The 72089-nt window shown below is 35.7% G+C and overlaps 4 protein-coding genes across 5 annotated transcripts in view; 2 read left to right on the forward strand and 2 right to left on the reverse strand.

Annotated features, from left to right (window-relative positions):
• Positions 1-3648: 3648 nt before the first annotated feature.
• Positions 3649-13569, reverse strand: LOC126968425 (probable 39S ribosomal protein L24, mitochondrial). The gene is made up of 6 exons (XM_050813456.1): positions 13402-13569; positions 13131-13306; positions 11853-11970; positions 9975-10115; positions 7023-7154; positions 3649-3829 (listed from the first exon to the last, which is right to left on the reverse strand). Exons 1-6 carry the CDS (start codon positions 13495-13497, stop codon positions 3731-3733), a joined length of 762 nt encoding a protein of 253 aa, XP_050669413.1. The 5' UTR covers positions 13498-13569; the 3' UTR covers positions 3649-3730.
• Positions 13570-13897: 328 nt separating this feature from the next.
• LOC126968412 (V-type proton ATPase subunit C) lies at positions 13898-48062 on the forward strand. The gene is made up of 13 exons (XM_050813432.1): positions 13898-14040; positions 14434-14570; positions 15955-16056; positions 17406-17457; positions 28529-28626; positions 31017-31105; positions 31770-31868; positions 36530-36653; positions 38420-38551; positions 41252-41349; positions 43464-43602; positions 45054-45173; positions 47730-48062. The coding sequence occupies exons 2-12, from the start codon at positions 14442-14444 to the stop codon at positions 45147-45149; spliced, it is 1158 nt and encodes a 385-aa protein (XP_050669389.1). The 5' UTR covers positions 13898-14040; positions 14434-14441; the 3' UTR covers positions 45150-45173; positions 47730-48062.
• A 10145-nt stretch (positions 48063-58207) lies between these two features.
• On the forward strand, positions 58208-68027 carry LOC126968420 (ATP synthase subunit gamma, mitochondrial). Its single transcript, XM_050813447.1, has 7 exons — positions 58208-58364; positions 58550-58720; positions 62471-62549; positions 64453-64510; positions 65807-65964; positions 66798-66962; positions 67420-68027. The coding sequence occupies exons 2-7, from the start codon at positions 58557-58559 to the stop codon at positions 67684-67686; spliced, it is 891 nt and encodes a 296-aa protein (XP_050669404.1). The 5' UTR covers positions 58208-58364; positions 58550-58556; the 3' UTR covers positions 67687-68027.
• Positions 68028-70130: 2103 nt separating this feature from the next.
• The window catches only part of LOC126968375 (inner centromere protein B), a 39327-nt gene continuing 37368 nt past the window's right edge, over positions 70131-72089 (reverse strand). For both annotated transcript variants that reach the window (XM_050813368.1, XM_050813367.1), the window contains exon 21: positions 70131-72089. This exon is cut by the window's right edge and continues 2928 nt beyond it. The gene's annotated coding sequence lies outside the window, so the exon portion shown is untranslated.

Consider the following 72089-nt stretch of genomic DNA (forward strand, 5'->3'; position numbering starts at 1 on the left):
CAAATTCTTGCCTTACCATATCCTTTTTTTTTCAACTCGATACCTCTACGCGTTCCCGAGATAAAGAGTCTTGACAGGACGGAGGGATCCTAAAAGTTTACCGTTTTCCATTTCGGTACGGAACCCTAAAAATAATATAATAATTGTTTATAGTTTGTTATGAATTTACATCACAAACTATAAATATAATGATAAATCGAGGAATTAATTGATAAACATCACAAAATAACAGATAATTTATAACATTCGACTTAGATACGAACTTATTATAAAACGTCATTTCCTTAGGGCTTAGACTTACCCCCTTATTCACCATGGTCCGCTAACTTTAAACAGCCGCTTAGGAGTGTTTTTTCTCATTCTGACTTAGGTCAATAGAAGAAGACAGAGTGAGAATTAGAAATGCTTTAAGTTAACAGACTATTATGAATTTGCGGGTTGGGCTACGGTTGTATACAATTTGTTACATTGAATCCGACTTTGTTAACAATTTAACAGGTTTTTTTTTATGAAAATAACGGATGAGACGAGCAGGACGTTCAGCTGATGGTAATTAATACGCCCTACCCATTACCATTGTAATGGGTAGTGCCGCTCCGGGTTCTTGAAAAACCCAAAAATAAATAAAAATTGTACTTACTACCTCGTAATCATTTATATACGTAAAAATCTGTTATTTGATATTATACACAAAAATAAAATTTATTAATATGATTACTAGTACGATTGTCTTTTTTTGATTAAAAATCACTTATTGGTCGTCATAAACAACCATCCATTCGAAAAAGTATGCCTGAGAAGAACGGGCGCAAGATATTCAGTAGGCTTCTTTTTTTTAATAAAACAGTACAACGAAATTTATTATTTAATAGCCTAACGGCGGCCGCTTTTTAATTTATGTTATTAAGTAACGTTTACCACACGCGTTTTTTAACAATCATTTTTAATGTTGTAACACATTTGTTTTACACATTTTCTGGGATCATGTTGTTAAAGCACATACATCGCTCAACAAAAGAATTATCCGAACAGTAGGCATAACTCTTAATGTTCCTTATTACCTAAGTTATTAATAGCGCGAATAGCCTTCTTCTGCAGCACAAAGATGGTAATAATATCCGCTGCATTGCCCCATAACAATTTATCATAGGACATAACACTCTGAATATAACTAAAGTGAAAATGTTACATTACAGACCAATGTTCCCGGTGAAGTAGGTACCACTCTTAAATCAGAATGCCGCATACATACATCTAGATAGACTATGACAGCTGTGAAAACAAATTGAGTAAAAACTAACCGCTATTTTGCGCAATTCACGCACGCTAACAAAAAAGGGTCATACAAAACGCGAGTGTTTTTTTTTATATAAGAGGGGGCAAACGGGCAAGAGGCTCACGGGATGGGGAGAGGTGAGGCAACCGCCCATGGACATCCGCAACATTAGGTGTGTCAAGAAATGCGTTGCCGGCCTTTAAGGTATGCTTTTTTCTTGAAGGTCCCTAAGTCGTATCTGTTCGGGAAAATCGCAGTCGGTAATTGATTCCACAAAGTGGCTGTGCGAGGCAAGAAATTTCGAGCGAAACGCGCGGTTGTGGAATGCCAGACGTCTACGTGGTGCGGGTGGTACTTTGCACGTAATGTCCGGTGGTGGAATTCGGCCGCTGGAATCAACCCAAACAGCTCCTCTGAGCACTCCCCGTGATAAATGCGGTAGAAGATGCAGAGAGAACCGACATCTCTACGCAATCCCAAAGAATCAAGCCTATTGGAGATTGCTTGATCGTCGATGATTCGAACCGCTCTTCGTTGTATGCAGTCAAATGGAAGAAGCTGGTACTGGGGAGCACCCGCCCAGAGGTGAGAACAGTACTCCATGTGAGGCCGAATTTGCGCCTTATAAAGTTGCAGGCGGTGGCTTTTAGTGAAGTACTGTCTCGCCTTACTGAGTCCACCAAGCTTTTTAGAGGCCAGTTTGACCTTCTCTTCCAAGTGTCCACGGAACTGAACGTCGCTCGATATATCGATGCCAAGTATGCCACTACAGGCTGTGGCAGTTAGAGGAATGATCTCGAATCGAGGGAATACGACAAAGGGAGGCTTTTTAGTGGTGAACGCACAAACTTGTGTCTCGTTGGGGTTGAATTGGACTAAATTTTGTCGGCCCCATTCCGAGACTTTGCAAAGCATAGTCTATCCCGGGACATGTTGGCACGGCCGATGTAGGCAGCATACCCTGTGCTGTCGTCTGCATAGCAATGAATACTGCTGATTTGCAGCATATCATTGATATGCAGAAGAATGAGAAGAGTGTAAGATGTAGCTTGTCACGCACACTAATATTCCTGGCCTATTTTTATCGGTTTTCTAACAGCAAGAGACTCTATCTAGACGGATAAATTATGTAAGGTACCACCTTAATGTTTTCCCATCACGTAGGTATTATTATTTGATTTGATGACGCTGTGCTATTGTACCTGCCAGGTATCGAACTCTTCATTTCATTCTCATCGGTGCCTATCACAAGCATGGTTTGACTGCTCCTGTAAAATTGCCTGTCGCCGTAAACATGAGTGCTTTCTGGCTTGGGTCAATGGTGTGGTACGCAGGGATGAAAACATACTAGGTACTTATACAACACTGCAGTCATTTCTCCGGGATATATCACGGGTAGTGCTCAGAGCATTTGTTAAGATTGATACCAGCAGCCGAATTCAACCAGTTTTCACGAACCGATACGACTTAGGGACCTTTAAGATACATAATAGCTTTAAGCGTAAAGGTATACACTTCCATAATAAAGTCCCAGCCACTGTTCAGGCATTATCTATACATAAATTTAAATGTTATATACAAAAATAGCTCTGTCGTAAATCCTATTACTCCACTGCTGAATATTTAAATGATCGGACAGCCTGGGACTAGATTGTGATTATTTTATAGCAATAGAAATGACTGTACAATATTGTATATGTATTTTTATTGAAAAGAGCGCAAATTTGGAAATGACATCAAAAAGAATTCTAAAGGAATCAATTTTGAGAAAATAAATGCCTTTTTATGCCTTTTAAGCTTAGAGCATATCCGAAATTATAAGACCGGTAATGCATCTCTTATCACACCTGGTGTTGCAGATGTCCATAGGTGGTTGACTCACCATGTCTCATACTTCGAGCACCTTGCCCGTTTGCCTCCTCTTATAAAAAAAATCGTACATCTAGATATAATTTTTCTTATGTTGACTTGTACTTTATATATTGAGAACGTTGGTTTTTTTTTTAATGAAAATAAGGGACGTGACGAGCAGGACGTTCAGCTGATCGTAATTGATACGCCCTGCCTATTACAATGTAGTGCCGATCAGGATTCTTGAAAGACCCAAAAATTCTGAGCGGCACTACAATTGCGCTCGTAACCTTGAGACATAAGATATTAAGTCTCATTTGGCCAGTAATTTCACTTGCTACCGCGACCTTCAGACCGAAACACAGTAATGCTTACACATTACTGCTTCACGGCAGAAATAGGCGCTGTTGTGGTACCCATAATCTAGCCGACATCCTGTGCAAAGCAGCCTCCCACTGGTAAATACTTGTATTAACTGGTATCTAAAAGTTATAATATAAGATAATTAAACTCAGTAAACCGACATTTTTATAACTTTAATCTAATTTATACAACAACATTCAATTATTCACACAAATGCACAGAATTCAAGATCTGTGGTATCTAATACCAGTAAGACTTAGCGGGGGTCCGGTCTTCTTTAATATTCATCTCTTCCATGATGTCCATTTCAAATGTCCGTAGCTTTGGAGTGAACGATATCTGAAAATTGCATTAAAGTTATAATCTATCTACAGTTATTAGGAAACCTAGAAAACCTGTTATAAGATACATAATAGCGTTAAGGTTATACACTTTTATAATAAAGTCCCAGTCACTATTCAGGCATTATCTATAAATAAATTTAAATGTTTTATTAAAAAATGGCTGTGTCGTAAATCCTACTACTCGACAGCTGAATATCTAATTGATCGGACAGCCTGGGACTAGATTATGATTATTTTATAGCAATAGCAATGACAGTACAATATTGTATATTTTATTGAAAAGGGCGCAAAAAAAGAATGCTGGGAGAGTTTCTTGCGCCGCTCCATCTCTCTGCGCGTCATTTTTTTCCGAAGCGGTAGTAGTATCTAGTATATTAGAAATGACATCAAAAAAAAATCAAAAAGAATCAATTTTGAGAAAAATAATGTGTTCTATAATTAATAAGGACTATGTTCCTTCATAAAACTATCATCTGCTTCAGGTTTTTACTTAGCTAGGCTAGGCAGGGAGAGCAGCACACGACTATTGGACATTGTAGGGGCACCCGAGTCACTGGTCTCGGGCATTTAAACCTCTTTTCAAAATTGATAATAATTAGATGGAATAGTCGCATGATAATTTATAAAGAGAGTTAGAGATTTTTTGTCTAGAGAGCCTCTATAGAGACTGAAACTATTTTATTAATAAACGCGAAGTAAAGTTATTCCAAATTTAAAATTTTTGTTTTTATTTCACTTTTGTCACTACAGAATTACATGACAGGGAAAATTAATTTTAAACTTAAACTAGGGAGTAACTTAAATAAAATTTGTAAGCAACATTTATGAATGATGCGGGACCCGAATCCGTAGCCTCTCGGGTTCCGTTCTAGCGCTGTTCCAACTGAGCCACCGTTTAGGTGACGTACGCGTTCGTAAATCTTGGAATGACTTGTTCAACTCTGAGGTTGCGGCTCTATCTACAGGTTCTCTTTTACATTTGATAGTAATCTGCTCAACCCCAATTGGATATTAGGGAATTGACTGGAGATGTCGCTGTTCAAGTGAGGGATATCAATTTAAAAAAAAAATAACAAATTATTTGGAGTAACTTTACATTGCGTTTATTTATAAGACAGGAAGAGTCCAGATCATCGTTATTAGAGGCAGTGCAGGACAATGCCTGTGTTTGAGTTGGCAAATGATTAAAAGGCATTTATTTTCTCAAAATTGATTCCTTTAGAATTCTTTTTGATGTCATTTCTAATAACTACTAGATACTACTACCGCTTCGGAAACAAATGGCGCTCTGAGAGAGAAGAAGCGGCGCAAGAAACTCTCCCAGCATTCTTCTTTTGCGCTCTTTTCAATAAAAATATACAACATTGTACAGTCATTTCTATCGCTATAAAATAATCACAATCTAGTCCCAGGCTGTCCGATCATTTAGATATTCATTTATCGTGTATGATCACTTAGATTTAGAGGCGTCATTAGATACACAGACCTCGCCCAACACTACAACTTCACTACTATTTACGGCGTTTTTCATAATTCTAATCATATGATTGACAGCAAATTTTTTGTGCCTATTTGAAGCGCCACTCCCAAGCGTTCAGAGAACTAATTTTGACGTATAATATTTGTATTACGCTACGAAGAAACATACAATACTCTGAAGTATTTTTGCATTTTTAATTAATTTCGTTCGTTTTCCGTGTTATTTATACTTCAAGAATCATCGTTACAAAGTATACTTATTTTTGTTGTAAATAGTTTCCCACCATCTATCAATGTTTGCTGAGGTTGTCATCACTAGTTTTAGTACCGAAGACTCTCGCTATACGGTCAACAGCGCCAAAATGGCGAATATCAAACAGGCAGCACTTTGACAGCCGCCAGTCCAGTGGTAGGTATATAGTAGAGGTCAGTGATATTGTCAGATCGTCCAGAGAGGAAGGAATGGTCGAGGTTTTATTAGTTTATAATAATAATGTCCCGCGCGGTTTCACTCGCGTAAATACCGATTTCGTGGTAGAGGAGTCTACTAAGTCGGACTAAAGATTTATTTTTGGTAACATTTATTTCATTATTAACCGACTTCAAAAAAGGAGGAGGTTCTCAATTTGTTACCTCAAAACTTTCGACTAGGTGAACCGATTTTGATAATCCGTAGTTTATTTTAAAGCTGGTGCTTCTCGAGTGGTCCCATTGTAATTTGGTCCAGATTTGACAATGTAATCCATGAGAAAACCAATCAAATCAAAAAAAATCGCGCCAACCGATTTGGATGATTCTTTTTTTATTGGAAAGGATATACTTCAAAGATAGTTTGGCGAGAGTTTGGTTAGGTTCTGATTAATGCATGACAAAGTAACGGAACACTGTCTGTAATCAAATTGCAAAGTACTTACGTTCATTGCTGCATTGAAAAATTTAGTATATTTACACATATTTAGACAAATTGTTAGTTAGTGTACTTCAAATTCACTAAAAATCATAAAATAAAATTTCTTTTTCATTAACGTATTATATCACTTTGCTATTATTTCATTATTTTATTTTTTCCTTTTTAAATTCGTTATATCTTTTGAATGGAATGTCCGATATAAATAATTTAAAATGGACGCGATGATAGAGTTTTGATGTCTATTTTTTTCACACCTTGGGTTATATTATTGCATTTTCATTAGGGATCCCTAGTTTTTTGAAAATATAACACAGTCTATGTCACTCAGTGAAGGTGCAGCTTTCTAATGGTGAGAGAATTTTTGAAATCGGTCCAGTAGTTTTTGTTGTGAAAACATTACAAACAAACATACAATAACATAAATGTTACCACTTTATAATATTAGTTTAGCTTGTATGAACCTGAAGATGATTGTATTTGCGGTCGAAAGTAAACAAATGATTTAAGTTTCCTTTAGTGTTAATTCCGCCAATATTTATTAATACGAGACTAAACTTGAGTCTCGTGCCAGATTTTGGCGAGACAACACGTCCTGAGGATTCCTCGTGTAGAGGCGAAACACGTGTCGAATTGTTTTAAAAACAAATATTGGTGAAATTAACACTAAAGGAAACTTAAATCATTTGTATAATTATGGATTTCCGCAAAGTAACGCCTAATTCAATAAATTTTCTTGTCGAAAGTAAAGAAGAAGGAATGGTACAGATTTGGCTTATTAATATGAATCTTACTTATATACCTTAGCGGCATCAACTGCTAATGTATCCTTATCAACATTCTCTATGTACAACTCCTTGCTCTTGTAGTCTATGGTCTCGCCCGCCGCCTTCGGTATCGGTATTATTCTGCTACTACTCTTTGATACTCGAACCTGAAAACGAAAACAAACAGCAATGCACAAAAAAACATTACCAAGACCAGATTAAATACAACCACTTATCCGACATCAAGGAAATTAACACAATTGAAGACTTAAGCGGGTTTTCACATACATAACAAGATTTACGAACCATACGTCACTCGAACATTCATAAATTTTGGTTACAAATTTAATTTACTTAATCCCAGAAGTTCCGGAATTATATAATTAAATATATCCGTCAGAATATCACTTTTTTATTCAGAGTAGGGTTTTTTTTTATCGAATAGGAGGACAAACGAGCGTACGTGAGCGTTAAGTGATCACCGCCGCCCACAATCTCTTGCAACACCAGAGGAATCACAGGAGCGTTGCCGGTCTTTAAGGAAGGAGTATGCGCTTTTTTTTGAAGGCACCCATGTCGTATCGTCGCGGAAACACCGCATAAGAAAGCTCATTCCACAGCTTTGTAGTACGTGGAAGAAAGCTCCTTGAAAACCGCACTGTGGAGGACCGCCACACATCCAGATGGTGGGGATGATATCCTAACTTGTGGCGGCGTAGAGTAGGGTATGAACTTCTGCAACTAATATTTATTGAACGTAAAAATTATATTAATTAAATGATTAAAGTTGTTAAAATAGGTATGAACAAATAAAATAAAAGGGATAAAAGAAGCAATAAAAATATAATATAAATACTTAGACAACTGCGAGTTGGGACTACCCCACCGCTTCCGTGAATTTGTAACTGTATATTTACATTAGGTTTTTGCGTTATATGATTTATATTATTTTCAGAGAGTATAATTTCCAATATTTTGATATTTATTATAAAGGAATTTTGAGGAGATATGTGAACCTCAATATATACCGTAATAACCACTATCTGTTCATGCTATAGTCTATTTTTCCTTACTTTTCTTAAGTAGTAACTAAACAAATATGGCGTACAGTGAACCAGCTCGGACCAAGAGATAATTCATATATATGAGAATCATCGAAGGAATGATTGACTTAATGGTTTTTATGCAGTGAATAAAGTAAATTGGGACAACGGTAGAAATAATACGACAAGTTAGTTTAGTAATTTTACTATTTGGATTTCAATGATATCTCTTTGCCTATCTTATAATATTATTTTAAAATTAAAAACAAATAAGCGATCGGGAGATTTCCGTCAGAAGCGAACTACCTTATTCCAATTTAATAAACTGTTCAGTAAGATTCGAATATCAAAATAATTTAAAAATACGTGTAAGCTTACCAAAGTGTTTAACTCGTACCAAATAATTACCAACCCAGTTATGAGTTGCTACTTAGTATTTTTAAGAAGCTCTATTGCAGAGGTTCAGGGGCAGCTTGAACTGCTGGCGATCTACGTCAAAATTGTTAGACTACGATCGATCGGCTCTGAGAGGCTTTAAGTATGTGTGATGATGGATTGTCGTCTAGGTAGTGTCACGATGACATAGATATTAGTTTTGCGCAAAATATGCATTTCTTTAGTCAAGGTAAGTGTAGGTCTGCTCTTAAATGTCAATGAAAAAACTCATAATTATTATTCATAACTACAAGTTTATTGGTTCTTACAAAACAAAGGCGTTCTAAAGTTCTAAGCTTAACTAAATAGTGACTTTGGATGTTGAAGCGTGACACTGCATGTCCTGAGCATACTTTTCATAAGATGCTACGTAATTACCGATTTTAGTTTATTATACCGGATTTTTTTCTCGAGATCGACTCAAAAAGCACTCGCGATCGACCTGACGATCCCGATCGACCGTTTGAGCACCCCTGCTCTATTGTATTGGTAAACACCCATTCTAAGTAATAACCACAATATATTCATCCGGACGAAAAAAAACAAAAAGCAATTGAAAATCTTCTACATTTTTATGTTTTTAGGCTACCAGCTGTCATTCGTAGCTATCAAACATTCTTCAGGATATATCACTATCTCATAAGAACGTGAAATGGAGTTTCGAACAGAATTTTTTCGGAGTAGATTCCCTTTTTCCGTTTAAGTTTCGCCTATTTCTGCCGTGAAGCAGTAATGTGCAAACATTACTGTGTTTCGGTCTGAAGGGCGCCGTAGCAAGTGAAATAACTGGGCAAATGAGACTTAACATCTTATGTCTCAAGGTGATGAACGCAATTGTAGTGTTGCAAAGAATTTTTGGGTTTTTCTAGAATTCTGAGCGGCACTGCATTGTAATGGGTAGGGCGTATCAATTACCATCAGCTGAACGTCCTGCTCGTCTCGTCCCTTATTTTCATTAAAAAAAAAGTGAATTCCATTCATTGTTTACTCTTTTTTTTATGGAATAGGAGGACAAACGGGCGTATGGGTCACCTGTTCTTAAGTGATCACCGCCGCCCACAATCTCTTGCAACACCAGAGGAATCACAGGAGCGTTGCCGGCCTTTAAGGAAGGTGTACGCGCTTTTTTTGAAGGTACCCAAGACGTATTGTCCCGGAAACACCGCACAAGGAAGATCATTCCACAGTTTTGTGGTACGTGGAAGAAAGCTCCTTGAAATCCGCACTGTGGAGGACCGCCACACATCCAGATGGTGGGGATGATATCCTAACTTGTGGCGTGTCGTACGAAGGTGGAATTCGGTGGCAGGAATCAGGTTAAAGTTTCGGCTATTATTTTATTTAAAGCTATTTATGGCAAATAAGAAAAATAGACTATAGAACAAAACTGATCTCCATCAACAAGTTTTACAAGCCTTGTAAGTCAACAGTTGTTTCACTCTCCCACACAATTTGAAAATCAAAAGGCGCTAAATATTTCGTTAATAAGGCTAATTGTAACATTCATACCTTATCTCCATCTTCGGTATACCTCCACTCAATATCAGTCGAATTTAAGCTCTCTGGATCCACCAACTTAACACCGGTGGTCACCAGGAGTGGTGCTTCTGACTGTACCACTATACCTGGGAAATTTTTGTCTTTACCAACCTGGACAAATCAATAAAGACTGCTTAAACAAAATTATTTTTTAATATTACATGGTTGGCATTTATATTAACAAATGTAGCACCTTGGGGGGTGGTTCGGTCAGTCAAACACTGTAATTGATATATTTTAATACTTCATTTAAAATAATAACTAATATTATTTCAGTCTTTGTAACTTTTCTGAATAAATTTTATAATTATTAATAAAACAAACTAACAAACTACACACCGTTTTATAATACAAGATACAGATATGTTTGAAGTGTTTAAGCAAAAAGCAATCATATATGGTGAACTATAATGTCAAATGTCAAAATGACACTTTAAAGTCTTTAATTGTTTTTATAACTCATTAGTTTGCTAAATGGAACTCACTCTATTGTATGTAATAAAGAAATAAAATACTTTTAATAGAACTGTATTATGTATGTAGTAACTGAATTATTACAAAAACTATTTGTTCAAGAAAGTAATTGTCAACTTATCATTATTAACTTATATAACATCTTGGTCAACCTCAGTTGTCCATGAAAACATTGTTCTTTCAACAAAACATTGACATAAATAAATAATGTTAATTTTTACCAAACAAATTAAGAGTTTATTTTATTTGTTTTGTTTATTTCCTTATTAGACACTTCAACAATAGGAATGATATGATTCTGTAGGGTTATAACAAAAGTTACACATGTTTAAATAAATCCCAATTTGACATCTCAGGCTGCAATGTTCTACTCACTTCTAAAATGGTATAGCACATAGAGGCATGAGGTGGATCCTTACCTCTCCTAAGATATGGAAGATTCAAGTGTGATAATCATGAACAAAAACAGCTTGTTGAGCCTGGACAACCCTGTCCTCAAGAGCTCTGCTTTCCGATATTTTTGTAATTTATTTACTTTTTCCTCCTTATCCCGTCACTGGCTAAGCTGCCACAAAGAGCGTGGCGCACATGCCCGTCTTAAGCCGCCGCGCGTTACCGACGCCAATTTCAACTGGCTCGTGTTACAATAAAATATATTGCTTTTGAAGTGTTTGGCTTGTTTATAAAACCGAACATCAATGCTTTTGTTATTAAACAAACTAGGGCTTTGTTAGATTATATAAACAATAGATACTGCATAATTTAAACAAATTTCGTTTAAAGTAGGGCTGTCATGCATTTTTTATGATTTTTTTAGATTTAAATCTTACTTGATTTATCGGCCAACAGATTACATTTCGATTATTACTAATGAATGTAGTAATTTTTTATAACTGAAACATACTTCAAAGTTACTAATTAGTCATAGAATAGTTACTAAAACATCATAGATAATACAAAAAAGAATTTTTAAATTGACTGCTACAGATAATTAAAATAAAAAAAGGCTGACCACATTTTGACGGCTTGTCGTATTTACACATATTAAGTTTTAAAATTAAATATTCTTACTTATATAGTCTGTTAAATTACCTTTCTTGTGGTACATCGTGTAGCTTGTCTTACTCTGTGTATATTTAACGAAAAAATATCTGCTACCGTTGTGTGCCAAGCATACGTACTACGTCTGGTTTGGCACTCAACTGTAGTTTTGATAGCAGACGTCGGACGTCTGATTGGCACCTCGCGGGTTATATCACAATAATTTAAATTACATATTATGTTACACTAAAATTTTACCACGTTTTTTTAAAAGCTATAAACAGGCATGTCTTCAGACAAGAAAATTTAACCAATACTGCTCAATAAACTTACAATTCTGAGATGTGTGTTAAGTCCTTCCACAATCACCCAGTTTCTCTCTTGAATCACCTGTATCACAAGGCCCTGCTTTCCTTTATCTTTGCCCACCATCACCTCAACTCTGTCTCCCCTGTAATAATTAGATTGTATAGTTAGAAGTACACTGGCTCTACACTTTTCAGCTTTCAGTTATTCATTTGACTTAACTAGTTAGTTATGGTAGTACCATTTTTTTTTTGTTTTTATGGAATAGGAGGACAAACGAGTGTACGGGTCACCTGGTGTTAAGTGATCACCGCCGCCCACTTTCTCTTGCAATACCAGAGTGTTGACAGCCTTTAAGGAAGGTGTACGCACTTTTTTTGAAGGTACCCATGTTATATCGTCCCGGAAACACCGCACAAGGAAGCTCATTCCACAGTTTTGTAGTATGTGGAATAAAGCTCTTTGAAAACCGCACTGTGGAGGACCTCCACACATCCAGATGGTGGGGATGATATCCTAACTAGTGGCGTGTCGTGCGAAGGTATTTGTACAATGAGTGATTTAGCTTACCACCTGTCATTCATGTCTATAATATTGACAACAGGGCCATATAATATAGGTATAATATCTTATATATAAAATTCTCATGTCACAATGTTCGTTCCCGTACTCCTCCGAAACGGCTTGACCAATTCTCATGAAATTTTGTGAGCATATTGAGTAGGTCTGAGAATCGGCCAACATCTATTTTTCATACCCCTAAATGTTAAGGGTGGTCACGAATTTTTTTTTTAAATTTTTTTGACATTTTTTTTTTAAATTTGTTTGATTATGAGTCAGCATTAAAAAATACATACAACTTCACCATTTTCACCCATCTACGATCAACAGTTACTTTTGTATCGCGATTTTAATATCGGCAATACAATGTTTGCTGGGTCAGCTAGTATATATATAAAACTCGTAATATTATGTGATCATTGTTATAAATATCCCATGTATGGCTATTTAAGTGAATTATCTGGTTCCAAGTGTAAATATGAAAGTGCAGTGTTTAAGCTGATGAGATCAGTTTTTAAAGTACAAAGTTGTCAGTGGGATGTATAATCGAACTGGCACTTAATAGGCAACATTAATTTAATATGTTATTTTAAAAAAATATTGGTATGTGCTATAGCACTGATAATAATTATATATAATTGGTCTATATACTTGGTCACTTATGTACTATATAATTGGTCATATAATAACTAATATTTACTTTGTTGATAGATAGATTATTGTAAATCACTAGGAAAAACTTACTTAAAAAAACTCCATTCTTTAATTGGTTCAATAAAAACCTTCTTCCTCATTGTTGTTCTTTCATTCTGTCTAGCAAATGGGCCTGTCCATGGTCTGTGAGTCGTGAATCGAAATTTCTTTCGCGCTATTTGTGCAGCGGGATATTGCGGATATCCTTTTGGATTCCTCCAATAAACCTTAAAAACGATGTTTGTTTTAAAATTGTTATGATTTATTTATAGGTTAAGATATCTAAAAACAAACCCAAGACGTAAAACTATAAAAAAATTACCTGTTCATAACTCCTTTTTATGTAAGATTCGGGTAGATTCGAATATTTTACCGTTAGATCACCAACTTTTTTTGATAAATACGTGAAAATCCGCATGTTTACAAATATTATATAAAAATACTAAATGCATACAGGGTAAGTATTTTAAAGATTTAAGATTCAACTTAGTTTTTATGACACCTGTCAAGTGCCAATAATTGTCACAGTTGACCTTCATAAGTTGACACACAGTTTTTTTTTCATTGTAGCTTGCTGATGCGTTATGAAGATGTGCGTACACATATTTATACATATATGTACGTTGCACTAAAATATACATATAATTATGTCAGAATAAGATAAGAAATATTTTTTTGAAAACCTCATTAGATTATGACTTGTGAAACTAAAAATATATTGTATTGTTCTTGTACGTGTACAATCAAGTAAAAATACCAATTGTCAAATCAATAATAAATACCATAGACAACTGACATAAATCAGCTGTCCAGTAAAAGTAACGATTGTAGGTGGCAGCACTGCATCACGTGAATTTTCATGGCGGTGTTGTAGGGCCAGGCCCGTATCGTCTTGTGATTTCACCAAAAAATTGCTGTTTCAAATATTTAGATAAAAACAGCGTAAAATTATAAATTCCAGGTGAGTAAATAGATAGTGACGAACCTAATTCACGAACCACATTTATGTGTGGTGTTTTTTACGTGGTATTTTGCGATTGTCAAGACTAAAGTGATGGGTTTTCTTTGGGGGTGATTTTGGGGAGGTATCCCATTTGATTCAAGGTTGGCGCCTCGTAGTCTGTAGACCTTACTGGCGCCGAGGTTCTTGGCAAGTTATCGATCTACTCTACCGAACTATGTGACTAAACACTCAAAACATTGCTGGCCTTAATTCATTCATAATAGTTTAATAAAATCGATTAATTTAACAGGATTGTGTTGTTTAATGATATTATGTAGAAGCTGAACCAGTGTAAGTTTTTGTAAAGTTCTTATTATTAAGGGTCTGATAATGTGTTTTGTATGTTTTCAGTGGTCAGGATGACTGAATATTGGGTAATAAGTGCCCCTGGGGATAAAACTTGTCAACAAACCTGGGACCAATTGAACAATGCCACAAAATCTGGCAATCTCAGTGTCAACTATAAATTCCCAATCCCCGACTTGAAGGTAAACTCTTATTCAATTACAATCCATTGAATATTGTAATTTAATTATTTCTTTTTATATGGTTAAGATAATTAATAACTCAGTTACCATGCCTTATAACTTTCATATTCTATGTATCACTTTCAAAATGTCATGTACTTTGTATTATACTTTCAAAAGATCTAGATATTAGATTGAATGCCAAGAATATGTTTATCCTTGTAGATTCTTAAATATTAAATATGTAACTTAAAAACACTCCGGAAAAAAAAACTAAATACCTATGTTATTTCTGAGATTTTCTGCTAATACATTAGTATTGAAATATTGGAGGCTTAGGACTGTAACTAGTTCTGATAATATATGAAATGTAGTAGGTTTGATTTGGTTTGACAGGGCTATATTAATATTTAGCCCTTTATTGGGCTATGTGTGTTAGAGTAAAAGATATAAAAAAATTAGATAATGCTGGACAAGTTATTCAGTGTCTGTATAGAAAGCTTTCACTGCCATTGACAATATAATTTATTTTTGAAATATTAATTTGTCATACCTGTTTTAGGTACATACTCTTTCACATATTATGTAACAGGTTCCCCTTATAGTTAAATAAGGCTAATGGTGCTTCTAACAAAATTCAATAGAAATTTATGAATTACTAGCTGACCCAGCAAACATTGTATTGTCGGTTTTAAAATGGCGATACAAAAGTAACTGTTGATCATAGATGGGGGAAAATTTGAAGTTGTGTGTATTATTTAATGCTGACTCATAATCAAACAAATTTAAAAAAAATAAAAAAAAAATTTGGCGTGACCACCCTTAACATTTAGGGGGATGAAAAATAGATGTTGTCCGATTCTCAGACCTATACAATGTGCACTCAAATTTTCATGAGAATCGGTCAAGCCGTTTCTAAGGAGTTTAACTACAAACACCGCGACATAAGTATATTATATATTAGATTTGTAGTATTTAAAGTCATGTGTCACTATTTTACAATGAAATAAATTTGTTGTTAATGCACATTTACTTTCCTACTTTATATATTCTTTAATAACAAAAATCCTGTGTACTTTAACTTAAAATATAATTTTGTGCTTCTAAGTTAGCTGGTCAGTTTTAATTAGTGTATTTTAAAAGAGACATATATTACTAATAATTCTTTTAAATTTCGTTAGTTAATATTTCATCTTCTCCATGTAATTTGTTATAGTAGTAATAATAATACCTAGATTGCAAGTTTTTACTTGAGTTTAGGTTTATTGGTGTTTAATAAAACTTGATTGACATCAAATGATTGTTTTTATTGGATTAGTTTATTTAGATGGTATACACAATGAAGTAAGCCATTTTTAATCAGTTCTTAGTTGTTTTGTACATGAAATTCAATGTTACTCCTCAGGTCGGGACCTTGGATCAGTTGGTGGGATTGTCAGATGACCTAGGTAAATTGGACACCTTTGTGGAAGCTGTCACCAGAAAAGTGGCACAGTATCTCGGTGAGGTAAGATATCAAGACAATATTTAGCAATTACAATATTTATATGTGTTGGTAATAAATACTAACAGTAGTACAACTCTTTTTTTTCTGCTCAAAGAAAGCTTAACACTGATTCAAAGTATAGTCAGTAAAAATAAATCAATTGCAATTGTTGTCACAAAAAGTTAAAAATATGTTAACACACAGCACAAGTGGTACACATATTCTTGTAGTAAGTAGAACAGTTTGAAGATTTCATATACAAAGCATACCTTTATATGAGTATGGTATCAAACTGAGCAAACTAGTGCAAAAGCATATGGTGTGGGCCGGAAGGGAATGCCACTCTTATTCAGCCACACATTCACTGCACCCCATTATTGCTCTGTTTAGCTATCTAAAAACTATTTTTCATTCTAATGAATCAATAATTACTTCATAAAATATTGTGATAAAAATATGATTTTAATTTATAATAAGTATATGAGATACGATACTTTGTAATTTTTTGTGTAATAGAAGTGTGACTATTTCTGTTTACTATATATTTAAAAGGGTTCTAGGTTTGCCGCATGTTGGCTGATTTGATTAAACTAAAAATCCACCAAGTGCAATTCAGACTCGCCCATGAAGGGTTCCTTAGCAGCAAGTAACAGAATATAATAGATCTTGTAGTTTGTTGTAACTTGGATCGATGTTCCAATAGTAGTGTCTTTTTTTAAATTATGTTATTGATAATACAATTCATGACATATTAAAATAACTACTTTCTAGATCTTGTTTAAACCAATTTTTGGTGGAAGTATGCATGGTAATGTACATCATATAATTTGTTTAGATTTATCATTCTCTTATTTTAGAAGATATGTGTGGGGGGGGGGACAGATTTTATACTTTGGAAGTGTCTCTCTCGCAAACTATTCAATTTAGAAAAAAATTATATTAGAAATTTATCATTTGAAGACCTATCCATAGAAACCCCACTTGTATGGGTAGGATGACAAAATTTTGAGTTTCAGTTTCTTTCTGTGAGAAAATCATAATGTGGTTTACAGAATAAACTACTTCAAATTCTACTTACCAAGAAGAAAAAACCATAAAAGCACATGGCCACAGTCCAAACTTGAGCCGTTTTTAAATTGCTTACTTTCACCCTCCACAATTAAACAACCTACCTTAAAAAAGTTCACTAAAGCCTACTTTTACAAAATGGCTAAGCAAAAATAATCTTATTTGCCCATTATTATTCCAAGTTAAGCTAATGAATTTCATTTAAGTTTCTGGTGTACAATTTAGTAACTATTACTAAATTGTATCCATTTTTAAAACATCCACTATGAACGAATGTTTTACAAAATACATGACATTTTCAGGTACTTGAAGATCAACGTGATAAACTTCATGAGAACCTCATGGCAAATAACAGTAAGTCATTTTTAAAACTTTTTTAAAATTTCAAAATATTTAAAAGCAAATTATAGTGATTACTTAAGTATAGTTATTTCATTAGGTTTTAAAATCATTTTAAAGAAAACTTAATAAAATTATGTATTTGCATGAGAAAATTTGAATTATAGACAGAATTAAGCATGTTTTGGGAATTAGAAGACCGCTGTGTTTCATGGGTGAATATTGCAGGCATGAATATACTAATAAAGGGAATGACTGAATATGTAGACGGAGAATAAAAGCACAGGGTAGTGCGAAAGATTTTGGCATGTCGCTGACTTTAAATGTGTATCGACAAAAGATACTTCATTCAGTTTCGTTCCATTTGGGTTATTTTTATTATTTGCATGTTATTCCACTATCAAGAGATCCAATAAGTTATCCTTTTACAATGTACAAAAAGCACTATATTTTATATTATATTTATGTAAATATATTATGTATTTTATGTCCCCACTCACATATTAACATCCCTTCATACGCCAAGATGTTATAATTATTAATATAAACTAAATGGATTTTTAAGTTGTTAAAAGTCCATTTGAGAAGCTAAGAATGTTGGGTGGCTGTATGATTTTCCAAATATTATGTTCACTTTAAAACAATAAGCACTATGCATCTATTTGTACCGAATACTTATATTTTTGTGTAAATATTATCTACATTGTTTGCACTACTTTCATATGCTAGTTAAAGTTGGAATTGTTGTACACTTGAATAAAATTTGCCTTTTTTTTACATTTTCATTATGCAAGTTGTAAAGTATTTATGTTGATATGATCTGTACGTTTAGATTGTAAAATGTGAATGCTAGTTATATAATTTCAGCATCAGAAAAATGGAAAAAAGTATGCGGCAGTGAGTAAATGAGTGTATTGTTCTGTATTTAAAATGTACTCTGTGAAGTATTATATAGCTTTTAATATATTAAGTTTCCGCTTTGTCTTATAAATTACAAGTAATAAATACTTCGTCTATATATTAATAGTAGTTCTTTTGTTGCAAAAGGCTTTTATATGACCACATCGATACTTAGTATGCTTGTAACTTGCTTAAGTAACAGTACTCTTTGTAATATTTTCAGGACTATTGAAAGCGTGTGCTGTCAATAAAATTTAATTAATTGAAAACTGTGATGTTAAAATGATATTTCTATTTGTGGAGGAGGAATTTCATGTTTATATATTTATTTATTATATAGTCATGATGTTTAACGAAAAGAATAGGGCTTTTGTGGTCAATATGCACTGGATTTTATTATATAATTGATATTGCCCTGACAATATTTAAATATAATACGAACATGATTTTATCTTTTCTTGTAGATTACCAGGTGAATATTGAGCACATACATAAGTGTAAAGAACAAAATATTGGCATTCTTTAATTAAGTGTTAATTTATTATATGTATTATTATTAGTTTTATTTGTGTAGACGTGGTTTTGTGTTCATTTAGATTTTATGATCAGAAAATCAAAAATTAAGACTGTCGGAGATTTTTTAGGTAAGACTAGAAAAAATAATTGATTGTATATTCAAATTGAAATAAGTAGTATCTAACAATAAGTTATGGAACACTTGTGTCATACAAAATGATGCACAATACTATATAAATATAATAGAATTGATTGTACCACGAATGTTCGCAATCACTGCCTCACAGACATTCATAGCTTATGTCATTTGGAGCTTCCATTTTCTTATTCATGCTTCTTATTTTAAATATTATTTAATATTTATTTAGTTTCATTTTATTTGGTATTCCCCATCCCATACTAATTCCTATCATTTTATTTATAACCCTTATCTCAAGCGATAGGACTCAAGATAACAAGACAATATTCAAGATTGTGTCTGACAGGCGTATGGGGACGTAGGCCAGGATAGTTTTATGGCTGGATTAGAGAGGTGACGTAACATTGATTGGCGTCGTAATGTTTTGCAGAGTCGGTAACAAGCAAAAACCGAGTCTCGATACAACAAAACACAGTCGGGCAGATTTTTAATTTAACTAAAACAAAACTAAAAGTGGCTGCACGCACGGCCTGTATGCATGCAAATCTGGCGTATCCAGGCGTGGAGTCTTTGGGGGATCCTGGCGGAGGGGAGCCACCCCCCACTCCGACGTCCCCCGTGTGCGACTCCGCCTATTCTGAGCATCACGGGTGCTGGCCGTGCGAGCATCGAGAGCATTCGGAGTGCGAGGCCTCGCATCCCTCGCACTCGCAACCTTCGAGCGGAAGAGGCTCACCCCGCTGGGACGATGACGAAGAAGAGGATCGAACGCACCACGTCCTGGGTCAAGGTTCAGGATAATCCCACCTCCCAACTCCTGTTTGATTGGAATTTGAGGCTTTAATCCACACAACTAATATTGGACGTCTCAAATGCCCGTCAAACATCAACAATCCTGGTAGGCAAAGGATATGAAGGCTAGTGAGAGCTATAAACTGGCGCTGCCTGTCCGAGCTAATGATCATACTACACTTTCACTCTAGGAACTGTGAAGGCAGTGATTGCGTAATCATTTAACTTTCAAAATTCAAACAGGTGGCGCTAGTAGTCGTTATGAAGCGCCAACCTGAATTTAATACTAAGACGTTCATGCTTTAAATTTAGGATGACGCTACCAGTATGGCTAAATTACCTCAATCCACACTAAAGTATTTTTTCTGTGTCCAGTTGAAATGTTGCTTTTATTGCTATCATATTCTTTAAGACAAACTGTACTTGGCGTGTATTTATAAATACAATTAATATTATGCATTTACTTATATCGTCGCAAATCAGAAAGAAAATTGGTCTCGTAAATTAGATTATACCTGATGGTCGCCTAGATTAATTTCTATCAGTGATAGGTTGTTTCGAATGAAAACATTTATATACCAAACGGTTACAAATTTCCTCAAAGACAAATATTTTTCTGCGTAATAATACAAAAGATATCGTCAACCAAGCGCTCTCCGACTATATTGAGATTGTATAGAGATGTGGGATCTCCCTGCATATCTATCAATTTATTCTATCGCAGTAGATAATGCCGACAGCCGTATTTGATATCAAACTGTCGAAATTACAGATAAAGTGTCTATTTTTTTTCATTGTTTTTTTTTTGTATTTATAAATATACAGCCCTCGAATATAAGCTATTGCAAGCACAGTGTTAGCTTGAATTTTGCTATTGTAACGATAAATGTATAAACAAAAATATTATAATAGCTTGATAATATAAAACCTGTGTTGCATTTTTAAAATTTATGACTTACGCCTTTTGATTTACCCGCTTTCATCTATGTTAGGTAATGAGAGACTTAAATTATGTACTAAGATATATTAACACGAGCCTGGTTTGAATTTACTATAGCTTTTTTTATGTCAGCCATCAACAAATGGGCTTATTTGTTGATAGATGATCACCATAAAGATTGAAAGGCCGGCAACGCTCTTGTGATTCCTCTGGTGTTGCAAGAGAATGTGGGCGGCGGTGATCACTTAACACCAGGTGACCAGTACGCTCGTTTGTCCTCCTATTTCATAAAAAAAAACATAATCAATTTATTTCACTTGGATTAGTATAAAACTGGGGTTTAAAAGTAACATTAAAAATTACTTATTACACATCAGAATTGATTTCTTTTTTTATCTGAATTATTATCTCACGCTTATTCAGCGGACTTATATCATTCACCATCATCACCTTAACTATTTGTCGAGAGTTGATGTGAACATAAAATGAGGATTTCTAAAATCATCATAAATCGTAGCCCGCTTATTACTTGTGGTACCTTGTGCTTAACAACAGCCGTGTAGCTCTTACCACAAAGCGCGCGGCCACAAGTACCTACTGCAAATTATCGTAATAATTCATTAGATGATTAGACAAAAATAATAGTTAAAATAACTAAAAAGCACGCTTTAAGTATATAAAATTCAACTGTAAAAAAATATATTTTATTGTAAAAAAAGGCGTGGGGTGTAGAAGAATTATTATTTTAATAATATCTTAAAAAGCACCCCACGCTTTTTTTTTTCACCCCAGGCGTGGGGTGTAGAAGAATTATTATTTTAATAATATCTTAAAAAGCACCCCACGCTGTTTTTACAATAAAATATATTTTTTTTACACGATTTTCAATTTAAATTTATTTTCAATTTTTAGTTGAATTTTATATACTTAAAGCGTGCTTTTTAGTTTTTTTTAACTATTATTTATTTTTCATTTTTTAGTTAAATTTTCTATAAAAGCGTATTTTTAAAACTATTAAGTACTTTAACATCAATTCCTGCCTTATCGACTATAGATGAAAATTATATAAATTAACAAAAATTATATTTTGCAAATTGAATAATTTTATCAAATTAGTGTAATGTCATCGGTCCTCGATAAATCTACAAGATTTGAACGAAATCTAGCCGTTTAAAGTGGGTCAAAATCGCGCCCAAAGAAGTCGGTTACAAACATACAGGTGAAGCTAATATAAAGCGTATAAAAACAGTAATTTTTTTTTCAACAGTAGTTTAATGTTGTGTATACTTTGTTGATGATCAGTTCAGTATAAGTTATTGATAATAATTTAGGTACACATTACTCATCAAACACAAATTAATAACTTATATATTTCTTTTAATACATTATAACTCTAACCAGTCTGTCAATTGGCCTCTCAATCCTCCAAGCATGTAATGTAATTAAGCATAAAGCTATTGCACTAATATAAATTTCAATTATATATCTCAAATCTATCCGTTGTAGTAAAATACACAAGTGAACGATCGTATAAATGTATTGTGACGTCATCACGCAATATGAAATCGCGGGTGTTTCATATAAAGTGAACATCTAGCTGTTGAGTATAATTAAGTCATGTAAAAGTAATTTTATCCTCAGGATTAGGGTTTATTATGAATAAGTTTCGAACAAACTCGAGACCTTCGAGGGAGACCTCGTAGAACATTCGAGAAGTCCGAAGCACCCGCAACCGGCGAGTATGTATGAAAAGAGTAATGAATGTAGAGGAAGCGCGTGAGGTTTGTAACGATAGAAGCAAATGGTATTCTATTGTCTCTGCCTACCCCGACGGGAACAAGGCGTGAGTGTGTATGTATAAGTTTCGAACAATTATCTCCTTGTGTCCATTCCCATAAAACAACTGCGGCTTTCCGAGTTTACGAGTTATGAATACTGCCTTGAAGTATCGAATAATACTATTAGTATCTCTTAATGATATTTTATAGATCGTCTCTACACCAGAACTGAATCTCTAAACCAGAAATGAATATTTTATGAATAAAAACGAGACTTTGACAGTTTGTGTATCATCCCAGTTCATAATCGTTTCACACATCCAGATGGTGGGGATGATATCCTAACTTGTGGCGTGTCGTGCGAATGTGAAATTCGGCGGCAGGAATCAGGTTAAACAGCTCTTCGGAACACTCCCCGTGATAAATGCGGTAGAAGACACACAATGAAGCGACGTCTCTACGCAAAGCCAAGTGATCCAGCCGTTCACAGAGCACTGAATCCCCGACAATTCGAGCTGCTCTACGTTGCACGCGCTCAAATGGATCAAGCAGATACTGGGGTGCACCAGACCAGAGATGACAGCAATACTCCATGTGTGGCCGGACCTGCGCTTTGTAGAGCGCTAGAATGTGGGCCGGCTTGAAGTATTGCCGTGCTCTATTGATGACGCCCAGCTTCTTCGAAGCCAATTTGGCTTTGCCCTCCAGATGGCCACGGAATTGGCAATCGCTCGAGATTACGGCGACGCTAAATTTAAAATATTTATGTGTGCTAGTTTCACAGATGTGTTAGTGAGTTAGTGTAGTGTGTAGTATTTTGCTTGGTAAACGGCGTCATATTTCCCGTATACAATATTTTATTTTCTAACACATATTTTTTTATTAATATAATCCATAGAAAATAAAGTGTTTACTGCGTATATAAAATGTAATATTTAGTATTTTAGTGCATTGTTCTACGAAAGCAAACATCACAAAAGTAGTCCGTATTTAGTTTTTTCATTAGGTGGATTTTTGTGCTAATAACACAATCGAATACATAACACGACACCATTATATTTTTTAATTAATATCCGTTAAAACACAGAACAGTAACGATAATCACATTAACATTAAACGCGGTCCAATTTGACAGGAGACTAATGGACGCTAAATTGTTTCAAAATAGTTTCATGGTCTTTATCTATTCCGCCTCTTTCTCACACCTCAAGTTTTATGTAAGGATAGTAATCTCACTTTCACAAAGGGTTCGTCTATTACGCTAGTAGGTACCTATACTAAGTTAAGGGTTAACTGAACGACTATCATGTACGTGTGATGATGGCTGACATAAAAAATGATGAGTTAATAACCTTTTTTTTCTATTTCGCTACAGTAGTTATGTAGAGACTCGCTCTTTTACTGTTAACTGAAGATTTGTTTTCGGATAGAATAGATTATTGTATAAAATGTCACATCAATATAGTATCTAAGTTTACCCTTAGGGACTATGCGCACTTATTCAGCTCTTTTCAGCTTTTGTCCATAGAAAACAACAATTTTGTATGGAGACGTGTACGCGTCGATTCAGCTTTCTGCGTCCATTCTGCTTTCGCGGCAAACTAGCATAAAATGAGGATAAATGTGTTTTTATTATGCGAATGCTATAGAGAGCGTTCGGCGCTGTTCCGCCGCGTACAGCGATGTTCGTCGTCGAATGCGGCGGAAGAGATCTTTACAGAGATGGTTCGCGACTCCTTGTCGACAAGTTGCGACCTGTATTGTTCCTGCATTGATTTGACGTAATCATTATGCACGCAAAGATTGAAGAGTGCAGACGTGATTTAAAGTTCCGTACGCTGCTGATAGAAGCATAGCTGTATACGTGTGACCGAAATCGTTCAGCGAAACGCGAATGGAGCTGAATAAGTGCGCGTAGTCCCTTAGACTCCACATAAGTAAATTCAACGATGTTAACTGCTGTATTATGAGTTTTGGCACGTATCTGACTTATCTATACCCAGGGTTACTATTTTCGCTGACCGCGCTTATTATCGATGTCAGAGTCTATAGCCTGTTGTATATTTTCGGCTTTTTATGCTCAAGCGAGTACTTCGTTTAACTTTTTTTTTGCGACGTATTGACCAAGGTACTTGCATGATTAGAATGCTTGTTGTTGTCTTAAAATCATCTGCCAATTTGTAATAATGTTATTATATTATGTACTTAATTATATCACATCAACAGTAGGAAGTCAATCTTCAATAAAAATAGTTTTGGCACACGCTTTGGTTGTAATTTAAAATTGACATAAATTCCTGCCATAAATCTTATTTTGCAAATTGATAAAATGGAATAATTTTATCAAATTAATGTATTATCATCGGTCCTCGATAAATCTACGAAGTTTGAACGAAATCTGGCCGTTTAAAGTGGGTCGAAATTGCGCCCAATTGAATCGGTGACAAACAAACATACATACACACATAAGAGCGTCAATAGGCGTTGACCTAACAACAGTTTGTCCATTCTAAAAATCCTTTATCTACGTTTTGTTTAATTTAGATTATCTATGACATGGAAACCTTCAAAAAAAGCGTGTACACCTTCCTTAAAGGCCGTCAACGCTTCTGTGATTCCTCTGGTGCTACAAGATAATGTGGGCGGCGGTGATCACTTAACACCAGGTGACGCGCTCGTTTGTCCTTCTTTTCCATAAAAAAAATCTACTTAGCGCTTTAATCTTCTATTCTCAAAACTTGTAACGTCGAGTTAATACTATCATGTGCATATTATTATTGGCTCTCAATATTATTAGCATTCCTTTACATACAATGCGTCTGTTGTCCAGTTTCGCGGGACTGAATTGAGATATCTTTATATCTAGCCATAAAAAAAAAACAAGACGGAACAATAGACGCAATTGATAAACATTACAAGTGAGAATGAAAGTCAATGTGTTACGTCACGGGTAAATTTTTATGTTACTTAACTCGCATAGTTGGGTATTACTATCTATATATAATGAAAATGGTCTTTGTTTGAGGCTCTTTCACGCCTAAACCACTCATCGTATCGACATGAAACTACCATCATTCGATGTGAAGTTTATCCTAGATAGTTTATGGCTATTATTTGTATTATTTATTTCCTTTTAAAATTCGCCCAGCGAAGCTGACTGGAATTGTTATTATTATTAATCTATAGTTTAATTTAATAAAAATTTAAAAGCAATTTTGACACATTTTGTCTAATTCGGAACCTCTTGTTCTTGAACCTCAGATCAAAATTAGAAGGTACTAGAAGTTTTTGTGCCAAATTACATTAGGGACGACTGTCGCATGTATAGGCATAGGTACATTACATTGCTACATTCGCTTGCAACGTTCCGGATATTGAGAGACCTATGCAGCAATGCTGTGCAAAATTACGGCAATACTACCTTCGCACGACACGCCACAAGTTAGGATATCATCCCCACCATCTGGATGTGTGGCGGTCCTCCACAGTGCGGTTTTCAAGGAGCTTTCTTCCTCGTTCTACGAAGCTGTGGAATGATCTTCCTTGTGCGGTATTTCCGGGACGATACGACATGGGTACCTTCAAAAAAAGCGCGTACGTCTTCCTTAAAATTGTGTTTCCTCTGGTGTTGCAAGAGAATGTGGGCGGCGGTGATCACTTAACACCAGGTGACCCGTACGCTTGTTTGTCCTCCTATTCCATAAAAAAAAACTAATAAATTAAGAATCTTATAGGAAAAGATGATAATATTACCCATAAAAAAAGCATTTTAGTTAAAAAGACTGATGAAATGTAATATTTTGATTGGTACCTATAGTTGCTTGTATTACACCTTAAATATAAAATTACACCTTATTTGAATTACGCGTTGTTTCACTAACACTGTACCGATTAATATTAAATCACAACTTACTAGCTGGTGCTTTAAAAGTCATCTGTGATGAGACATTTTGATCACGACTATGTCACTTCTAGTACTTATCTTCTTATTTATGTATCTATGTACTTGCCTAACTTCAAGTCATGTATCCGTCTTTTTATATTTAATTAGTCTATGTACCGAGAGAATTTGGCGGGCAAATTGTCAGATGGTTTCATTATTTTATTGTATGTGTAGTTTGAATGCGGCAAGAATCTAATTTACTTGGGCCACTATATCCCTAATTCTACATCGATTTCATTTTCGCATCGTTAGTTCTAAATACTATGTTTAAGATGTTAAAAATATACTACTTGCTACGCCGAATGCCTTAAGCCAATTAGTATTAGGATTTTAACGTAAAACGTTTAAGTTTTTTTTTCTCAAGATGGCGTCCGTAGTTCCTCTGGGCCCACGTTCAATCAGATCCTTGTCGTTATTATAAATAATAATAAGTAATTATTTATTATTAATGTATGGTTTTTATTGTATGCATGATTGAATTGTATTTTGAGAATATATTTTTATATGTTTTTATTTGGCTTTATTTCTTTTGGTTGTGTTGTCATTGTTTCAGCACTTACCCAATAAATTGATTTTTCAACTTAGTTTAGTATAAGTTATCTTTATTTTGACTATCAGCCACGCATGCTTTATTTATTTAAATCACCTCCAAGAAAAATACACTAGAAATCGGAAAACTTACAAAAAAAAGCTTTAAAACACTTAAACAATTATACCATAATAAATATTGCGTAGGCTCTTAGTCTATGGTGTTTTTACATTTGTAGTCTGCATAACCATAGACAAACATTGTTTAACGTTTACCACAGACTAAATAGATAATAGTCTTAGTGTAATAGGTTCTGTTGATTATCTGTACATTAATTAAGAGTAATTGTCACATGCCTGAAAAGTTATTTTTGCATACTTTCTATTAAAAACAAAATACTTACGATATTTTGTAGTGTCCGCGGCAACCGAGTAGATAATATAATTGGGAATATTATATTAATATATAGATATACCTTAGATTAAGGTTTAGTCTCCGCGGGCTCCAACTACATACCGCTTGTGTGCATGTCATCTTGACACTGCGTGTTATTTTACAAATACAAATTATTATTATTATATTATTGAAATTAATCAAATACAAATTACTCACTGATGATATGTGATCCCAGTGTTTTTTTTATTTCTTGTAGTATTATTTTTTTCCAATTCTTACTACGCAACCCGACATTTAAGATTCATTTATTAGCAAAGTTCAACAGTGGCGCGTCAAGGTCACACATTGTTCGAAACTATACGCCCACTTAGGCGTAGTATTAGTTGCTGCGCTTTGCGACTCCGTCTGCGGTATCTAGTTGGAGCGCAGCGGAGACTAATTCCTTAATCTAGGAAACATACACTAGGCATAGAATAGATATTATATCATGACAATCCATGGAATTGCATGCTTAATTAAATGTTATTACAAATGCTTTTACTGTTTTGGTATTGATAAAATAAGATAATTTACCATACGATACAGACATAAATTTAGTTCTATAGTTTTCTACAAGATTTCCCGGATATCTTCACTAATATTTGAATTCATTATTTTACGATCTAATTATAAATTGGCTTGAAGAGCACATCAGCCTAGCGAAACTCTGTAAGAAAAAAGCGATTGTATGAAACGTGCAGTGATTGATAGATGACTGCTATTATCTTGTAAAAAACGGAGGTAGCTGAAATCCACTACGTTTTAAGCAACTGCTCGCTTTCAAACTTAGCCGGATTACACTTCGTCGCCATATTGTAATTACTTTTTCAAACTTATGTGCTTCTAATCTTATGTCAAATGTCACTGCAGACTGCATGTATTATTTTACTATTTGACTGCACGTTTCATACTAAACTAAATTTGAATTTTAACTTAGGCAGTCCCGCTCTTTATTACATAGTATTTACATCCTCTTTGGATGACATGAGTAATTACAATAGAGTACGGAATAATGTATAACCACAGAGTATAATATTATTGAGAAATCAATGTTTGTCTATGGGTGCCACAGATTGACAATGACACTTGTTTTATTACAATTTTCGTTTCGCAGGCGATCTTCCCACTTATCTGACACGCTTCCAGTGGGACATGGCCAAATATCCAATTAAACAGAGTCTTCGCAACATTGCCGATATTATAAGTAAACAGGTAATAAATTAATAATAATAATAAAACCTATTTATTTCCAATCCACCATTAAATTACATTTTTACAGTTATATCTATGATTACATCTGTTATAATAAATATTACTTATTGTTAGCATTATTTACATAGATAAGAAAATATATATATAATTTTTATTTGTATTAATGACTGTTGTTATGTACTGTCTTCATCATTATTGATTGGAACCCCTTCTTGGGTATAGGCCTCCTCCAACTTGTTCCATGCCTCTCTGTCCATTGCTATATTTTTCCATAAGTGTCCTGCTATCGCTTGAATGTCTTCTATCCACCTTTTCCTTGGACGTCCTATTCTCCTTTTTCCTATTGGCTCTTCCCATACACACATAGTTGCCTCTGAGGTCCATCTATAGTCTCTACATCTTGCTATATGTCCAGCCCACTTCCACTTCTGTTTCAGAGCGTAATGTAAGGCATCTACAACCTTTGTTTTTCGTCGTATCCCTTCACATTTTACTTTATGTATTCTTTTTGTTTTTAGTACGCTCATTTCCATTGCTTTCTGACATGAGACAAGTTTAGTTTTAATTTTTGTATTTTACGTCCACGTTCAGGTAATTCGTATTGTAAGCTACACAATAACGGCCTTACAAATAAAAAGTCATACCTGAGAACAATCCAAGAATATGCAATATGTTTACAAAATGCTTATGATTGGTGTATTCGTAGGTATAACGTCTCCCGCGTTTTTTTTTTGCAAGGCTGCCTGGCATTCGAAAAACATCAAAATTATCATCTATATCTATCTATCTATATATATAAAAATGAATTGCTGTTCGTTAGTCTCGCTAAAACTCGAAAACAACCGGACCGATTTGGCTAATTTTGGTCTTGAATTATTCGTGGAAGTCCAGAGAAGGTTTAAAAGGTGGATAATTATTATGAATAAAATAAAAACAACGGTTTTGATTCCTTTGATGTGTCCTCAGTCGTTCAGAGATTAATTTGAAAGAATAGTTTAAAATTTATTAGAATTTTTATAGCTTTCTAACTTTCTCAGGAGGTAAAAAATATACTTACTTAATTTTAGCCAACTAATAGTTGGTAGATTAACTGTGGATGGAACAGAATAATATTCAAGGTGGCATTCGATAATAATAATTATTGAAGTACCTACGACACATTTTATGTACGATTTGATAATATTTGGTAGGTCTGATATGTTATTGAATTTTTTCTTATTACTTTAAATAGCAATACAACGTTAGCTGGGTCAGCTAGTTAATAATACAATTATAATTCTGAAACGGTGTTGTCAGCGATATAGTCAACATTTTGCATATTCTTGGTTGAGAATAAACCAACATTGTACCAAGTTGTAAGTAGAACGTGGATGAAGACGAATTATGATAAATTTATATGACAAAATAAATCACATTGGGATCTAGATAACATTTGATTGGTCATATATCATAGTTAAGGCTGCTATACCAAGTAATCGCCAAAATAGTGCATAATTTAAACCATTTCTTAACGGTGTATATGAAGCTTTTATTTTTACAAAAAATAATTATATGTCTATAGAATATGAGAAGAAAATTCATTTTTTCTTTACATTTCTATAAATTAATGTTGGTGCAAATTAGATTTGTCCCAAGTGTTTAATCCCAGAAGTGGGGGATCACTTAAAAATAATTAAATGTTAAGAGTACATTTTTTACCAAGGGAGAATGTCAGGGTTCATACTAGTTTAACGTTTAAATCTTTTCGACAGCTTTTAAAAAAAGATGACTGCTAGATCAAGCTACCTGACAACTAATGATGAAAGATATTACACTCATTAATTTTGTCTTCCCAAAATTGCTTAGCGGCCATGTAAATCGTGTGTATGTGTGCGTGCGTCAGTCCGGGCGCTCTAGTATAATGTTAAAGTACTGTATTGTGCCCGTAAGTATGTTTTCGTATTTACGCCTATTCAGGACCTGAGCGAGTTAGTTTCTATAAAGCCAGAATTCCACGTCCCGTAAACTGATGCTGCAGCCCGTGCTGAGTTTTCCCATGGCGTGTATTAGTCTGGTGTGGAGTCTATGGCACGACGCGATCTCAGCTGCCGAATAACAGGCCTTTGGACCCCGGCTTAAAGCTGCTGATAAAACCCCGTTGCATATTTTATGCGGATGTCTTCCTTTAATGCGTACACGAAGCTTCTTTAGCAACACCAATTCTTCGAGCGTTTGAGATAGGTCAGCTCACCCAAAGATATTTTGGTCCCAGTGAGGACAGATACAGGACGACATAGTACTTGTTTATACTAAGCAAATTATAAGGAAGCTTCGCGAAGATGTTGAGAAGTAGTTTTGACAATAAAATATTATTGGGAGTTCTTACAAATAACGCCATTTTGAAATTACAGGTGGGTCAAATTGACGCGGATTTGAAGGTAAAATCGAATGCGTACAACTCGCTCAAAGGAAACCTCCAGAACTTGGAGAAGAAACAGACGTAAGATTTTTGCTTTTATTGATTTTGCTATTTGCTTTCATTTGTATCTGAAATGAAATAAGTTCATATTTATTCCATTAGGTCAAAATAAACACACTTATTAAGATCAAAAATAAAACCACCAGTGGGAGACTCCTTTGCACAGGATCCCGGCTAGATTATAGGTACCACAACGGCGCCTATTTCTGCCGTGAACCAGTAATATGTAAGCATTACTGTGTTTCGGTCTGAAGGGCGCCGTAGCTAGTGAAATTACTGGGCAAATGAGACTTAACATCTTATGTCTCAAGGTGACTAGCGCAGTTGTAGTGCAATTCAAAATTTTTGGGGTTTTTCAAGAATCCTTATCGGCACTGCATTGTAATGGCAGGACGTATCAATTACCATCAGCTGAACGTCCTCCTCGTCTTGTCCCTTATTTTCGTAATAAAAAAAATACACACACTATTACTTTTTACCGCTACTAGGAAAAACGTTGAGCAGTAATGAAAATTGGAAAGAAACTCATTGCCACTCTTTTTTAAATCAATATTTACAACGTCATCACTTCACTAATTATTTTATTCAAAAATTTATTTGTAATGTATGTTCATTAGTATCATTTCTGTAATAAATTGTATGTAAATAAAAAACAGAGTAATGTAACCATTTAAATTTTTTACAGTGGCAGTCTGTTGACCCGCAACTTGGCGGATTTGGTGAAGAAAGAACATTTTATTCTTGACAGCGAATATCTGACCACCCTTCTTGTAATTGTGCCCAAGTGAGTTCATAGTTCTTTTATTTTTTATATTATAAATTTTTGCACGAAGTTATCATACCGCGTATATTATAAATGATATATTTGTTTATTCAGAATCTTAGAATTTTCTTTTTCTTCTTCTAGAAAAGCAGAGTTAAATCCTCTAAACAGTTGTTATTTTTAAAAAATACCCGCGCCTCTCGGATTTCGTCCGAGAGCTGGGGGCCTACTCCTATTCGATGTATCGTGGCATAAGTCTCGTCGAATCATACTCTTAGTTACGTCGTATTCAATGTCGAAACGATGATTCAACGAACGAAACATTTTTCCATATTATCGGTCCTAACCCTACTCTTAGTTGAAAATGTCAGAGACGAATATTCGAATTTGACAAATAATCAAACGTCACTTTTACGATAATCTCAACGACACCTTTTAGGCTGTCGTTGCTATTATCGTTTCAAGTTATATAGATATATTTGCCATACAATATACATACTTAATAAATATTATTAAACTAATTATATGTGATTTACTATTCAACAGAATTTTTTACTACCAAGTAATTTAAGTCATTTTGTTGACCGTTTATTCTTAGAAATTAATGCAAATGGCCGCCTGAGAAATAGGAAGTCGAAGAGCAGGGTTGAGTTACTTTTTTTTACATTATATTATCCGCAAGTTTTGTATTGTTTATTCAATTTTAAATGGTCATATTATATTCATTATATAATTTTTGAATATTTATATTTTGTGTAGATAATGAAAATTGGTGGTGCAGAGTCTGGCGTGGTCCTTAGCGCCTAAACAATGTTTTCACTTTTGACATTTAACAGCGACATAGCACAGATAATATTTAGTTCTACAAGGCTTGTGCATAATAAATTCACTCTAATATATATGAGTCTATGGTTACGATGTTGTTACGATAAACGATATGAAATACGAACATTTGTTAGAGTAGGGTAGGTGCGATATATTCGGGGACATATCGTATCGTTCCGAATATATCGTTGTCGATTTTGCGAGTAGACCTCCTGAACGAAAGAAAGAATCGTGCGATATGTTTATGTATCCATACTGCATATATTTATAGGAAAGTGTTAAAGAATTAAATATCTGAGTTTAATACATAATTAGAACGAGAATCGAGTACCGACTACCCACTTTAAGGATACTTAAGGTATAATAAAGCAGTAAGAAACTAACTATATTCTCGCCACTGGCTTAAAAGTGTGTACAGTAGAACTCCAATTATCCGAATTAATGGGGACCGGGACCCATTCGGATAATCAAATATTCGGATAATCGGATTTTTTTTTTTTAAATTGCCATTGGAGAGAAAAAAAGCTACGTTTTGATATTGCACTATTTTTTATTGAATTAAATGAAAGAAACATGATATTTTCACATGTTTTAAATATAAATAAAATGTACTTATGTACAAGTTTAGAAATAAAAATCATTGTTTTTCAAACATCTCCGTCAATGTAATCTGTTTTGCGGTCTTCATCCGTTTTCGGGCAGCCAGGTCACGCATTCGCTTGACGGTGAGCAGTTGCAAGTGGTCACACTCGGGCTGACGCTCCATCCACTTCAAAGCAGTCTCGAGGCCGGCAAATGCTTCACTAGCTGATGGTCCAGCGTCTACTTCAACATCAGCAGAAAGTTCTTCTTCCACTTCCACTTCAACATCTTCTCTCACACTTTCAACAATTTCATCGTCATTGAGAATTTGAAAACCAGGGTCAGACGTGTCACAAGCCATCCACTCTCCTACATCTTCAGCACTTACAGAAGTAATCCGAATTCCTGGTTGTAGAGAACTACAACCAGGAATTTTTACAATCATTTTTCTTATTTCCTCTAGTGGCAACGCATCTTCATCATCTTCATCCTCTCCATTTTCTTGTTTCTCATTTTCTTCAGATTCTTTTTTTTTGTTCTTCTCAGACGGTAGGCCTTTCAGTTTATTCCACGCACAGATTCCCTTTTAGAAAGTGGTTTTTGGTAACGCTTTCCAAACAAGGCCAGTTTCATCGGCATTATAAACAAACTCCGAATCATAGGATTCTGCTGCAGTTTTAAATTTTTCAATAAAATTTTCAGCAACTACAGAGTCTGCTGAAAGCTTCTCACCAGCCAAATCTAACTCGCGTACACCATGCCTGAATTTAAAGTTCCTTAGCCAGCCGTTAGTAGCCTTAAAAGATGAATAACCAAGCTTTTCTGCTAAGATTTTGGCTTTTTCACAAAGGATTGGACCTGAAATCGGATTTCCCATAGAACGTTGCTGCAAAAACCATTTAAACACGGCATCTTCCAAACTTTTGTTGGTTGCTGTCTTCATTGTTTTCCTGGAGGAACTTCCATCTTCATTTTCAAGCACCGAAACAAAGTTTAAAAGTGTTGACTTACTGTTTTTAATGTCACAAATTGTTGCTTGTCCAACACCATAAATCTCAGACAACTTCTTACCCGTTACACCTTTATCGAGTTGCTCTATAATTTTCAGTTTGTCCGCTAACGATAGCACAACACGTTTTCTTTTCGAAGCCATGGTAAAAAACAATACAGTATTGTACACGCACAAACAAAAGTAAGCCGTAGCGAAAGAGTAGCGTCCTCGAGCAATCAAAACAAACAATGACAGGTGCGCCGTGACTGCAATGCGCCGGAACTGGAGTGGGGACTCATACCACGTGTTAGAGATGGGCGAAACGATTCTTTCAACTGAGTGATTCAGATTCGATTCACTCACCAAATAGAATCGATTATTTTGATTGATTCTTCAATTCTTTTTTCAATAAACCTTTTCCAATTCTTCCAGATGTTATTTAAAACCAGTGAGAAATACATTGAGTTTAGCAAAATTCTCTTGCCCACCTCTACCACGTGTTGTGCCTACACTGACTTCGCGGAGGGAAGGACAATAGTGAGCGAACGCGCAAACACTGGCTTCGCGGGGGGAAGAATAATAGCGCACTTAGACTTTTTTTGGACAAATTTTTTTCTGAAAGTGATTCGGATAATCGGCGATTCGGATAGTCGGAGTTCGGATAATTGGAGTTCTACTGTATTTAAACAAAAGTCAAACTTAAGGCGACACTAAATGCCAGCGACCTTGAGCGATATGAGTTCACGGCTGCCGGCCCGCCGTCTATGTAACAAAGCCAATATTTTCAAAATTCTTGCGTGGAAAATAGTTTATATGCTTACAATCCTCGTTATTCACTACTAATCTGAATAAATGAACGTAAACAAAAAAGTACAAGCTGTAAGAATAAGTTTTCTGAGAGAAGTACCACAAAAAAAGGTCACGCCATGCCAAAAAACTTGTTTAACTTTAAAGAAAAGTGGTAGTTCATAAAAGCTCGGCAGTGTTAACTATAACCAACAGCAAGCATTAGCAACCTACAAATAAGACTTAAGGATATGTGTAACAGGATTAAGTAGTGTTCATAACTCGAAATGCTATACTTTCACCACCAAACTTGTCTAAAAACACCGTGTTTGCGTGTTTTCTGCTTACTCTTCGCCTTAAGCGCAACGGAATCAACCTTAGCTTCAAAGAACTACTCTGGCTTCTCGGTAGACAGTCTGCCTTATCTCTATCTAACATAATAAGGGTATATTCTCCATAATAAAACCGATCTGGAAATATGGAATCCAACTGTGGTCGACAGCCAGCAAATCCAACATGATGTGCCTCCGGAGAGCCCAAAACAGTAACTAAGGGTACTTTCATCGGCTTCTTCGTACGCTCGAAACTCGGAAATCCATGAGTATCTGGAAATCCCAACCATATTTGACGAACTCGTTTGACAAGCCACTCAAACCCGCTATCCAGTATGCTGTTGCAGCAAAATCTGATTAGAAGACTCGAGAGAGCCAATGTGCTACTTAAGGGAGATGGGGCAGTGGCTCCACCTATCCAAACCTCAACCTCTTGCAACTCACCTGATAGTCTTGAGGACTGATCGCAGGTTTAAATGAAAAAAAAAAAATTAAAAACAGTCAACCATGTTGCAGCTTGATTTTCGACTAGTACGTAATACGAGCTGCTTCAGTACTAGAGCATGAATCTCGGGCCACGAGTTCCAATATTGCGATCCCGATACTGATGATATTAATGTCGGTATCAGGCTAATGTTCTATTATAATTTGAAAATTAAAATAAAAAAAAAAATATATTTAAGTAAACTTACAAAAATCATCTGTAAATAGTCATAAAATGTTCACAAGTGCGCAAAAGCGTCAAAAAGTAAATTAAGTAAGTAATTAAAAAAAAATACGTCAGTGGATGCTACAGGGTCGCAGAGACTCGCGATTTGAATGGTAACGTACTCCAAACTTCATTATCCTCAATATATTCCTTAATATTATAGTAACCTTTTCCCATTAAAACAGTTTTTATATATGTCTTCAATGTTTTGTCAGGCAATTCTGTTATGGTCGTGAGGAGCTTATTATAGAATTTCCCAAAAATGACTTATTTGCCTTAGTGGTTCTAAAACTAAATTTAAAATAAGGCTTTAAGTTTTTGTTGTCTCATCAACCATATTTTTTTTACAATATTAATTATTAATGTGAAATTGCAATATTATCTAATACTTAAAGAAAACTGTCGTGAGACAGTCCGTAAAAAATGATATGTATAAAAAGTACGTCAATTGATACAGGTCGATGTTCAACGATTGGAACGCGAACTACGAGAAGATTACGAGCATGATAGTGCCACGCTCCAGTCAACTGCTGCACCAGGATAATGACTACGGACTCTTCAACGTCACTCTGTTCAAGAAGGTAAGCCTCGCTTGATGATTTTTTTTTTATGAAAATAAGGGACGAGACGGGCAGGACGTTCAGCTGATGGTAATTGATACGCCCTGCCCATTACAATGCAGTGCCGCTAGGATTCTTGAAAAACCCCAAAAATTCTGAGCGGCACTACAACTGCGCTCGTCACCTTGAGACATAAGATGTTAAGTCCCATTGCCCAGTAATTCCACTAGCTACGGCGCCCTTCAGAACGAAACACAGTAATGCTTACACATAACTGCTTCACGGTAGAAATAGGTGCCGTTGTGGTACCCATAATCTAGCCGGCATCCTGTGCAAAGGAGCCTCCCACTGGTTGCTTGATGATTCACAACCGACATCAGTCAGAGAGGGTTATCAAGTCGTGTGTGTTATAAACATAATGTACGATAAATTGCCGTATACTATACAGGATGTAATCGTTAAGTGTGACCAGGCGATTATTTCGTAACTATTACAGATACCAAACAACTTTAAATTGATATCGAAAATCAAACGAGAAGTATCCCAAATTTTGATATAAAACACTCCCATACATTTAGTATGAGATTACATATTTGAATGTCATTGTATCGCACAACAAGGACCTCGAACATCTGCTTTGAATACAAATTTTTCACTTAGATGTTAGATTTTAGATTCCACTTCATTTTCAACATTGTCAATGCCAATTTACGATTACACCCTGTATGTTCCAAACCTTTTGCGCCTCAGCACGAAAATTCAAGTGCTCTAGGTATATTAAACGTTTGAATAGTGACATTTCTTTTATCTATGGAAGAGCCTGTTGATGATGCAAAATTTGCGATGTGATGTTCAAACCATAATAGTTTTAAAAGTTATTCATTCATTTCAAAATTCTTTATTGATAATGATTAATAAAACAGAAATGTACAGCAATATTTGTTAAACATTTACCCCCTTATTCATAATGGTCCGCTAACTTAAAACAGCCACTAAGGAGTGTTTTTTCTCATTCTGACTTAGGTCAATAGAAGAAGACAGAGTGAGAATTAGCAATGCTTTAAGTTAGCAGACTATTATGAATAACGGGGTTAACATGCAGAGACACAATTTGGAGATTAGGAAAAACGGAACGCCTAATGAAGTTTTAAGTTTTAGGACGACCGAGCCATCCTCGAATTTTTAGGAATGTACAAACCTATAACAAAAAAAAACTAATAGGACATCTGGATTCGAACCAGGGACTTCTGACGGACTTTCCGGATCACCCAATGTCCCATCTGAGCTATCATAGTCTTGTATATAGTGACGAAATTTACCTTTGTATTCTAATGTTATTGTAGCTGTTTCTCATTAAAACACGGATAAAACTACGTTTTTTTTTAATTTATCCTAACGATTTAGATTTAGATCGATTTATCGCCCCGAAATTTTATAAAAATCGTTAGAGCCGTTTCCGAAATTATATCTGAGAATCGGACAACATCTATTTTTCATCCCCCTAAACGTTAAGGGTGGTAAACACGACTTTTTTTGTTTTTTTTTTTTATTTGTTTGATTATGAGTCAGCATTAAAAATACATACAACTTCAAATTTTCACCCATCTACGATCAACAGTTACTTTTGTATCGCGATTTTAATATCGGCAATACAACGTTTGCTGGGTCAGCTAGTATATGTATATAAATATACAATAATTGCTCGTTTTTAATTGAAAATAATTACGCTTGTAAAAATAAAATAAGTATTAAAAGTAACCAACACTGCTAAAGAGTCGTCACTGCAGGTCGTGGAGGAGTTCAAACTGCACGCCCGCGAGCGTAAGTTCGTGGTGCGCGAGTTCTCGTACAACGAGGCCGACCTGGCTGCCGGAAAGAACGAGATCACACGCCTGGTGACCGACAAGAAGAAACAGTTCGTGAGTATCGCCCTCCTTTATACTTATTATATGTATTTCGTTAGGGGATTCAAATGTTTTTATTCAAAATAGGATATGATATCACTTGCTGAAAGTCAAAAACTACTATTTTTATGAAAATAAGGGACGAGACGAGCAGGACGTTCAGTTGATGGTAACTGATACGCCTTGCCCATTACAATGCAGTGCCACTCAGGATTCTTGAAAAATCCAAGTCTGAGCTACAATTGCGCTCTTCTCCTTGAGACGATAGATGTTAAGTCTCATTTGCCCAGTAATTTCACTAGCTACGGCGCCCTTCAGACTGAAACACAATAATGTTTATACTGCTTCACGGCAGAAATAGGCGCCGTCGTGGAATCCATAACACCCATTCGAAAGAGTATGACTCAGACCGGAGAAGAACAGGCGCAAGAAACCTCAGCGAGCTTTTTTTTCTCGTAAATATATGGTTACAATGTAATATCGTACAATAAAAATTATTTTTAATAAGTCTGAGGGCGGTCGCTATCAATATCATAATAGGACGAAGACTAAACGTGCGAACGGGTCACCTGATAATAAGTAATAACCGCCGTCGACATTCTCTTGCAGCACTAGGAATAACAGGAGCGTTGCTTTTTAGGAAGCTTTTTTCTCAAGTTAAAGGCATAAAAGGCATTTATTTTCTCAAAATTGATTCCTTTAGAATTCTTTTTAATGTCATTTCTATTAACTACTAGATACTACTACGGCTTCGGAAACAAATGGCGCTCTGAGAGAGAAGAAGCGGCGCAAGAAACTCTCCCAGCATTCTTTTTTTGCGCTCTTTTCAATAAAAATATGCAATATTATACAATCATTTCTATCGCTATAAAATAATCACAATCTAGTCCCAGGCTGTCCTATCATTTAGATATTCAGCAGTGGAGTAATAGGATTTACGACAGAGCCATTTTTTTATAAAACATTTAAATTTATTTATAGATAATGCCTGAACAGTGGCTGGGACTTTATTATAGAAGTGTATACATTTACCCTTAAAGCTATTATGTATCTTATGAAGCCTACTAGAATTAGTTACAAGCAGTCCCTTATTTTTAGTGTTATAATAATGAAAATCACTATTAATAGCAAAAAGGTGACGATTTTTGTGAACGTATATTAAATTTTCATAAATGTACTGACAATGAACAGTCATAATATTTATTTCTTTAAATTTTTCTTTGAGAGACTGTCTATAACCAAGCTGATATATAGCACGAACAGCTCTCTTTTTGGTTGATTGTGGAAAAAAAATACAAATAAAAAATATAAAAAAAAGCCTTTTTTTTTAATATTTTTTATTTATTTTTATGCCACATAATATCTAGATGGTGATGATAATATCCAAGTTTGTGGCGTGTCTTGCAAAAGTGGAATTCGGCGACAGGAATTCGATCAAACAGCTCTTTGGAATACTCCGCGTGATAAATGCGAAGATATGAATTGAAGCGACGTATCTACGCAAATCTACATAGGTGATCTAAACGATTAATGGAGACCCGACGGGTCGAGGAGCTCTACGTTGGAAGTGGTCAACTTAGTATACTAGCGTAATAGACAAACAATCTCCTTATTACGGCGAGACTAAATTTAAAATGTTCACGTGTGCCAGTTTTACAGATGTGTTAGTAAGTTAGTGAAGTGTGTAGTGCTTTTGGTCAATCCCTATGACAAATGTTGATAAACGGCGTCATATTCACGTATACAATATTTTATTATCTAAAACATATTTTCTTATTAAGATTATAATTTTAAGAAAATAGTTTACCTATATACGAAAATAAACATCACATTAGAATTGAAGAATTCACCCCCTTATTCATAATAGTCTGCTAACTTAAAGCATTGCTAATTCTCACTCTGTCTTCTTCTATTGACCTAAGTCAGAATGAGAAAGAACACTCCTTAGCGGCTGTTTAAAGTTAGCGGACCATTATGAATAAGAGGGTCAGTATTTACCTGTGAAATGTTTCTTTATTTGGATAACATCACAATCTAATACAGAAGAAGATACCATTATATTTTTAACTAATATCCGTTTAAACACAGAACAATAACGATAAAAACACTAAAATTAAAACGCGGTCCAATTTGACAGGAGACTAATGGACACTAGAGGGGGCAAATGATCAATAATCTCATGTAATGGGTATTGGTGAGGCAATTTCTTTTAGCATTCAAATCAGACTGTTGGATCCAGTGATGAGCGCGTTCAAACTAACAGACAAAAGCTGTATAGCGTTATATAGCCGAAGAGCTGTTTAACCTGATTCCTGCCGCCGAATTCCACCTTCGCACGACACGCCACTAGTTAGGATATCATCCTAACCATCTGGATGTGTGGCGGTCCTCCACAGTGCGGTTTACAAGGAGCTTTCTTCCACGTACTACAACGCTGTGGAATGGGCTTCCTTGTGTGGTGTTTCCGGGGCGATACGACATGGGTACCTTCAAAAAAAGCGCGTACACCTTCCTTAAAGGCCGGCAACGCTCTTGTGATTCCTCTGGTGTTGCAAGAGAATGTGGGCGGCGGTGATCACTTAACACCAGGTGACCCGTACGCTCGTTTGTCGTCCTATTCCATAAAAAAATGTATAGCATAGTCTGTTTTACACTATATGCTAACGAATAAAATATTATTACACTATTAAAAACTTTTTTTTTATGTCCGGTCAGGGGCCTCTGGTTCGATGGCTGAAAGTGAACTTCTCCGAATGTTTCTGCGCTTGGGTGCACGTCAAAGCTCTGCGCGTTTTTGTCGAGTCTGTATTGAGGTAAGGTTTTATAACATGTTTTCGCAGGCATAAGACTCACTTTGTTGAAAGTCCATGGTGGCATATAGAGTGATGGGTTTGGAGATCTATCCCGACTTGATTTCTGAACGACGGGGGAGACAACAAAGGAAGAACATTATTGTTATTTTCATTTAATACCGTACGTTTTCATATTTATTCACCTTTTAAACCGTCTTTTGACTTCCTCAAATAATTCAAGACCAAAATTAGCCGAATCGGTCCAGCCGTTATTGAGTTTTAGCGAGACTAACGAACAGCAATTCATTTTTATATAATACTAGTTGACCCGACAGACGTTGTTCTGTATATCTATACTAATATTATAAAGAGGAAAGATTTGATTGTTTATTTGTTTGCATTGAATAGGCTCCGCAACTACTGAACCGATTTGAATAATTTTTTCACTGTTGGGAAGTCCAGTAATGTAATCCAAGGTGTAAAAATACTTACGCGAACGACGTCGCGGGGTATCAGCTAGTAATAAATAAAATAATGTTTTTTATGAATTTGTCAAAAATATTTCATAACATAAGGAATTGTTTCGTAAAATATGCTTCCTGTTGTTGTAATGAAATTGTTTTACAGCAGAACTGTCAAACCGTGCGTCAATAAATTCTCTCATAGAAAATATGTCCATACAAAACAAATATCGGAGGACGGGGGACACATCAAAGGAAAAACAAAATTGTTGTTTTTATTTAATTCCGAACACTTTCATATTTGTTTACCTTTTAAACCTTCCCTGGACTTCCACAAATAATTCAAGACCAAATTAGCCAAATCTGTCCAGCTGTTCTCGAGTTTTAGAGAGACTAACGTCCGGTAACTGTTCATGCATTATCTATAGGTAAATTTAAATGTTTTATAAAAAAAATGGCTCTGTAGTAAATCCTACTACCCCACAGCTGAACAGCTAAGTGATAGGATCGCCTGAGACTATTTTATGATTATTTTATAGCAACAACAATGACAGCTGTACAATATTGTATTTTTTTTTATGATAATAAGGGACGAGACGAGCAGGACGTTCAGCTGATGGTAATTGATACGCCCTGCCCATTACAATGCAGTGCCGCTTCTTTCTTAAAATTCTGAGCGGAACCACAATTGCGCTCGTCACCTTGAGACATAAGGTGTTAAGTCTCATATGCCATTTCTCATTTTCATTTGTATATTTTATTAATAATGGCAAGAGAATATAATGAGTACCTAAATAAAATAAAAACCAGGCTTGGACATTGGTGCAGATGTGTTTACAATATTTATAAATAAATGTACTAAAATTTATAAGAAGTAAATGATGTTGTTTTGAATTGGACCTAAAATTATTTATTTATTTATTTATTTATTTATTAAAGCAGGCCACATCATATACAATACAATTTTCTTAATCTAATGTTACAATTAGTAGTTCTAAAGTATACGACAATTATGGTGAACATAAAAATTATAAAAAATACTCCATAATTACTGCTGAAAAATAGAACTAATACTATCTAAGCTATAATAAAAACAAAAAAAAAATAAGAAATGAAAGTACAAATTATAACTTTTAAAATAATGAAGACGAAAAAAAAAGAAAAACTACTTATTTAAAAAATGCAGTTTGAGTACCAGTGTTTAACAACACTTTCTTTAAACCCGACCAGCCCAATACCGAATATATCAAGTTCTGAAGAATTCGAGCGAGAGGCGCCTGAAATTTTAATTTTAACATAATATTTAGATAAACTGTAATTTTACTAACATAATATTTAACTTTAAAAATGTTGTATAGTATGGTCGGGAAGGTAATAGATAATGAAAGATGTGTAACCCTGTTAGTTATCTGTACACTTAGATATATATTTTTTTATGTAATTTATGTATTAATGTGCTATTGTTGGGTTTCCGAATAAATAAATAAATTAGAGCTCAATAAAGAATGGTGGGAGAGCCTCTACTTCGCCACTTCCTCTCTCTCAGCGCGCCATTTGTTTCCGAAGCGGTGGTAGTGTTAGAAATGACATCAAATAGAATTCTAAAGGAATCAAGTATGAGAAATTGAATGTCTTTTATCTCTTTTTATGCCTTTATTGATAAAATTGTATCAGATATGGGCTGCCCGTGAACTTCCAAGCGGTGATGATGATCCCTGCCCGTAAGAGCATGAAGAAACTGAGAGACGTTCTGTATCAGCTGTATAATCACCTGGACCATTCAGCGCACCAAAACACCACAGCCAACCAGGACGTGAGTATATTAAATTAAATTACCCAATGGTTAGTGACCCTGCCTACTGAGCTAGAGGTCCCGGGTTCGAAGCCCGGTAGGTATATGATGAATATGGATGTTTATTAATGTATGTTTAAATATGTATATTGTATTAAATATATCGTTGTCTTGTACCCATAGTACAGGCTATGCCTAGTTTGGGGTCAGATAATTTGAGTAAAAGTGTGTCAATATTATTTATATAATATTGGTGGTATATTAGATCATTTATACGCCTCACAGCTGTGAAAACGCCAAAAAAAGAGGTTGACAGTTAACCTCTATTTTGTGGAATGCACGCACACTAACACAAATCGGTGGTATAATGGTCATCACGCTCGGGGTTAGTATAATGCGCGAGATGCGCTAAAGCGAACTTTTGTGGCTCTAAAGAGAGCATTGTTTTTTTTTTAAGAATCAACCGGGTTGGACTTAGTATCCCGTAGCACGAATTTGGTGGTAAAATATATTGTAGTTGATAGAGTTTTAGTCCACGATTATAATGATACCACTCTTTTTACAAGGTTAAACACCGTTTTCAAGAAATTAAGAAAATAACGAAAAAAATTCTAACCTAAAACGGGTACCTAAATGACGGCGGGACACTAAAAACATGCTAATAACTGTGAATTGTAAATGAAAAACAGTAAATTATACGTAAAAAATAGTCTGGGACAGACTAGACGGTTACATCAATAATAAGATTAGATTATTAAAATGGCCTAGAACCCAGAGGTGTACAGCCAGTGAAAAAATGATGATTACTTTTACTTTTATTTCCTTTTTCTATCATGTTTATTCCGTTTCTATCGTAGTTCCGTTAATGTTCCTGTGTTCTGTGTTTTATTTACGTGTTTTACCAGTGTACAGGTAAGAATTATTTTAGTTATTTTCTTGAAAGTTTTCAAGCACATGCACAGTTGTGCGTTACCTTGTAATAAGATTAGTAGCACTATAATCGTGGGCCATAGCTCTATCAACTACAATTTATAAAAATTGGTTAGGTTAGGTTATGTTGGGACAGTTAAAACAACGAGCCGAGCGTAGCGTGCCGCGGCAGCGGCCGTTGAGTGCCAGAATCGTATTTTAGGTGTTTCCCTTTCTTTTCTCCCCATAAAAATATACCAACGCTTAAAAAGGTCATAATTTGAGGTTAAGTTATAATGTTTTTTTGTCTGGAACGGTGCATTACTATTACATTATAATCGTGGACGAAAGCTCTATCAATTACAATATTTTTTACCCCATAATTCGTGCTACGGGATACTAAGTTTTAACCCATCAACCTGTCTACGAAAATTGTTACAATAATATTTACTTACAAAGTATTATAAACGTATAATTTGTGGTCTCACAACGATTCTGCTGGGTAATCACTAGTATATGACTAGAAAATTATAAATTATTAACATATTTTGTCTTTATTCCAGAACGCGGAATTAGCTGGAATGGGTTTCGGCCAGTCAGAGTATTATCCGTACGTGTTCTATAAGATAAACGTCGACATGATCGAGAAGTCCTCTTAGATGTTGCCAGCTTACTGTGCTTAGGTGAGTCACTATTTTAAATATATAATTACAACAACTCTATATACGCTTATCTAAATAAGTACTTTTTTATATCCATAAATAATATTGTTTTAGGAGCCTGAATTACTCGTACAGTAAATACTAACATAATGCCTTTCGTAATAAAACTTCACTTTATGGTTTAAAAATTTTTGAAGAAATGTATTTTAAACAATGTGTTATGTTTTTAAAGTGATAACCCTCGCTTCTAGGATTAAAACACAAATAAAATTTGAAAAACAAAACTTTATGAACGATGCGGGATTCGAACCCACGACCTCCGGCGTTCCGTGCCGGTGCTCTAACCAACTGAGCTAACCGTTCGAGTACCGCCTCGTTATAAAATGTATTTTATCAGAGTAAATGCGAGATTCTTTATATTTCTATCGAAATAAAATTTTAAAATTTCGCTCATCCATATAAATACCATTTTGGCATTTTCGTGGTAGGTATCATTTGAAGTGACGTCACGACTAGACTTTTATTTTGCTTACCTGAATCAAAGGCTTAAAAGTAAAGATCAGCCAATAAAGGAATTTTTGAACGTTGCCTACTGCTTCCCTATAACTAGGACTCATCGTTTTCGTCGAATCAAAGAGATTTAGAGACACCGCAAACTGCAGACTTTTGATCGGCCGATAGTTTGGTTGGTTTCTTAATCAGTATAAAGATGTATGAGAGTGCGCACATTATAACGATTCGGTATTGGCTGACAAAAAAGTTTGATGGGCTACACGATTGCCTTCAAACTGAACCGTCAGCAAACTATCGGCCGACTGTTAAATCATTACAGCGCTCACACCACAGATTGTTTAGTCGGCCAGACTCATCAATAGCCGATTTAAAACTAATAGCGAATCGCCCCTTAAGCTGTCGGCCGATAGTTGTCTAGTGTGCGCACTCATCACAGACCCAACTGTTTAGTCGGGCCAGTGTGCGCACTTAACAGCCGAACTCAACCAAACTATCGGCCGATCGAAAGTCTGTAGTTTGCGGGGTCTCTTAGCGTGACTATTGCGAGTAGTGGTCACAAATACATTCGACATAACGTCAGCGTAACAAATTTACAAGTACCTACTGTGTTCCACAGTTACAATTATACGCGTTTTAATCCTTTGAAAAGTGTTTTATTTTGAAGTATAATACTCGCGTTAGTCAAAGAAAAATATTGCGTACCTACACGTGCTTGATTTCTGTAGGTATGTTAAACTTGGTAAAAGTACATAGGTACTCAAAATCGCATTCTGAATCATATAGAATATATGAAAGAGAATTAATAGACATGAGTATTGTTTAAATTCTTTTGGAGTTAACTCCTTAAGAATCGATTCTCATATAAGGCGCCCGGTATGAAAAAAATATGGATAGTAAAATCTACTCATCAAATGACATTGTAACGATTTTCTCATTTAAATTAAAACAGACTTTGTCTGCTTACAAATAAGGCAACAATTAGCATTGTATTTTCCAGTCGGCCACCAAGCGTTACTTTTGAAAATTATTTTATTTTGCAATAAGAAGTGTTGTGGCTAATGTACGTTAGTTTCCTAAACTTTATTAGATGGCGTTAAACGACAGACACCCATATAAGTTCAAATTAAAAATAAATAATGCTAGATTAAACGTCATCTAGTGTAACTTTCATAAACTATTTCGTATTTCCAAATCGAACACTGAATCTATCGAGTAATATGACAACATGCCGGTTTTCGATAGATGGCGCTGATTACAGATTTTTAATAATTAGCTACCTGACCATTAGAAAAATCACTATTAACTATGAAGTAATTTTATTTTTTTAATATCTATAATTTTCATTCTATTATATTATTAAGCTTCTGCTGTATGTCTGTTTGTAACCGACTTCATTGGACTTCATTTTGTTTAGTACCTGTTCAAAAACAATCAATCGTTCTTGAGGAGTAAACTCCAGTTGTGCGTCGGAGCTGACACACACACTTTTTTTCTGTTATATAATGTTTAATAGAGTCTTGATTATTATTATTAAATTAGTAGGTACGGGGCATTCGTTGCGAGAGTCAAATTCACAATATATTTATAGCTATCTCGTTAAGCACGCAAATTTCAATGCGTTTATTAACGTTAGATGTTAAGCCTAATGTAATCCCAGCTTAATATTGTAAACGGAATGAAATTAAAAATATGAAATACGAAACAGCTGACCAGCGTTGGCCATTTTTTGGCTATAAAAGTACACGTCTACCAACTCTAACAGAGAGATAATGAAAGTTTTATCTACCACTACTGATACCATTTCTAAAAGTCAAGGTTTGATCATGGAATCCTCCACTCTGGAGATATGCCTCCTGTATAAATATCCATGTGTTCACTGTATCTGGTTCTTCCGAGTGTCCATTTGCGTCTTCAGTAGTCTGAACGCGTCGATGGATTTGCGGGTAGTTTTATCACTTAACTAATAACTTACTGTGACATCGCCTGATTTGTACATTAATTTATCCTCAGAATTTTCGTCAGTTCGTATTAAAACATATTGATGATAAATAATTTATGTTCCAGGTATTGTTACCAAGTCCTGAAGGAGCAGCATCCAGCTGTTTCACATTGTACAATCAAAATAAATTATATTATATAAATCTGTTAATAAATAATTATTGGTTGCCAATATTGAATTATTTTTCTATTGAATGGATTGCAATTGCATATATTTATTTGCATGAATGATTTAACGCAACAGTTTGTTTCAGTATTATGTTGCAAATAGATTAGTTATAACAGCTGTTAAATTGTAAATGTTCAATATATTATATTGGTATATGTATGAAAACTGTAAATAAGAACATTCCTCTTATAACTTGTATGTAGTACATAATAAATATTCAAGTTACTGTTTCTGATTCTTTTTATTACCTCATATTTTTAGAAAAAACTAAATGCTACGGTGAGTGACTTAACCTTGTCATATGAAGCATCACAGCATGTGGCCAAAGTCAAATATTTTCTAGCACCCATTTGCTAATTTATGCTCAAACCTGAGAGGAATCGGCACAAGGAACTCAGTGGGCTTCTTTTAAGCTATTGCATAGCTTCTATCGCGGGCCTTGAGCGTGGGGACCGAATCCAGAAATTCTGTAACGAAAATAACCTAACACTTACTAGATGTATATAGATATTTCGGCACGCTTTTTAACAGTTGCCGTGGAACAGCGGTTATCACATATGCTCGTTGTGCAGAAGGTCCCAGGTTAGCCTTTTTATCACGCTTTTTTAATTTTTATTATTATGACAAGCATTTTTATTTAGTTTCACTTGTCCCGTTATCTGTCTGTAATCAAATCTTGCAAGTTAAATTTTACTCAGTTCCCGTTTGCTTTTTTTTTAAATTAATTTTATTAAAAAAATTACTGCATAACTAAAATAAATAAATAATTATAATTGCATAACTTGATAAAAAATGCTATGCAATAGCTTCTCTGCGGCAGCCCCCGAGTGCCACTCGTCTTTTTTTTATAAAATTTTGATACAATGAAATTTATAAGTTAATTATAATTTAACATGGTGGTATCTTTATTCCCAATCTGTGGTGTCATTGAGAAAGTCATTTATGTATTTTATGTGTCTTAAGCACTTAAACGTTTCTTACAATTCTTTTAAATTTGGTAATACATACATAGGTATTTTGTTTTGAACATTTTCTGGGTCATGTTGTAAAAACATATACACCCCATAAAAGAATTACCTACTAAATTGGCTTGGCCGAGTAGTAGGTCTAATAAATTTGTTGGTTTCTGGTGTTATGGCTATTACAGTTTCTAGATAATAACTCTATAAGTAGTTAACAATAATAAACCAAATTGCAAAAAATTCAATTTATTTCTTTAAATTTGTAATGATTCTTTGAGTTATGATATAAATAGAGCTAATAGCCCCTTCTGCAGCATAAAGATGGTGTTAATATCGGCTGCATTGCCCCATAGGGCATAATACTATGAAAATAACAAAACTAGTCATGCAATATCTATGTCAGTCTTATCTTTTTGACCGCATATTGTAGCATATGTCAAGTCTATTAGGCAATCCTTCAATATTTTGGCTCCATTATCATTTTGTATCAAAAGTAATTCCAAGAAATATAGCAGTTTCCACTGGTTTCACCACCTTTCCTTTTAACAAAACATTCACATCTTTATTTATGACATATGGTATGGTAAATGTTATATTTTGTTTATTACTATTTAACAATAGTTAATATATATATTAGCACACATTGTTAACTTGTCTTGTTTTCACTTTGATTAAGAGGGAAGTGACATCCGCAAACAATACTTCCGTGTTTTTTGTAAGGTCAGGAAGATCATTTCGCAAAGGCTTTGCTTTGAATTAGTGATTTTTAAGCGTAGGTATGCATGGATGTGGCCTGTCTAAGATAGATATAAGATAAGAGATCCTATCATTCAACTACAATTTTTAGACAAAATATAATATATTAACACCTGTCTGACAGGGGTACACAGATTACACACATTCATATTAAGGACCCTTTTTCTGGACATACTTATCTGCATTCTCTCATTTGCACAAATATTTCAACATAAAAAAAGTTAAGATATAATAAAATCTTTTATAAAAACTATCAGTGAGGCTACTTCACAGTGGCACTTTTTCCACCACCAAGCAGTAGTGTTCAAGCTCTAATTGTATTTCCATATGAAGGGAAGATATTCGAAGATATGGTATGGTATAGGGGCTCCTGTTTCCGCAGTTAAACCACTAGCATGGGTCCATTTTGCGTGCAGTAATGGCCAGTTACTCCAACCAGCCCAGCTCCTTCCAGAACATTCCTGGGGTGTTCACAGACTTCCTGGAGTGACATCATATATTTGAAGATATTACAGTTCTATTGCAATATATCATGTCTTATGTTGATGAGCACAATAATAGAGATGCCACTCAGAATTTTTGGTTATTCTAGGATTTGGCTATGGACATGAGATGAAATATTAAGCTTACATTTGGATTAAGGTAAGTTTCAAATATTTTCATAACAAGTGATGATATAAGTGAGGTTTTAACCAGACTTTATGAGATGCCTGCTCACTCTTACTATTTTAGCTAAATATAAAATAATATTGAGAAATGAGGGTTATTATATACCTACTGGTTAAATTAAAAAAAAACTATTTAACATTAACCACATTTTCATGCCTTTTGAGGCATGAAATTTTGCTTACTTTGGTAAGCATGTTTTCTGTTTATTACCAATTCAGATCCAAAAGCTAAAATCAATAGATTAATATAAAAATAATTTATACAATACAGCAGTTACAAAACTTATGAATTATACTTAAAAATTTACAAGGAAAATTAGGTAGGCACTAAAATTGTTTGCTTTACGTTATTCATTTCCATTCGTCATTATTTTCTGGCTCATCTTCTGATTCCAACATTTTAGCAAGAGCTGTGTCCCCTCCTTCATTCATGCTGTTAAACAAAGAAGTTAACAACTTCTTATTCAAATGATCCGTCTGTGTTCTTTCTCGGGTTTGTTGTTCTTCAATCTTCTCCGGAACATTATTAGAGTGCTTTTCCTCTGTATCTGGCATGTTTATTTTAACCATTTTTATTATAATTATTAAATATAAAACTAGATCCAATTATAAAACACCGATCACTGAATAATTTGTATTGGATTCGTAAATTGTTTGAAAAATACTAGGCAGTACCATTTAATTATATTTTGTCTTTGTAGTTTAGAGTATTGACTTCTACCAAATTGAAGTTCACAATTTTGAACTTTAGATTTTAGAAATAATTTACATGCTAAATGACATCTCGGGTGTCACGTAATATTTTGATCATGACAGTAAGTAATGAGTAAGACATAATAAACACATCATTCATCAACTACCATTGTCTATTAAATATTATTTACTTTTAGAGTAATAGCCTAAGCACATGATCGGATTTGGTATATACGAACTATCGGACGCGGTCTGGTAGGGGACCATATTCGATGGTATGTCGCATTGTCCATCGCACAAAATTAGTGCGAACTGCGAGGCGCCCACCGGATTGTCTGATGGTCCGGCCGTACCAAATCCAACCATGTGCTTAAGCTATTAGAATTGCATGCATGTAGCCATTTGGCCCTGTGCTGCCCCGGGGCGTAAAAAGAATAGGGTAGCCCCAGCTCCAAGGGTGTCGTAAGAGGCGACTACGGGCTTTTTGAAAGTGGGAGAGTCACGCTGCCGTCTTATGACGTCAGCACAATCGGGCCAGACTCGTCCGGGTTACTTACCACATTAGTACAGAAAACCGGCGTGAAGTAGCGGCCTAGTGCCGCTATGTTTCGCATAGGTTAGTGTCGAGGACCGGAGGCCATACCCCCCCCCCCGTCCTCCCCGCCCCCTATTTAAAGAGAAATTACCCCTGGAGGGTACCGGCTCTTGTAGAGCCGGAGAATCCCTCCCCGAGCATTCACGGTCGGGCTGCCCCTCGTATTCTGGGGAGGGCACAGTATATCACAGGACAAACAGGGCAGCAACACCACGGCACCCCGCTCCACGCTTAATGTGGACTTTTGTAACATCCGGGGAATTCACTCCAACTTAAACGCCGTCCACCACCACCTTGAGACGGCGCAGCTTGCCTTGTGTTTCCTTACGGAGACGCATATATCTCGATTCCCGACCTAGCGATACGTCATATTAACCGTACCACAGGTACAAAATTGAGCATTATTTCATGCCTCATGCCGGGGTATGTGTGTACGTTAGGGAGGATATCTGCTGTCGCCGTCTCGGCAATTTTGAGGGTAGGGACCTGTCTACTCTCTGGCTCCGCGTAGATTTAGAGGACCGCGTCCGCATATATGCGTGTGTCTACAGGTCCCATAGTGGTAACGCAGAAACGGATCACCTCATGAGCTGCGTTCAAGCAGCATTTGATGACGTGCTTGCTCAGATCCCCTCCTCTGAAATCGTAGTCTTGGGTGATTTCAAAGGGCACAATGCCGAATGGCTTGGATCACTTACTACAGACTACGCAGGGCGATCTGTGCATAATTTTGCATTGGCGTATGGTCTGTCCCAATTGGTTGAGTCGCCAACGCGTCTCCCGGATGTGGATAGCCACATGCCGTCCTTATTAGATCTTCTGCTGACTACACATCCCGATGGTTACCAGGTCTCTGTCGACGCCCCTCTCGGAACGTCCGACCATTGCCTGGTCAGGAGTGTAGTGCCTATCCGACACCAACGTCGCAGACCACCAGCGACCCGCCGCGTTTGGCACTACAAGTCAACAGATTGGGATAGGATGTGTTCCTTTTTTGCATCCTACCCTTGGGGCAGGGTTTGTTTCCTTTCGGATGATCCTAGTGCCTGCGCCGTTGCAGTAGCCGATGTGATACTGCAGGGCATGGATATTTTTATACCAAGCTCTGTAGTACCGATCGGTGGCAGATCACAGCCCTGGTTCGATGCGTCAGTTAAAGCAGCATCTGACTGCAAAAAACAGGCGTATCGAACTTGGGTTGCGGCACTGGGCTCAAAGGATCCGAACTGCAATGTTCTGAAGAGGAAATATAACCAAGCCTCCAGATTTTTTAAGCGGCTAATCGCCCGTGCGAAATCGAAGCACACCGTCAAAATTGGGGAGCAGCTTTCCAGTTACCCGATCGGAACACGCAAGTTCTGGTCGTTGTCGAAAGCTGCTCTTGGTAACTTCAACCAGACGTCCATGCCGCCGTTGCACATGAGGAATGACACCCTGGCCCATACGGCAAAAGAGAAAGCCGATCTCCTGTGCACTCTTTTTGCCTCCAACTCAACTCTTGACGAAAACGGAAAAACACCGCCGACCATCCCGCGGTGTCAGAGCTCCATGCCTGAATTACAGTTCCGACAGAAAACTGTTAGGCGAGCTCTGTTTTCGTTGGACGTCAGGAAGTCGAGCGGGCCGGATGGCATTTCTCCAATCGTTCTTAGAACGTGTGCCCCTGAGTTGACGCCGGTGCTAACGCGTTTATTCCGGCACTCTTATTCAAAAGGCGTAGTCCCTGATTCATGGAAGTTAGCCCTTGTCCATCCGATCCCAAAAAAGGAGACAGTTCGGATCCGGCAAACTACAGGCCTATTGCTATTACCTCCCTACTCTCCAAAATCATGGAGAGCATAACTAACCGCCAGCTCTTGGTATACCTTGAGGGTCACCAGTTGATCAACGACCGGCAGTACGGCATTCGCCATGGTCGGTCGACTGGCGATCTTCTGGTATACCTAACACATAGATGGGTGGCGGCTATTGAAAGCAAGGGGGAAGGCCTGGTAGATAGCCTGGATATAGCGAAGACCTTTGACCGTCTATGGCATAAGGCGCTCCTCGCAAAACTTCCATCATTTGGGCTTCTCGAGAGCTTATGCAAGTGGACCTTCCTCACTGGGCGCATGTCAGCAGCATACAGGTCGATGTCGACGGTTATTGCTCGAATCCCAAGCCCGTGAACGCTGGAGTGCCCCAAGGCTGTGTACTATCTCCCACGCTGTTTCCTCTGCATATCAATGATATGTTGGACACCACCAACATACATTGCTATGCAGACCACAGCACTGGTGATGCTGTATACACGGGCCATGCAGATCTCTCTCGGGAAAACGTCGACCAGTGCCGGGAGAAACTTGTGTCTTCTATCAAGTCCTCTCTCGAGAAGGTCGCGGAATAGGGTAAGTTGAACCTTGTCCAATTTTACCCCCAGAAGACTCAGGTTTGCGCGTATACCACTAAAAAAAACCCCATTTGCTGTATCACCGCTCTTCGAGTACACTTCCCTTAAAGCCTCGCCTAGTATCGGAATACTGAGTCTCGAAATCTCGAGCGATTGCCAATTCCGTGGCCATCTGGAGGACAAAGCCAAATTGGCTTCGAAGAAACTGGGCGTCATAAATAGAGCACGGCAAAACTTCAAGCCGGCCCACATTTTAGCGCTCTACAAAGCGCAGGTCCGGCCTCACATGGAGTATTGCTGTCATCTCTGGTCTGGCGCACCCCAGTATCAGCTCGATCCATTTGACCGCGTGCAACGCAGAGCAGCTCGAATTGACGGGGACCTAGCGCTCTGTGAACGGCTGGATCACTTGGCGTTGCGTAGAGACGTCGCTTCATTGTGTGTCTTCTACCACATTTATCACGGGGAGTGTTCCGAAGAGCTGTTCAACCTGGTTCCTGCCGCCGAATTTCACCTTCGCACGACATGCCACAAGTTACGATATCATCCCCACCATCTGGATGTGTGGCGGTCCTCCACAGTGCGGTTTTCAAGGAACTTTCTTCCTCGTACTATGAAGCTGTGGAATGAGCTTCCTTGTGCGGTGTTTCCGGGACGATACGACATGGGTACCTTCAAGAAAAGCGCGTATACCTTCTCTTATGTTGCAAGAGAGTGTGGGCGGCGGTGATCACTTAACACTAGGTGACCCGTACGCTCGTTTGTCCTCCTATTCCATATAAAAAAGCCAATACTTCACATGTCAAAATAGAAGTCGTTATAGAATGGACAAAATGCTGCCCAGGCTTTGGAATATTTTTATTTTTTTCGTTACATGATTAAAAAACAAAAATAAAAAATAGCATCCACGGGTTCATTTAGAACCTACCTTATTCTCTTACGCCTTAGTCCAGAACCGAACTCGCTAGTCTCGCTCGAAGTGTTTTTTTAAAACGGCAGCTTTCTTTAACGCTGTCTCGATTTTCAATTCCAAGGTAAATATTCTTGTTCAGGTGATAAATAGACGTCAAAAACGAGATTTTAAGATTTTTCGTTATAAATATCGTAATGTGTATAAACTATTTTTGTACAGACTTTCAGATCGCTGCAGCGATAACTTATGCCTTCCGTGTTAATATAATAGACAATGCTAATGCACATGAATTTATCAATTTGCCAGAGAGCAGCGGAATGTTGTCAATCACTTAACTTCGAAAATATTTCAGTGAGAAATAAATGATAATAAATGTAAGTAAGATTCCCTATGTTGAAAACGGAGGAATTGACTATATTTGCAGTAGGAACGTACCAAATATAAACTTACACCTACATATTATACACGCACCACGGAGATATTTATAGTTAAAAACTGTAACGGTCGCATAACGACTTTTCGATGCTAACCAGAAAAGTGCAACTAATTCGAGCTCACATAAAGAGCAGACATACATCATTGCTATATTTTAAATGAAGAGAACACTTTAGCCGTCCAAATTATGCGGAGCATCCTACAAGATGTCCACATCTCGAAGGCTTCAATCCTTATACGTAAGTCTTCCGCTACGGTCCATGTCTTACAACCGTTTAAAAAACGGGCCAAACGTTACATTGCAAGTCGGGTACAGAGTTTCAGAGAAAGTTGACAGCTGCAAAGAACTGTTCTCATCTTCATAAAAGATTCTTCTTCTTAACGTGCCGTCTCCTTGCGAAGGTTGGCAATCATTAGGGCAATTTCAACTTTCGACACAGCTGCTCTAAATAAAGATCTTGTGCTCTTCCCAAACCATTGGCGCAAGTTTTTAAGCCACGATATCCTTCTGCGGCCAGGTCTCCTCCTGCCTGCCACTTTCCCTTGCTTGCATGATTAGTTGAAGGAATTCATATTTCTTGGCATTACGCATCACATGTCCAAAATATTCTAACTTTCGTTCCTTAATAGACGTAAGTATCTCTGTAGCCTTTCCCATTCTCTCTAACACGATGCTATTCCGTACGCGCTCTGTCCAAGAAATTCTCAGCATACGTCTGTACACCCACATCTCGAACGCTTCCAGTTTTTTTGTCATAGCTTCTGTCAGCGTCCAAGCTTCTACGCCGTATAAGGGGTACAGAAAAGACATAGCACCGCGCTATGCGTATACGAAGAGAGATGTTTAGGTTCCGGTCACAAAGTACTTTTTTCATTTTTGAAAAGGCGTTGCGTGCTTGTTCTATTCTGCATCGTATTTCGAGATTGTGATCTCCTGAGTCGTCAACCATTGTGCCTAGATATCTGAACTTGGCAACCCTTTCAAGACTTTGACCATTGAGGGATAATGAAGTGGTAAGCTCAGGTTTACGGCTTATTACCATGTACTTCGTCTTTTTGGTGTTGATGTTAATACCATACTCAGCACTGACAGAAGCTACGGAGTTGACTAGTCTTTGTGTCGTTTGCGTACCTAATATTGTTCAACATTTTGCCATTAACCTTTCCGCATCAGCCGTGCCCGCGGGCACTGGTAATTCAAAAAACAATGAGAGCGGCTGTGCCGCGGGGCACTCTTTTACCTCATCCAGTTTTCACCCTTATTAGGTGTACAAGATCGTTTATTTGCCTACGCAGTTATGAACGAGTGAATTCCCAAACATATTTCGATCCGTTACGATTCAAGGCCACCAATATTCGACGTCATAGCTTTACCGACAAAGCACTTATGTGTCCACTTGTTCCCGGCCGGCGCAGCGAGCGGTCGTTATCAAGACTTTACACGAAGATCGTTCTTTGTGGAGATTTAAGCTTAATTTTATAATTAACATATACTATTTATTACAAAAACATAAAAGGAAATAAATAAAACAAGTAATTAACAATAATAACAATATTTATTTTAAAATATACCTATTTTTACACTTTTTTTCGAATGAAAAGTCTTTGTGAAATAAAAAAGAAAGACGATATGAATAATTTATACATGGTCTTATAGCTTGTTTCAATAGCTTTCAGTGACAGTCACTCAAATCACCCTAGTTATAAGCATTTTATAACTACACGTAAAATAATACACACGGGGAAAATGCCGGAAGCTTGCCGATCTATAGTGTACAGCGAGATCCGGAGCGCGCTGATGCGGAAAGGTTAATTGATATTCCGTCTGTGCTGTTGATATATCCGAAAATATGGTTGTGATATCCGAAAATATGGCTTCAGCATACAAATTATAAAGTAAGGGTGACAAAATACAGCCTTGTCGTACGCCCCTTTCTATCTCGATGTATGATGAAAGTTTCCCGTTGACCCTAATGTTTGCACGCTGTTTTAGATGCGCGAGCAATTTCTATGTGAACTCGGATGTCTGTTTCGCTTTTCGATGAGTATGTTAGCCATGACCCAAGATGTTTAATTCTAATCAGTTAATATTCATCATAATATTTATTACTTTGTTGTGTGCAATCCCGTTTCCTCTGCCTCAAACTACCAATTTATTTATTCATTTTCCAAACACTGAATGTTCCGTATTGAAGGAAGGAGGTGTTAAATAAAATATATTCCTGACTAACCTAACCCCCACCCCCCTCTTTATTTATTACTAACCAATATTCCCATAGTCAACAATAAATTTCTGTTTATAAAAAAAACCGTACATTTCCTGCATTCAAGGCATTTTTTCTTAATCGCTTTCAGCGACTCAACTATATATCTTGCCGGTTAGTTTGAGAAATAGAAATAGGCAACTCAGGTATAAGGTGTTAAACTCTGATCATTTGTGAAAAAAACAATAAGTGTGAGTCGTTTTCCATTTCTATTATTTTTTAAAGCATATAGATCAGACCAAACAACAGTGCGTTAGCTGAAAATTGAGGCAAACATTTCGCCGCTACTTTTTTCCACCCTGTTTACATCCGTCACAAAAACACATTAGCTAAGGTTATATAGTTTTACTGCTGATTAAATCTTCCCAATGAACAATGAAAAATAATTAAAGGGTGAAGTTTTAAAAAGGTAAGTTATAAGAGCTTATTCTTGAGGCAACACAGGTTTGACAATACATATAAAACTTATATTTATTTTATACATGCTACTCCCATTTGCAAATTGCATTTTAATGCAACGAAACAAAAAAAAAAGAATCTAGAAAGTGGTCAATTATTACTTAAATGTGTTTATGTTATACCTTTATTCTTTTTTTGAGATATTTCGTTTTTTACATGCTTAGCCGACAGCCTTAAACTAAACTGATGTATTGCAATATTGTATTATTTTTTAATGTTAATTTCTCATGTGATTGATTTTGTAAAGTGTCTTCAAACCGGAACTGTAGATTTTCATATGTCAAAGTCATTATCTGATTGCTGTCAGTGGATGTCAAGTTGAAGTTTCAATCACCATCTTTTTGGCCAGCAACATTTTTGTGGACTGGTGTTTAATTTTTTACAATAAAGCTACAAACGTACGTATTTCAAAACCTATTTAAATGAATAATCGTTGGTATTAATGTAATTGCTTTTGAAAACGTAAATATATATAAATGAAAATATAATATTTTCGTCGGCATTATGAGTGCACCTCTTACATAACTTCGCTCTATAACCTGTAAGTAACAGCTGATAAAAAAGGTTTTATTTAATATTTTAGATTCAAAATGCTAAGCCGGATTGCTCCGGGTGTCTGCACCCAAGCGACCATGGTGGTCAATCAACAGCAGTCCCGTAACATGGCTACTTTAAAATCGATTCAAATTCGTCTGAAGTCAGTGAAAAATATTCAAAAAATCACACAGTCCATGAAGATGGTGTCAGCTGCCAAGTGAGTTTATTATAAGTTGCTTAAGTGTTTGATTTCACAATTTGAAAAAGGAATCATAAATATTTAAAATTAGAATTAAAATGGAATATTTTTACTGGAAAATATGAGATACATCATTACATTCAATTATACAATTACTTATTTCTATCATAATTCTCTGTATAGATAATGCTGTATTATTACTGATAGTTTTGTCTCAACATAGGTAAACTTAAAATTAATGTTTTATGTGGTGTGAAGTTTGTCTATCAACATATCTAATTTTTTACTGTGCTAGAAGATCAACAACTTATGTTTCAATTTGACTAGCTCAGTGACTGTGCCACTCAGAATTTTGGGTGTTTTTTACTTCCATTCTAAGTAGGACTTTTGAACATTGGCACTTGCTAAAGCCACAGTGGCACAATCATATTTGGAAGCAATCAAAAATAGATTGATAAAAAGCAATAATTTGTGTTATAGCTAAGAATATACGCTGATTTCGTCATCTTTTATGTTTTCCTAAGGATATCATCATGTTTCTTGTATCTTGGCTGACAGGCAGTCAAGAAAGTGATAGTATTCAGCCTGTCATGACCATACTTAATAATATATAGGTCTATATATTATAGCAACATATATAAGTATATACTTTCCATAGTAATCTTCAGTGACTACATATTGTGTTAACATACAAGGTGATTTATAGGGTTCCATAGCCCCTTATGGATTTGTTGTGTCTGTCTGTCTATCTGTCAGTCCATATGTCACAGCCACTTTTTCCCCTAACTATAAGAACTATACTGTTGAAACTTGGTAAGTAGATGTGTTCTGTGAACCACATAAGATTTTCACACAAAAATAGAAAAAAAAAAACAATTAATTTTAGGGGTTCCCCATACTTGGAACTGAAACTCAGAATTTTTTTTTCATCAAACCCATATGTGTGGTGTATCTAAAGATAGGTCTTCAAAAATGATTTTCTAAGCGAATAATTTATTAAAAATTTATTAACCAATACCATTTTAAGTTTATATTTTAATAAAAAAATCTTATAGAAAGATAGAGGAAGACAATTGAATTAAATACTGTTTTTATATTAAATTACCCAAATTAAATTTATGTGCATTCTACGTAGATTCTGATTGATCTGATTCTGCGGTAGGTAGAGATGTCGGGTCACACTGTACCATTGCATGTACCAGTCTACTTTTCAAAGCTGCTACTTCCTGTTCACAAAAGAGACTGATGATTATGATGGACATTTTGCCATATTCAAATCTTATGATGCTATTATTTTGAGACCTGGCAAGCCTTCTGTGGTAATTACTAATTACCACATCAATCACAGTGGTGGCTCTGTAATTAGCAAGTCATATTGCAATGAATAGGTAATTTTAATTCTAATAGTAACAACAATAAAGATGATATTTTTAATTCTTTGCTAATACAGCTGTATGATAAGCATGCGCCAGTTAAACCCGTGAAGATAAAGCATTTACCTGCTCCTTGGCTTACTGATATTAAAAAACTGCAAATTTCTAAAAATCGAGCTAAATCTATTTATAAGCAGAATAACTCTGATCTTAACCGGGAAAAGTATATAAGATTAAGGAATCGTTGCAATACAATGTGCAGAGACGCGCAGCGACGCCATATCTACACGTCTGTTGAGAACGGCGAAACCAGTAAAGTTTGGAAATTCCTAAGAACGCTAGGAGTTGGGAAGCAACAACATACAGTTTCCAATAATCTAAATATTGAACAACTTAATCAACATTTCTCTCAAAATTCATCTTTTCTTGACAATAACACTAAAGCTCAAACGCTTAAATCCCTATCCTTAATCCCAACCCCTGACTTTCCACCGTTCAACTTCTCTCCCTTCACTGATTCTGACGTTAAAAAAACCATTTTGTCTGTTACATCTAAGGCCGTTGGTAGTGATTGCATTAGTCGTAATATGATCCTTCCTATCATAGATATCCTAGTTCCTACAATCTCCCATATTCTTAATTTTTCTATAACGTCTGGCCAATTTCCTGTAGCCTGGAAAGACGCTAATGTTATTCCAATACCTAAAATTTCTAAACCACACAATCTTTCTGACTATCGCCCCATATCTATACTACCTTTTCTTTCCAAGGTTCTTGAACGCTTAGTCCATCAACAATTCTCTATATTTATTAATAAGCACAGTGTTCTTAACCCTCTCCAATCTGGTTTTCGTCCAGGACATAGTACAACTACTGCACTTATAAAAATTACCGATGATATCCGATCTGGCATGGATAAGCAACAGCTCACAATACTTACACTACTCGACTTCAGTAATGCCTTCTGCACTGTTGACTTTGATATTTTGCTGAGCATGTTGAGTTCTATTAACGTATCTCCGACAGTGATAGGGTGGTTTCGAAGCTATTTACGTGGGCGTCGGCAAAGGACTAAGATTGATGATAACACTTCAACCTGGTCTAACCTTTCCGCTGGAGTTCCACAAGGCGGTGTACTATCTCCTCTTCTTTTTGCAATTTTTATTAACTCTATAACTAAAAATTTAACTTCCTGGTATCATATGTATGCAGACGATCTCCAGATATACTCACAATCTTCTCTCGAGGGTCTGCCTTTAGCTATTAAAAACACTAACAAAAACTTAACTACAATCGTGGAATGGAGTACTGCCCATGGACTAAAAGTGAATCCGTCGAAAACTCAATGTATTATTGTTGGTAGCTCACAACTAACCCATAAAATTGAGTGGGGTAATCTACCTCCCATTTCTGTAGGAGGAACTCTTATTCCTTTTAGCTGCTCTGTTAAGAGCTTGGGCATATTCATTGATCGGAATTTGTCTTGGCACCATCAATTTAAAGAAGTTAGTAGGAAGCTCTATGCTGCCTCTCACTCATTAAAAAAACTCCAAAATTTTCTTCCTATTCCCACGAAAACTTTACTCGCTCAATCCCTTCTCCTGTCCATTCTTGACTACGCTGACATTTCATATGTCGACTTAACCGAACTCCAGTTGGATAAGCTTGAACGATTGCAGAACATGTGTATTCGTTTTATATTTGGACTACGTAAGTATGACTACGTGTCTGAATTTCGCAAAAAGCTCAAATGGCTCCCTATCCGCTTGCGTAGAAATTCCCATATACTTATACATCTCTATCGTGTCCTATTTGATCCTAAAACTCCTATATATCTCAAGGAAAAATTTTCAGCATTAAGTTCTCACCAACTATATCTTCGGTCTGTCCATAATCTCTTGCTTTGTACACCTGTTCATAAAACTTCCTTTTTCAACAATTCATTTGCTGTGCAAGCTGTTAACCTATGGAATTCTCTTACCTCTGAAATCAGAAAGGCTCAAACTCTCCAATCTTTCAAAACAATGCCCCATAATTATTATTTATTACTGTGACAATTTCAATACTAGTTCTTTTCTTGGAATTATTTACTGTATGTTTAAGTTATATGCATATCGATAACACCACCTTCTGTTATCTTTTCAACTATAACTGATTCATTATAGGTTGCCTGGTAGAAATCGCTCTTAAGCGATAAGGCCGCCTATTGCTTTTTGTAGTCTCGATTTTTGTTATGTTTCATTATTTTGTGGTATGCAATAAAGATATATTTCATTTCATTTCATTTCATATTTTGATGATATCACAGCTACAATTAATAAGTGCAAAATATGAGTTCCTTTCTTCATTAAAATTTAATGAAACTGAAAATAATGAAGATTTTTGTGTTGATTAGATATACTCGAGCTGAACGAGAACTGAAGGCTGCTAGGCCTTACGGAGAAGGGGCTGTCATGTTTTACGAAAATGCAGAGGTAAGGTAGCCTCACCATTTAATGAGAGATATTGAGAATTGCTATATCTTTCATCATCATCATATAAGCCGGAAGACGCTCTCTGCTGGACAAAGGGCTCCCCCAAAAATCTCCAAGGCGTCAAAATTCCCAGGTCCTGCGCTGCCCTCATCCAACCTATTCCTGCACTCTTGACCAGATCATTGGTCCATTTTGTTGGGAGCCTTCCAACACTGTGTCTTCCTGTATGTCGAGCTATAGGCCCTGCCCACTGCCACTTCAGTTTCGCAATCCTTTGGGTTATGTCGGTGACTTTGGTTCTCCTATGAATCTCGACAATTCTGATCTCGCAAGGAAACTCGAGGCCCAAAGTAAGTGACCACGTCTGTGTTCTGTATGTCCTCACTGGCAACACACGCTGAAAAACCTTCGTCTTTAGACACTGGTATTTGGGATGAGAAGATTTTACAAAACAGTTAGTTTCCCAAACGCTGCCCATCCGATTTGGGTTCGACGAGTGACCTTCGCAAAATTGGACCTGCCTAACTGCATTGTTTGTCTGAGGTAGACGTACGCGTGAATAATCAATAATTTCTAGAGTACAGTTCCCAACTGTTATGGGAGTAGGAGTGAGAAGGACATTATATCTTTATTGTTATTAAATTATTATATAGGTATAAACTGCTTACCCTGATTCCTGCCTCCACTTTCGCACGATCCGCCACAAGTTAGGATATCATCCCCACTGTGTGGCGGTCCTCCACAGTGCGGTTTTCAAGCGAATGAGCTTCCTTGTGCGGTGTTTCCGGGACGATTCGACATGGGTACCTGCAAAAAAAGCGCGTACACCTTCCTTAAAGGCCGGCAACGCTCTTGTGATTCCTCTGGTGTTGCAAGAGAATGTGGGCGGCGGTGATCACTTAACACCAGTTGACCCGTACGCTCGTTTGTCCTCCTATTCCATAAAAAAAGTATGCCTCTTTACATAAAAGACACTCTCACAATCTCATCCATCCAGATCTGTAACTTTTTCAGTCATGATTTTTTCTTTCGGGAACATGAACGACTCACGAATTACCTAACTGACTTCTGATGTGATGTAAAGTTGTAAAGACTTCTTTATAGTTTTACAATAACTTAATTCAACTCTTTCTATTATGTTTCCGGAAGTTGTTGAAAATAATTAAGTTATCATTTAATTTTTGTGCCACAAACTATTTTTTACATTAATTAATTGCACATTGTATATAAATTTGTATAATTGTGTTGGGTCTTGGTAAGCAGATTTTTAACGGCATTTTTTTTTTTGGATTTTATGGCCTGGTAACGAGACCTTTAGCCATGTCTTTTTTCGGTCACTTTCGCTTTGAAAATAAATTCAGAACTAGAATGTACCTTAGATCACGTATACGTCTAGATAGACTGCGACAGCTGTGAAAACTTCGAAGAAAATTGAGGTTGACTGTTAAGCTCTATTTCGAGGAATTGCATTCCTCTTCCATACAAACACAATTTGTCATACAAATCACGAGTGTACGACGTACCTTGTCACGCACAATAAAGTAATAAACTTGGCCTGTTTTCATCCGTTGTCTAGCATTAAGGGGCTCTGTCTATTCGTATAAATTATCTAAGTTGTGGACAGGCAAAGAATACGTTGCATGCGCTTTTCTTTTCTAAAGCTAAAGGTAATGGCGACTTCACATTCCCATTCGTGGAGTATAATATCTATAACCTAGCCATGACCTAAGCGAGATTCAAAAAGTCCCGCTTAGCATGACATTGTGTTCAAAATTAGCACACAGGCAAACAACAGACACACTTGCAGTTGCATGAACCCTTGTTTTGACATGGGGTCTTTTGGTCCGGTAATTTATCTCTTTAGTCGGGTACAACTTTAATAAAATATATTCTTTTATTTCAGGTTACTGCCCCTGAAGACGAACCAAAGCAGTTGTATATTGCGATGACTTCTGACCGAGGTATGATTTATAAAATAATAACCGTTAAAGATAAGACAATACTAATTGACCCGTGGAATACTTCACACAAAGTCATAAATAATTACGGCCTTACAAATAAACTTCGTATAAAGTCATACCTGAGAATAAACCAAGAATATGCAAAATGTATTGCTGACAAAACTGTCAATACAATGATAATTCTGAAGTTTTCCAAATGTCAAGAAGCCTTGCTATAAATAAACGCGGGAAACGTTATACGTCCGAATAAGCCAACCATAAACAAAATGTCTATTTGCAAACAATGCGTATACTTGGCTTATTCTCAGTTATAACTTTATACCAAGATTATTTGTAAGGCCGTAACAATAGAGCATAGTTTAACTCTTAGTCACTTAAAATTTAAATATAATGATCAATTACGTAATGGTATCTGCAGCCCATTTTTTTTTTTGGGATTTTATGACCTGGTTAATAAGACCTTTAAGTCAAGACAGCACATGAAGGGTGTAAATTATTGAAGATCAAAGTAAGACCACAGAGTAGGGATGGATGCTTACGTTTGATAGACTGAGGTTTTATTTGCTGAAATATGTGCATATTATGTAGAGAATTTTTTAACTGTTAATATATACAGCGATATCTCACGAATTGTGAGTCTTGCGAGATTTTTGTAGAAAATGTAGATGTAGGATCGAAGGAAATTTAAATTTTTGACATTTTATTTGTAATAGTTATCATTCATATTTAACGTCCCTGTCTATTTTTTAGCCTTATGCTAAAAAGGCTTGGTAAAGTATATTTTGGGCTAAGTAAAATATGTTTTAATAGCTGTACTATGTGTGCCTGCGTGTTTTCGAACGTTTGTACATACTAATTTTCTTATACCGGCCTACCGCATATGTTACGCTATATACGCCTAAATTTATCTTATTTATGACCTTATTGTAGGAAAAATAAATTATTTTTAAAAACGTATTTAAATCAAACATCACACCTCCTGATGGTCAGCATGTTTGTAGCGTGTGCTGCGATGGTGGAAATTGGCGGGAGAAATAAGGACAAACAGTTCTTTAGAACACCCCCTGTGATAAATACAGTAGAAGACATAAAACTTAGTGACATATTATTAAATGTCATGGAAGTTTAAAGTTTAAAATTATCAGTTCGTAATGGGACTTTGACATGGGAAGAAGAACTGATAAGAAACTCCCATCTCTTGTCGAAATCTGATACTTAGGTGCACCTTATACCAGACTATTATATTAATTGCGATACTAGCTCAAGTTTTTTTTTCACATTATTTTTGTCTCCCAGGTTTATGCGGTGCTGTTCATACTGGAGTGTCCAAGGTGATCAGAACCCGTCTCAGCGAGCCCGGCGCTGAGAACATCAAAGTGATCTGCGTGGGAGACAAGTCCCGTGGTATCTTGCAACGTCTGTACGGGAAGCACATCATTAGCGTGGTGAATGAGGTGTGCATATTAGATTTCATTTATAGCAATTGAGCTAACATATATCTGCAGTTATCCAGGCTGGTACTGCCACCACAATTTTTATATCAACAAGATATTTGTGAATTTTGTACTGTGGTGTTCTGGTTTGAAGGTTTTGGTGTGATAAAAACAGGCTCATGAGGTATTTCATCTTCAACAGCAGACTGACAAGCGCAGTACGATGAGATCTGGGTTGTTTCGTTATACGCAACACCGTATGTCGTTTTTAGTGTGTGATCAACATCATCACATATTTATAAAAATTGCTACCACTTGGACAAATAAGGTTAACCTGAGCCAGAACAGACACCCAAATATTTGAACACTAAAGAAAATGTCTGTATTTAAAAAAATTAATTTTTTCTTAGTTTGTCATGACGTGGGCCAAGTTTTTGACTAAGTCAAAATACGACTAAAAAAATTATCAATAAAAATCGTTAAAGTACCTTTACAATGATTTTTATTAATTTGGTACCGAACATTTTTTAAGAATTTAGTCTGGTTTATTCGTTGTGAAGTGCGATAAAACTATTAGAAACTATTTTCACTTGTAGTTGATTAATGTGAGCAATAAACAAAAAACCAAAAAATGTAATACCACGCTTACGGATAATTCAAATCGAATCGATCATTAAAATAATTAGTCTGACGCTACACGATTATCCAGTTGTAATTGAATAAGCTATTTATGCAATTGTAACAGAATCTGTCATATTAACTTGAGTGATATTTTAAAAAAAACTCACTATATCAGAATATATGCTGTATATTTATATTATTTCATAAAAGATTAAAATGTATTGTTTTTCCAGATTGGCCGACAGCCGCCCACCTTCGGGGATGCAGCTGTAATTGCCAACGCCATTTTGAATTCAGGTTATGATTTCGGCTCTGGAAAGATAATCTACAACAAATTCAAGTCTGTTGTCTCTTATATGCAGTCTGATCTGCCAATCTTCAGCCAGAAGGCTGTTGAGGTAATATATAATGTTCCTCTAAAAATGTGTTTTTCTTTTATATAAGATTGGGTAATTGGGCAATAGGCTGTTGAGGCAACTGCCCAATAACATCCGCAAAACCAGGAATCAAGAGATGCGTTGCCGGCCTTTAAGTTTGGAGACGCACTTTTCTTGAAGGTCCCTAAGTTGTATTGCTTCGGGAAAACAGCATCTGGTGAACTTTCATGCTAAGATCATTAGTTTTCATGTGCAGATTTATTTAAATAGTAAATGGAACAATTTGTACAAAATTTGTTAAATAAGCTATTCCGTAAATTCCCTACTAAATTAAAAATTTAAAGCAGAATTCCCTGCTTAAAAATTAAGAAAAATTTCAACTTTATTTTCATTATCCATACACTAGTTTAAGGTTAAATTGTCAATAATAATTCGAATCCATGCTGTATCACTTTATAATAATCAAATTGTTTTTCAGAGTGCCCCAAAACTGGCCACATATGACTCATTGGACGCCGACGTAATACAATCCTACATGGAGTTCTCTCTTGCCTCTATGCTGTTCTTTGCTCTAAAAGAGGGCGCTTGTTCAGAACAGTCCTCTCGTATGACAGCCATGGACAACGCATCTAAGAACGCCGGAGAAATGATTGAGAAACTTACACTCACATTCAACAGAACTCGCCAAGCCGTCATCACAAGAGAACTCATTGAAATCATCTCTGGTGCCGCGGCTCTCGAGTAAACCATCTGAACCGCTGACAGCTGTCAAATATAGTCCACAGAAATTAAGTAGCTCCTGTCAAAGTCATAGACTACACTTTGAAGTTATATGTCAATGTCAAATCATTCAAGTTTTTTTATTTACAGCTATTATGTATTTACTTTATATAAATTATTTCTCTTATTAATAAATTTGTGAATGCATCGCTGACATTCCTAAGCGAGCTTATCCGAGTACAATGTAAACACACGCAACTCTTGACTGGCTTTAACACCTTACATTGTGTTCGGGGACGCTCGTTCTGTTCATGGCCGTTATCTATAAGGATCAAGTGGTGGTTAGAAATAAATAATTATTTAGAATGCTTTAGTTTTATTTTCGTTCGAACTTGACATCAATTTTTTGTGTCAAACCGATGCGAAAAGAGAGTAGGTACCTCTTTTTTATTCAGGTTTATAGGAAGTTAAAATAACCATTTTATCATGGTTTTTAGTGATCCTGTTTGTTTTTTGGAGATGTCACAACTGCTTCTGGCTAATTAAAATATACTTCCGCGTCTTTTCAGCTTAATTGAATCTTTGGGGGCATATAGTGTCCGGCATCACTAAAACATAGCTGTAAAAGTTGTGTCTCAGCCGAGACTTGTGTCTACCTGTTTACGGCTTTTAAAGTATCACCTATATTTTTTATTAATTTTAAGCACAATGGACACTCGGACTGTTTCATTACAATTAAAAACTCGATCGGGAATCAGATTATACGCATCATAGATTGATCCCCAAAAATTAAAAAAAAAAACCTCTACGACTACTCTGTTAAAACCTACAGCACACGCAGCTGAGGTATTTTCTAGCTTTATTACTAACTAGCTGACCCGGCAAACGTTGTTTTGCCATATAAATTATTTTTAGAGTTAGACCGTTTTAGGACATTGCTTTATTTTTCTAAAATAAACGTAGCCTAAGTTACTTCTTATTACATCAGCTACCTGCCAATAAAAGTCGCCGGATTAGCCGGAACAAACAGACAGACAGACAAATATTTTAAAAAATGTTATTTTGGTGTATGTACCGTATTCATAATATACATTTAGTAAAGACGGTTATTTCAATATTACAAACAGACACAGCAATTTTATTTAAATGTATAGATAATTCACACAATATTTTTATAAATTATAGCCTATATGTTATTTTGGTGTGTAAGCTATATTTTTGCAAAGTTTCATCATAATCCATTCAGTAGTGTTTGCGTTAAAGAAGTTCAAACGTACATCCAGACATACAAACTTTCACATTTATAATATTAATAGGATAAATTAGAATTGTATGCCAAACCTTTTAAATGTTAGATAGTGAGGCCGAATAGCATAGTCTCCATATACTTAGGCTGAGATCTATAGAGCGTACTTAGACCTTACTTACGTATAACTTGGCAGAGTATTAGCTTAAACTTAGATAAGACAGGGCATTCGCGTTTTATCATACTCAGCTAAGTTTTATATTAGTAAAATCTGAGCAAGCCTTATTTCACTCCATACATCTCAGCCGTAGAGTAAATGCTCTTCGTGCAAAAATAACAATTTTCACTATTCTCTCTAATGTAGTTTGTGGCTCTAAAATATATTTGCAGTTAACATATTATAACTCATTTTCTATAACGTCGTCTGCTGCCTTCTTTGTGGTTTTTCAGTCTTTCTTTTGTAATTTCTCAGCAAGGATCAATATAAAAGGTCCTATGGGGTACATGTTACGTACCTATACATATCCATTTGTCCGTTTCAAAATAAAAATTTTAAAATTGCTCATACTCAAATTCGAATGGTATAAAAATCTTATCTATTTCGATACTCTAGATATCTTGCGTAAAAATCACGCGATGTAAAAATTATAAATAAAATAATAATAATTAAAGACTCTATTTTTTCAATCGATCGTCAGGTGCCTTACCATACTTACCCACCACGTGTCAAGCCTAACACCCTGTTTTACTGCGCCCTCCCTACATAATTAATTTGGAACGCTAAAATTCGTATGAATACTTTTAGCATTGCAGAGATCGTATTCAATAATTTAACCTTATAACACATTCACCAGTGGGAAGAGTCCTTTGCACAGTATGCCGGCTATTTCTGCCGTGAAGCAGTAATGTGTAAGATTTATTGTGTTTCGGTCTGAAAGGCGCCGTAGCTAGTGAAAATACTGGGGAAATGAGACAACATCTTATATCTCAAGGTGACGAGCGCAATTGTACTGCCGCTCAGTTTTGGGTTTTTCAATAATCCTGAGCGGTACTGCATTGTAATGGACAGGGCGTATCAATTACCATCAACTCAAAGTCTTGCTCGTCTCGTCCCTTATTTTAACTTCAGAAAGTGAAATCACTGCAGTGTGACATTTCGTTTGTCTTACCGGTAGTGCGAGTGTGTTAACCCATGTCTTGTCTAGTTGCAATAAAAAAAGAACACAAGTGTACAAATATTATTTATTCTAAAATTCATAACTATTATTACCTACAGCAGTCTTATCATAAAATTATTCTAAAACTTGTGATCAAGGCACATAATTTATGATATATATATCAATTACTATCATAATTATTATTTACATATGACAATAGAAATGAAAATGTCGATTAACACTAAAACATCCACAAAGGCACTCGGCCAATCATAGAAGTATCCTAAAACAATACTTTAACAATAATAATAATTATAAAGTAACTAATATTATATACTAATGAATACACAATGCTAACAAACAAAAACATTAAAAAATAAATTCATATTCCTTAATGGAAGAAATTGTCATATATTTTGGAAAATTACGGCCTTACAAATAATCTTGGTATAAAGTTATACCCGAGAATAATCCGTGTTTACAAATATACATTTTGATTATGATTGGTTTATTCGGACGTATAGCATTTCCCGCGTTTATTTGCAAGGCTATTTCACATTCGGAAAACTTCAGAATTGTCGTTGTATTGATATTGTGGTCTGCGATATTGTCAACATTTTGCATATTCTTGGTTTATTCTCAGGTGTAACTTTATACCAAGTTTATTAGAGACGCTATTAGAGTACACCTGGGGTGTCGAACAGGTATTTTATTTTCTTCATCTCTTTCTTAGTGAAACCTTGAAATTTCATGTACCAACTACCAACCAATATGTATTTTTTTTTAATTTGGAATTATATAACATAGAACGTCATATTTTATGTACAGTTTTTATTAGGTTGGAGATGTTCTAGTCATGGACTTACGGACGTTTTCAATAACTTATCTATCCTTAGTTTAACTTACTAGAGGTAGACAAATCTATCCTTTTACGCTTACTTAATTTAAATTTTTAATAACCTATCGACATAAAGCATTGGACAATAACTATATTGGACATAACTGTGGATAGATAAAATTTTGCCACTAAACGGTGACAGAAATGTATCCGTAACTAGAGATACGTTATTGAAAACGACCGTTAGAATACACTATCGTATAGACGACCTGTAGCACGATATTGCGTGAACAATTATGATTTGTCAGTGTGTGCGTTAGGTAGTTATTTAATATTGAAAACACTAAGAAGCTAATGTCAAGCGTGGCTGACTGTTTACGACTTGCCAACCAAAATCGGTTACAGTAAGAATAGATTCGCTCACCTTTTCTATCCTTCTGTATGTCTATAGGCTAGTATATTGTCAGTCTACGGTTATTATTGATGAACGACAAGGTATGCGTAAGATTTTTTTAAGAAATGTTGCCTTTCTTCCAAAAACTTGAATGGACCTAAATTAACTATGCCGACTTTCTAAGCTAAAATGCTATGCGATTTAAGTATCGAAATACTCAAAAACACGGTTTACAATGATAGTGAGTATTCAAATGTTGCTGTTAATAATCAATTTCCGATAAACTTTTAATACTTATTATAATTTTGTTTCGATGTCCAAAAACTGATGCTTGTTCTAAGTGTAGAGAGCTTAATGGAAAAAGCGCATTGGAGAATTATCCCTTAAACAAAATTTTGCTGATAACAGAAACTTACAGTACACTTTTGAGAGCAAAAGCGCTCGTTTGCCAGAATAATCTTGTTTTGCCAAAGCTTCCTGAACAAATGTCGTATTATAATACGTTGAGTATACTCAACAATTATATTTTTTCACATTACTGTAGTGGAGGGTACGGTGTAATATCCCCCTAAGCAAGGTCCATGTATTCACATAATACTGTATGTAGAATCAATTCAACAAAGATTCTAATTCAGTTGCTTCAGCTATGACTGGCTGAATCATCCTGATTTGCCCCACTTTAGTTTGGTCACAGAAGGCTCCGGTTGACAGAATAAAAACAGCATTTTTTTTCAAGTACAGTTGTGTGTGTGTGGGAAATCTAGACTGTTGCGCAGATTGCTACAGAGAAATA

This window comes from Leptidea sinapis, chromosome 15 (assembly GCF_905404315.1).
Source record: "Leptidea sinapis chromosome 15, ilLepSina1.1, whole genome shotgun sequence".
Classification (NCBI taxonomy): Eukaryota; Metazoa; Arthropoda; class Insecta; order Lepidoptera; family Pieridae; genus Leptidea; species Leptidea sinapis.

Excerpts from the sequence above, each read along its gene's own strand:
- LOC126968420 (XM_050813447.1), top strand. The coding sequence starts at position 58,557 with ATGCTAAGCCGGATTGCTCCGGGTGTCTGCACCCAAGCGACCATGGTG. Across the intron at positions 62,550-64,452 it reads TGTTTTACGAAAATGCAGAG|GTTACTGCCCCTGAAGACGA; the intron begins GTAAGGTAGCCT and ends CTTTTATTTCAG. Across the intron at positions 66,963-67,419 it reads TCAGCCAGAAGGCTGTTGAG|AGTGCCCCAAAACTGGCCAC; the intron begins GTAATATATAAT and ends ATTGTTTTTCAG.
- LOC126968425 (XM_050813456.1), bottom strand. The coding sequence starts at position 13,497 with ATGCGGATTTTCACGTATTTATCAAAAAAAGTTGGTGATCTAACGGTA. Across the intron at positions 13,307-13,401 it reads TAAAAAGGAGTTATGAACAG|GTTTATTGGAGGAATCCAAA; the intron begins GTAATTTTTTTA and ends ATCGTTTTTAAG. Across the intron at positions 7,155-9,974 it reads ATACCGAAGATGGAGATAAG|GTTCGAGTATCAAAGAGTAG; the intron begins GTATGAATGTTA and ends TTTCGTTTTCAG.
- LOC126968412 (XM_050813432.1), top strand. The coding sequence starts at position 14,442 with ATGACTGAATATTGGGTAATAAGTGCCCCTGGGGATAAAACTTGTCAA. Across the intron at positions 36,654-38,419 it reads ACGTCACTCTGTTCAAGAAG|GTCGTGGAGGAGTTCAAACT; the intron begins GTAAGCCTCGCT and ends TCGTCACTGCAG. Across the intron at positions 43,603-45,053 it reads ACACCACAGCCAACCAGGAC|AACGCGGAATTAGCTGGAAT; the intron begins GTGAGTATATTA and ends TCTTTATTCCAG.